Here is a 72,089-nt window from a genome sequence, read left to right as displayed (position 1 = left end):
TTTTTATCTATCTGTACACATACACATACACACGCACACACACACACACACACGCTGTATCTAGTAGGCACTACATAAATGTCATTATCATCATCCATAGTACATAGTAAAAATACAAATGTTTACATAATATGTATGTTTTTAAATATATACATGTATATTCCATAGATTGTATATGTACATATATTTTATATATATGCATACACATATAGAGATTTTAGTTGACATTGAAAGGAATAAAGGGAAGGCAGTAGTCAATGAGGAGGGAGAGCACATATTTAACACAATAAACTTGCTGATTGATTGATGTTCTTGGTTGCTTAATATGCTTTGCAAATTTTAATGGACTAGCATTGAAATGGAAAGGTTCCTTGAGGGGCATATCGTCATGATATTCCCATCAAAATGATACATTTTTCCTTTATTATATGATTGCATTTTGCACAGTATTGTTCCTTGGACTGACAATGAAATCTACTTTTATGTATTATTTTTTTGTCTCTTTTTGAAGGTAGTAGGATTTTGTGAACTCTCCTTTTTTATCAGTGTCTAGATTTTGTTAATTTGGAAGAATTTTTCTCTGGCTACAATTTCCTTTTCAAGACACCATCTCATTGCTCTTCTTTCATGACAAATCTTTAAACACACATTCTGACCTTATTTTCTTATAAACTTCCTTCTTGATGCATTGTAGCTCTAACTTCATCAACTGAACTTCTAACTTCATCAATTAAAAAGATTCCCACTAAAATGCCAATGGTCTCTTCTTGACCAAATCTCATTCCCCTAGATTAGCCTACTGTCCTTGACATTGCTGTATGCTTACAACTCCTTGAAAATATTCCTCTCCTGGCTTTTAGGGATACTTAATTATACTTGTTTTTCTTACCATCAAATAAGATTAATTTCCTAATTTCTTAGTCTTCTCTACTTAAATAATTTTCCCTATTCATTTTATTTTAATATCTTAAAATGATTTACCCTGTATTATATGAGATTTATGGAATGAACTGTTAGTGGCTACACAATTTAATGTGAATAATTGTGGTTTGAAGTCAGAAGAATTTGGTTTGAGCTCTTGCTCTGAACATTTCTTCCTGAGTAAATCTGGGCTAGTTACTTGTCTCACTGAACCTGACTTTCCTCATTTATAAAATGGTTATCAAAATATTTGCACTATCTCCCAGACAAAAACACTTTGAAAATATTCAAGTGCTATATAAATATACGCTATGATTAAGTAATAGGTTGCTACCGGAATGAAACATCCTATTGGTATCCTAAATGTGGCACCAAATGTAGAAATCCAGTCTAACCCATGCAGTCCTGACTGGCACAGATCTGGGTGACAAAAATTTTTTTAGACAGAGTTCTATTCAGTTTATTATTTCTATTCTATTAGAAGCCTCTTTTCTTTTCATAATAATCATTTCATCAAACATTCCATTTAGTGACAACTGATATAACATCACCTCCTGGAACAACTTCATCAATAATTTCCTGATGAGCATGTTGAACCCAATAGAGCTTGACAGAAATTTCACTAAAAGCAATTAACTTCTCTCAAATTTATACTATAATTAATGGAGGTTTGTATTACCCAAAACTATTCACTTATGATGAACATATAAGCAGGTGTCCATATGGAAAGGAACCCCAATGAACTTTAGTCAATGTAAATAAATTGTTCCTAGATTTCCAATTGCTTATCTGAAATAGCTATATATTTCACATTTTAGGAATGAAGAGAAATGGAGAGTTGAGATGGCTGTCAACATAATTAGCTTCTAAAAAATTCTAACTGGTTATATTCGATTAATTATGATAGTAGTAACAATAATTATTATAATTAACAGAAACTTGTATATGCATAGTGTTTTAAGGTTTGCAAAACTCTTTTACAAACTTATCTCAACACTGGGAGGTAGGTACTGTTATGATTCCTAATTTATAAATGAAGAAACTGAAGCAGATAGAGGTTAAGTAACTTGCCCTAGGTCACACAGCTAGTAGTCCTTGTGTCTACAGTTAAATTTAGTCTTGAAACCAAGTTGAGTGCTAGGACTTGGCTGCAGGCCCATCCACTGTGGCACCAATTCCGAAGTGCTCCAGTTTAATATGTCTATTAAGAGATGGGCACAATGAAACTGAGGTAATAGCTATAACTAGCATTTATAAAACACTTTAAAATAAATAAAATACTGTACACACACACACACACACACACACACACACACACACATATATATATATATATATATATATATATAATTGCATTTGAGCTTCTTAGGAATCCCAAGGGAGTACAGGTATCATGATTCTCATTTTGGGGATGAGGAAACCAAGATTTAGAAAGAGTAAAATATTTGCATGTCATGTGCTATCTGATAAATGTTACATGTAATACTCATACACATATTCTTGACTACAGATCTAGCCACAGAATCACTGTCATACTACATTGTAAGACCTTATAATAGGGGTTCTCAATCTGGGCTTCATAGACCCTCAATAAATCCAATCAGAGATTTCAAAATATCTGTTGATATGGATGTGAAAAACTAACACTTTATTCCACTATACTTTAACTGAAATTTGGCATGTTCTTTAATTTAGAATATAGGTTACATTATTCTGGGGAGTGTGTAGGCCTAACAAAACTATCAAAGGGTCTATGACACACAATCACACACTTTCTTTCACACACACACACATACATACACACATGAGAACCTCTAATCTAGAACAATAGCTCAGGAAAGCTTGATGCTATTTTAAAAGGAAATTATTTACTATATTAAAACTTTTAAAGTTAAAGAAATATCAGGAATTCATATTATCAATCAATACATACATATATACATACATACATACATACATACATACATACATACATACATACATACATACTTAATAAGTGCCTACTTTGGGCCAGGCACTGTGTTAATTTCTTGTCCATCTGCAAATAATGAAAAAATCCCTATTTCCAATGAGTTTACATTCTAATGAGGAAGCAATAAATACACAAAAATATAAAGTCTGTTTATATAAGATAGTTTAGGAAAGAGAGAATTTTCATCTGGGAACATCAGTAAAGGCTTTGTCTAGGCAGAACATTATACCTGAGCTATATCTTAAAGACAAGACAGGTTTTATTCAATTATTTTTTTATTCTGTTATAATCTTTGAATACATACATTATGAACATAAACATAAGCTAGAAAATATTTTAAAATTAAGAACCACAAAATTAAATGCCCAGATTTGAGAAATATATTTTATGGAAATTTTCCATAGTCTACTATTTTGTCCTAAGGGAAACTCTACTTTGCCATTATAGGCTACCTACTTTGATTTTTTATGTGAAATAAATGAAATGCCATTTCAGATGGGCCATTGAATATTTTACAGCTATGAAGACTGAAACCAGAATTTGCTTGACCTTTCATAGGCAGAGCTGTAGTTAGAAGGTAGGCCTTGTGATATGTTATAGGCTTCTTACCATTATATAACTCTGCTTGCCCTACCCTTGCAACTGCCTAAAGCCCATGAAGAATCTAACACCCGCAAATTGGCTTTTACCCTATTGCATGGTTATGCCCCAAAGGATCTATTTCCAAAATCCTACAATCAATTGAATGAATGACAGTCTTAATCTGAGTATGGCTTCATTTATTTTTGGTTCTAGTAGAAAGGCCTAGTAGGCAAAGTAATATAAAACCTCTTCCAGAACTGACTGCAAAAATATATAATGAAAGTGCTCTTTATTACATTATTAAACCCATTTATAATGAGGGCTTGGTGAATTCCCAAGAAAACCCATGCCAGTTCTACAGATAATAAAGTGTGTCTGGAAATGATAAAATAAATCACTGAGGGAAGACAAATAGTTGAATGAAAGGTGGGAGAACTTTTTCTTGTATAACAATCAAGAATTCACTGAACAAAACAAATTAGCCCCTGTCAACAGTTTGATTAACTGCTTCAGGGAAATGGAAGAATTTTATATATAGAAGGATTCTATATGAGGCACATTGACAACTGCTTCATATATAAAGAGGCATGATCAAAAAACTGTTTTTTTTTCCTAACTAACCTCAAAAAGTGTTTTTTTTCTCAAATCTCATTTAAACCTGTGTCTTAGATCATTAGAAGCCAATATTGAAGAAATTATATTTTCATGTGTGAAAATGGTCAAGGTTCCAAAAATTTAAATTGGTTAAGAATGCACTTCAACATTATAATTTTAAAAAGTATTTATAATTTGAACTCGTATGAATTTCAGGCACTTCACAATTTTTTACATCTTTCTGTTTCCCATAGTTACAATTAAGGTTGTTTTCTAATAGAAACAAATGAGCAAATCTACACAGTTGCTCTATGTTGTTTGAGAAACAATGAAATTCTTATTTCCTAAGAAGAATAATTGCTAGTGCAATGGATAGACTGTTGGGCCTGGAGTCAGCAACACTTGGCTTCAAGTCTGATCTACCACATTTTACTAGCTGTGTAACCTTGGACAAGTAACTTTATCTAATTGCCTCAGTTTCTTCATCTGTAAAAGAGCTCAACAAGGAAATGACAAATCACTCTAGTATCTCCACTGAGGAAACTTAAAATGGGTGCACAATGTTTTGGGCATGACTAAAACAACTGAACAAGAAGGGAGAGTAAAAATGTTAACCAAACCTACACTAATCCCATTTGAATTTTAACCGAGACTAGGAGATAATATTACCTGGTATTTTAAAGTGTGTGATAATCCCCAAAACCCTGTGAAATAAATAAAAGAGGCATTATTATTGCTATAATACTTTTAAAAATAAGGAACTGACTCTGTTTTGTGACTTCTCTAGTATCATGGACCTAGTGTCAGAAGCAGGATGTGAACTCAAGTTTTACTTGAAGAATACACACCTATGTCTAGGTTTCCACAGATGCTGGTAAAAGACTACATAGTTCTTATATAACCATCCAAATTGTAAATGGGGTGAGATATGGCAGCCCTTATTTCTCCTCACATAAAAAGTACAACAGGCAAAAGATCAATAGAAACTTATGAACAAATTAATATTTTGATTTTAATAGCCTACAATCAATAGATACAATTTCTCTCTCTATTATAAGTACCGTGTTCCATAAGGCACTAGAGTCCTTCACTGATAGTTACAAAATGGCACTGAAGTGTGTATTATCAGCAGGCTATATGCTGACATTCTCCTTCTACCATAGGATCTATAGTAGCCCTACCAATGATAGTCCCATGCTGGATGCTCCCTGGAAGGGGCTTGCCTTTTAAAGATGTTAGAAAAGCATTTAATTCCTTTCCATTGGAAATAGTGTCTGAAAAATGGTAATAATGATATGACATGATGTAAAGTCAAGCATGAGCAATTTTCCAGAGGACTGCTGCTGACAACAGCTTTCAAGGGTCTGATTACATAATATAGTGAACGCTCTATTCAGTAACCAATCAGAGGAAAACATACAGATAATCAAAATACAGCATTCACAATGACTTATCATTAAAATGGCCACATAGTTTTCACCAAAGTGTTCACAATAGTTTTCAACAAAGTACAATCATTTAGTCAATCATAAAATCCTTAATTCAATCACAAAGTACAAAAGTCAAAGTTTTCCACCACTAGGTCACAGTAAATGTTAATTTTCTTAGTCAGTACACAGTATTCAAGTAAAATCTTTCTGCTCGACCCTTAGGCTGGCTCTCAGCTTCCGTGGTTCCTCTTCCATTGCCCCAGTTGTAACTGTCACCTGGATTCAAAGACAGGCAGCTCCCAGTTCCTTCTTTAGCTCCTTGTCCAGTTCTTTGTTCAGTTCCCATTACATACTAAAGTTCACACTGTTCAGTCCACCTCTAGTCCTTCACAGTTCCTGTTTCTGGTAAGACAAACCTTAACACAGCCACAATAATATTCATTAACATTGCCAGCACAATCAGCAGTTCACTATCTGCCTGCGAAATAAACTCAGATCCACCAACAAGCTCTGAGAACTCAACACAGATCATCAACATAGAAATCAACATAGACCCACAAATGAGGTCAAAGAGGTCAGCATAAATCTTTAGTAGAACCCCAGGACCTCCAAAACCCTCTTGCCGGACTTGTGTAAATATAGAACCAGAAAATACCCTTTCAGTGCTGCCAGGAAGCTCCCAGGGCTTCTGTACAAAGTATCACAAACATCAACACAGATAGAGCAGACAAACAGAGTGTTAGGATACCACAAATGTTCTCCTTCTTGACTCTGCCACCACAAGAATCTTCTCAGTTCCTGCTGTCTCTAGCCCTGGGGCTCTCATTATATAGTCATTAGCTCCTCCACAGGCATTCAAAAGTTCTAGGGTTCACAAGTTGCAGAGTTCACAGTTACATTTCTTAACAGAAAACAAGCTGTTATTTCAATAGCTGGAACAAGGTGTGAACTACTTCTGTGCTTACCATTACATTCCATCCCTCCAGGATTCTTGACCTTACAATCTCAATCTAAATGGCCATGGATCCTGGAACAAATAGAGGCACTATGTTTTGTAATCCTTCTGACCATGCCATAACGTAAAGCCAAACACTAGCAACTTTCCAGAGGACTGCTGCTGTGAATAGCTTTCAAGGTTCTAATTACACAGTATAGTGAACACTCTATTCAGTAACAAATCAGAGCAAAACATTCACAGTAAATCAAAGCACAACATTCACAGAGTTACAGCTTATCACAAAAAATGGCCACATATTTTTCACCACAGTGGTCACAAAGTGTGGAACAAAGAACAATCATTTAGTAACTCAATCATTCCATCATCCTTCATCATTCACTATTCAAAACATCAAAAAATACACAAACACTCTACCTCTAGGACACTAGTAAATTACAATTTCTCAGTCAGTACCAGTATCCAAGTAAAGTCTTCTTTCACCTTGACTTAGGGTGATCTCTCTAATTCCCTGGATCCCCTTCTATGATCCCAGATCTGACCTAGATTCACCAAACTGTCACCTGGGTTCAAAGACAGATAACTCCCAGGTCCTTGTCCAGATATCTGTGCAGTTCATGCTCTACATTGGAGCTCACATTGTCCAGTTCATTTCAAATCCTTCACAATCTCTGTTCCTGGGAAGACAAGGCTTAACAAAGCCACAAACAGGTTCATGCAAAATACCAGCATCACAGTCACACTTCCTCAGTCTTTGGCAGCCCTGCTTGGCCCTTGGAATTCCTCAACAGCTTCAGCAGCTCGAGCTGGCCCTCATCTCTGGCTCTTAGAAATCCTCAGTAGCTCTGGCTGGCCCTTGGACTCATCAGAAGTTTCAGTGGTTCCCAGAATCCAAGTCACTTCATCCAGGTTCTCCAAATAAAAATTATTCTCTCCAGCCAGGGTGGGGCTTTCTTCTTCAGCCTTCCAGGTGGCAGCAACTTCTGCCTCCACAAACCTTGCTCCAAGAAGATCTGTCTGACCCAGCAGGGGTTTTTCCTTATATACACATGGCATTACCTTCCTGTTTCAGCCAACCCCTTCCTGTTAATGTCAGCAATGGGGTTACTAAGTGCTAAGTACCTGTTACCTTTGCCAATACAAAGGGATTTTCAAATTCAAATTATATTACCATTACACATGTCCACCTAATGGTGTTCTAGAGTCTACTCTAACCAGCTTGGGAAAGCAGTCAATCAATAAACATTTCTTAAACACTTTATCTTTTCCAGGCACTAGGATAAATTCTAGGGACACAACTGTGAGCATTTACAATTTAAAAATAAATACAAATATTACAAATAAAGGCTTGATTTTTTGTCTTATTGATCACCAAGACTTAAGAAAATGTTAATGATGCAGATTAAACTTTAAAATATAAATGTCTCTTTTCTGGAGATATGAGTTGCTGAATCTTTATCAGTATGTCTTTGTATTGCTTTGTAAATAATGTTAGGGCTCATCAGCAATGCAGTAGAAGACTGAGGGAATGAGGTCATCATAAGACTGGAGATCTGGCATAGTTAGATCATAAAAAATAAATATTTTTATATTTTATATAATGTTTCAAAGTTTTAAGAAATATTTTATGTTCCTTATCTAATTTACAACTTAAAGTGCCCCTGAGTCTATGCCTTTTGAACCCTCAAATTGTAGTTGTAATTTTTTTTTTCTTGTGCTCCAAATATAGGTGCTAGGGGGAGAACATATGAACAATTTTATTCTCTCTCTAAGAGGCAGACTTTTTGAGAAATTCCTTTTCTCAATAAAAGGATAAATACTAGAGGAGAGGATGGGATTCTTCTCTCCTGTCATCATTGAAATTTTCCCCTTTCCAGAAAAAAAAAGTGAAAGGAAGATACAAAAACTTCATACTCCAAGATAAGGTCATTTTTAGCAAGATGAAGCTGTGTCTCTGACAAAAAATGGCTTCCTGAGTCCAAGCCAATGAATTCATTTTTAAGACAGACCCACTTTCTAAAATTCATCTCCTTGAAGACAGCAAAGGGTGGCTCCAAGCTACCAATTCATCACCTTGAAAACAGCAGATGTATACTGAGATTTCATCAGAAATTGTACCTTTTCTTTTTTTAAGAAGACTGTAATGGACAAATCCATACTCTTTTTGAGGAGAATAATGAACAATAAAATGTTGCAGATAAAGACTTACCTCCTTTTAAGATCATCAATATTATATGATAATCCACTGATCATCTCACCATATAACACCCTCATCTCTTCCAAATTCTTGGAGATACTTGTTTACTATTCGTGCTCAATTAGAAACAAGTACCCAGATATCACAACTTGAGAATATTAATTTTTCTGGCCATGAAAAGTAGGGACAGTGTATTCTGGGGGTTCTATAGATGTAGATGACATAAATGGCGGGGCATTGCAATACTTTTGCAATGTGTAATGCAGATTATTTTGGTGTGTGCTTAAACTAGGTGACATTGTAAGAAGGGAAAAATTATGCTTACTGATCATATAAGCAGGTGACTCTAAGTGATAAATGATTTATATCCAATGCATCCTTCCTGATCCAATAAAAAGCCCATTCTCTGACCCTCCCACCTACACTATGAGGTCTTCTCAGACAATTCTAGTCCACAGAGATCTCTGCTTTTCATCAATTACTATAGTATTTGTTGCCCAGACCCCACAATATGCTACTGATCAAATGTTATTTTACAGGAAGTGACATGGTCATTGGGGATAGAGTGCTTGAGTTAGAGTCACAAAGATATCAATTTCTGGAATTAGTAACTATGTAACCATGGGCCTGCATTTCACTTCTTTCTAAATTCAATGATCTATTAAACATGTATAGCAATACCTAACACAAAGGTCTGTTGTGAAAATCAAGTGATATATATATATATATATATAATATATATATATAAGCATACACTCATATGTTTGTGATATATATGGTTTTTGTTCATGATCTTAATCACAAATGTAAAAATATGCAAACATATATATGCACATGCCTATATGCACATATGTATACATATATAGTTATTTGTCTATGTGTATAAATAAAATTAAATCATGTTATATTATACTAGCCTTTCCAAAGGAATGCTAAATTCTGTTAGGATATTTACTATGTCTTCTATTTTTTAATGTACACGTGCTAAGTATAACCTTAATCAAAATAGAGTTAAAGAAATCATTTTTAAGTTTAATTCAATTTAAACACATCTATTCAAAATATGTAATGCACTGAGCAGTGTACTAAGTGCTGAGGATACAGTGTAATAAAAAGAAAATGAAAAAAGTTCCTACTCTCAATGAGCTTACATCAGACTAGTTTCAATACTTATATCAAGTTCCTTTGGACATTAAACTGGTTGTATAATTTTTTGAATCTCAATAAAGATGTTTATGAAGATGTGAGAAAATATGAGCTGATCTCAGTGTGATTAATGAATCCCTCAAGTGGTCACATGTATTCTAATTTTAATTATTAGAAGTTTTAATTAGATGAAATATGCTAACTGGTTCCCACTCAATGGAAATATGTAGTGCAAAGACAAAGAATTAAACCACTTCAGAGTATTCATTATTTCCACTATCAGAACTAGCTATAAATACCTGTGAAGATATGGACTTTCACTCAGTTCATTGCAATATTAAATATCACTTCACATTAATTTCTTTTTATTTTCAGTTATTAATTAATTTATAAGCACATAATTTTCCTTGTCTTGTCTCTTTGATATGAAATAATATTTATATTTCATTTTCAGATAAAGATTTTGCAAATCATAATCATAGTCAAGTAGGTAAATGTGGTCCCCAGGAACTGATTGCAGTAAAAGCTGCTGACAAGTCTCTTCAATAAGTGATCATAAAATATACCCCTTTGATCCTTCTATCAAAACTGATTATATAGTGTGTGCTATTCAGAACAATTTCCATCTAATTATTACAATGACATTTATCAGAATAATGTTCCCTGACATTTACCACAAATTGTACTATTTAGATTTTGTTCTCAGCTTCCTCCTTTATCACCCTCACAAGGATTGCCGACATGGTGAATCATGTACACTGTACATGCACTTTGATTAGTTTTTGTAATTTACTTTGGAATTTAATAACTTTTTAAAGGAAGCAATGACACAAGCTTAGACAGAGTGTTTATTTTTTCTGGCATTTCACTGACAAGCTTCTCACTTTCTCAGGATGCGGTCAATTTTTTGTTCATGTTAATTGTAAATGGTTCTTGAATGAAAGTTGCCAAGGGTAAAATATAGATATGAAAGATGAATATTAGGATTCTTCCACAAATGCCATCAGGGAAAAATAATGAAGAGTAACCTGGGAAATGAATACATTATTTGACATTCTGTTTGGAGTTCATATCATCTATTTTCTCTACTTATGTTTATTTTTTAATTGACAATAAAATTCTACTTAGCCTTTATGTCACAGCAACCTGCACAGCATGGTAGCTATGTCTCATCTTTTGTGAACATAACTTACCTCATACACAGAGGCTATCTAATAGAGCCTTGAAAATAGTAATTACAATAACAAGCAAATTAAAATTTGGACAAAGAAATTGTAGGGAAAGTGGTATGATGGAAATCCGTATTGGGAGGTGAGGACATTTTCATTTAATTCATATCACTACCTAATTTGTTGACTTGGAAAGTTACTCCACACATAAGTCACAAGTTCTTTATCACAAAAATGAAAATTTGACCAAATAAACTCTAAGATTTCTCCCAATTCTATATTCTATTCTTCTGGAGGCAAAAAGTTTGTACAACTGTTATTTTGGTGATTCATTCTAGGAAAAAAAAATATGTATACACTACAGAGAAAAAAGAAAGGGTTTCAATTCAACCAAAATTCATTGGATACCAGGCTACTCTATGAAAAGAAACTAAATGGATGCTTTTGGTGATACTTTAGTGATTTCTTTTCAATTATTGCTTTTGTTAAATGACTTTTGAAGTCCTTTGTAATGTAGATTTTATGAAATCATCTTGTTTTAAAATTCAATTATACTTTCAGTTTTGAGTTCTTTCCTTCACACCTTCTCTTCCTTTCCCTTTTCTCCAATAAGAAAGAAAGAAAAAAACATATATTATAAATAAGTATAGTCAAACAAAACCAATTCTATAAGCAAATACATAGATATACAAATAAATATACGTGTGTGTTTAAACTTTCTGTTTCCATCACGTTCTTTAGTTCTTCTGTGCAATGCAGAGATTTAAGACAAATCCAAAATACTAATGACAGAAAATGCTATTGACATCCAGAAAACAAATATGTAGTTTGAATGCAAAATGAAGCCTCTCTCTCTCTCCTCTTTCTTGTGGTTCCTCACATTGGTTCCAATTCCTCTTTACAACATAACTAATGCTAATATATGTTTAATATGAATGTATATGTAAAGCCTATATTAGATTACATGCTACCTTGAGGAAGGGGAGTGGAGAATGGAGGAGAAATTTTAGGACTCCAAATCTTATGGAAGTGAATGTTGAAAACTAAAAATAACTAAATAAGTATATTTTATAAAAAAGTTTAACATTTTTAATTTATTGTAGAGCAATTAACTATTATTTGATCACTTCTAACTTTTAGGATTTTTTCATGGGTTTTTTTTAAAGCCCTCTTTTTCTGAATTATTAATTTTCTTTAGAAATAATTGTCCCATAGTTCACATTTCTTTCTCCATTTTCCTTCAGATGCTCTGATTTTTAAGTTTTTTTTTTTATTTTAAATTTATCCATGAATTTTGGTTAGAATTTCCAAGCAGAATTTTTGTTTGAGGCTTTGCTTCTAAGATGTTTTCAAATAATTTTCTTCTTCTATATTTTTGTCTTAAGCTTCCCTGACTCCATAATATAATAGGATGTCTTTATCATGGAACTATTTTTTGTTTGCTCATTCTGTTTGTCTGCTTCCTGACTTTCAGCTTAATGTTATATCTGGAATCCATGAACTTAGAGAGTAAACATCTGGACAAAACATCTATCCTCCTGTATATTTCTGGTGATATCATAGTTTAGAATGAAGTCCTGTCAGTTTAAAGAGCTCCAAAATTGATGTGATTTACTATGAATTCTTCTCTTTGCCCTCCTGATCAGAGCTCTGAAAATTGCTCAGATGTGGTTCTTTCACCTTGTTCTTGCTTGGAAGCCTCAGTAGACTTGTGCTACACTCAGTCCCTGGGAGATCTTGTAATTTCAGAGTAAGTAAATGGTAGATTCCTCTTTGATCTGAGATTCCTGCCTTGGTTATTCCACTGCTGGCTTCATTCTCAGTTGAAGGTCAGTGGTGAGTACCTGCTTGGCTCTTAGAAGAGTTAAATAACTATTATTTGCTGCTGAACTTGTTCCTTACTCAGGGCAAAAAGGTCCACAACCACAACCCTTCCTGTCTGCCAAGTCTAGGCAAAGATCAGTTCCTTGATTTACCCTTGTTCTGTGACCTTGAATTGGGTAGTGGCCAAAGGAGAAACCAGATAGCACCTGTTCCCAAACTCTGTGCTAATTAAGGGAAACCTTGGGATTTTTTTCCCACCCCAATGCACAAGATCAACCCTTTTCCTAGTCCTATATGCTAGAGTGCTATGCACACAGTGTGATCCCAGAAAATTCCTGTCAACAGAGTTTTCAGACCTCTCTACAATTTTTTTTGAGGGTCATACATTGGCATTTATCATTTAAGCTGAAGAACAGGTTATGAGGGTGGTGGCAGGCAAGGGAGGAGACAGGAATCTGAGAGCTTCTCATCTCTGTCAGCTCTAGATGGGGTTGATCCTGATTTCTGAACCTTGGTCCAGGGCACACAAGGAAGCACACGCTAAGATGAGGTTCCAGGGGTACAGGTTGAGGAAAACACCAGGGATGGCCAGAGCTACACATCTAGCCAGAGGGGGCTGGGATTGTCCTTGGATCAGCAGCACCACTTTCTTTTGGGAACTGAAGCCTGGTGCTAAGTTCCCTCCCACATATTTCTTATAAAACATTCGTGTAGTTAAAGTCTTTGTGCTACAGAATTCTTTCATTGCCTCTCTAACTTCCAGTACTTTGGTTCTAGTTTCTTTGAATATGCATCCAACTTGTAGGAGGTCTGCTCAAGATGAGCTGCTTGCTCCTTAATTAAAATGATCTGATCCAGATATGGCTGAAGGGCGGCATATTTCTAGTTTAAGTCCTTTAGGTTTCTACTTATGATTACTGAAGTATCTTTTATTTCTCGCTACTTCAACCTAGTCAGTTTGTTCATATTTTCCAGAAATTTATCATCTTCACTGGTGGCTGGCAGCTCACCTGTCAGGTACGTGGCCATTTGGGAGAACATGTCTTGGCACAGCCCCATGATGTCCCCCTCATCAGGCTCCATGGCCTCCTCAGCATCTCCACCACAGCATCATCTAGGCTGGAGAAGGGAGGAGGGAGAAATTATGGAGGGAAGGATGGCGAGGGGGAGGAAGGAAAAGAAGGGGGAGGGGGTGGTGGAGAAAGAAGGGAAAGGGGACAAGGGGGAAAAGGGGAAGGGTGAGCAGTCGGTCAGACCTCTCTTCTTGAATACATGCACTGTCCTAGACTGGTAAAATTAATTTCTGTGACATTTTTTTAAATTTTCTAATTACAACCCAGTCTAGTGCACTTTCCATATCTTTGTGGAGGAAGTGCCCTGGAGGAACTAGGACACAACTTCTTCCTGCTCCTCTATTTTGACTCTGCTACAAAGATTTTTAAAGAAATGATATCAAAGAAGAAAGTGGAAGATTTCCTTCTAGACCTATTTCTTTTTTTTTTTAAAGCAATTGGGGTTAGGTAACTTGCTCAAGGTTACATGGCCAGTTATTTCTGGGTGTGTTGTTAAGTATCTGAGCCCAGAATCGATCCCCAGGTCATCCCGACACTGGGGCCGGTGCTCTTACTTGCTGAGCCTCCTGGCCGTCCCCTTCTAGACCTATTTCAAATGAATTTGTATCATGGAATTTTACATTCCTCTCAATCTATATTACTATCTGTTCCCCAATTTCATCTTATCCTTTGTATAGGTCTGAAATATACTCTTTCTTTTATTTATGAATATAGAAATGCTTCCCTGCCTTCATGTCCCAGGTAGAAGCTACTTTTTCTAGGAATTTCTCCCTAATCCCTCCCTGCTAAACTTCCTTGCTAACCACCACCTCCCCTAAACTTAACCCCACTCCATTCTCAAGTTTTGTGATTAAAATTATTTGGTTCTATCCTTGGCCCTTTCAACTTTCACCTCAGATAATGTGTGTTTGTGCTCCCTCCCAGTCCTATTAGGTTGTAAACCTGTGTTTTCATTTCCTTTGAGGAGTAGAACTCTTTGTACTTGTTAGGTGATTAATAAATGCCTGTTGGTGTAGTTACCATGGTGGGGAACCCGCAGCCTAAAAGTCACATGTGGCCCTCTAGGGTCTATTAATCTAGGTCCTCAAGTATAGCTGTTTGAGTGAATCCAAATTTCACAGAACAATTCTCCCTAATAAAGGGATTTGTACTGGAATACTTGGACTCAATCAAAAGGCCACACCCAAGGAACTAGAAGGCCACAGCTGGCCTCCAACCTTCAGTTTCACCACCCCTGGATTGTAGTGAATGCAATTCAAAGACTTAATTCAAATTAATTTATCTAATTTTAGTGAGCATTTACAATGGATCTAAAATAGCACTATTTAATCTAGACTTACTGCTATTGTTGGAATATGTAACCTATTCTAGGTTCAGCAATAGAACCTGGAGATAATTTTGAATCAATAATTTTGTGCTGCTTCTACAATCGCAAAATGTCCCTAATTGCTTTTCAGGGGTATTTATATAATTTTGGATGTAGGTCTTTGAACATATTTTTTCCTTTACAATTATATTTGGGAAAATTTGTATGAACCAAAGCTGAATGAAATCAGCAGAAACAGAAGAATAATATGTCCAATGACTATAATAATACAATTTAAGAAGTCATCAAAATAGAGAGCAACTCTCAGAAATTGAAAAAAAAACATAATTTTCCTAGAGAATAAATAATATACTATGACTATTGAGAGGAGGCAGTGAATTATTCATACAAAATATTGCATATATAATGAAAATCAGTTACTACATTAGTAACTTTTATTTTGCATTTTTTTAGTGTTAGATGGGAGAGTAGCATTTGGAATGGGAGGAAGGGTTTTAGGCATTTACAAAAATAGGAATGATATATAAACAAAAGCCATATATCAAATTCTGCAAATAATTATATGCATTATAGGAAAAATGACATATAATTGAACATTCAGTAACTGTATTGATAAGTTTATTACAAAACTCTGATTTCAGTCATATAGAAAACTGCTTTTAAGAAAACTCAATCAACTGCTGTAGATCTATTACTCTACTATAACTTAGTCTTAGAGAATTTCCTGAGGCCACAATGAGGTTAAATGACTTGTTCAGGGTTATACAGTTAGTAATTGTAAAAAGTCAAACATGAACCTGTGTTTTCTGTCTCCTAGGATGGTTCTCTATTCATTATACCACACTACTTATTGAATATTTTTGTAGTTCTGGAGATTTAAGTAATTGATGTCTCCCTTTTGTTTATCATTTTAATACCTGAATTATAGAGGAAGAATGATGGATCTTGAGATGTCACCTATAATATCTCCCCATTTCAGAGCAACTTTCTAGCTATGCTTGGCAAGATCAATTGTTCCCTTACAGGGAGTGGGTTCTACTACTCTTTCATAATTTATTCCAGTATAGCCATCCACATAGTAAAGAAATTCTTCCTTATATCAATCCAATTTCACCTGCTGCAGTTTAGCCTATTTCCTCAGCTTATCACTCCCTTTCCTGTTAATGTGATGTTAGGAGACAGTCCACCTAAGCATGTATTCATATGCATAAGCTTTAAAAATATATAGTCAATTCTGTAGGTAATAGAGGGGAGCAATAGCACAGGTAATCCAACTATCATTTATTTTTGGCATTGGAATGCATTATGTTTTGTTTTGCAGCAGATTTACATTCCTAATTATGTTTTTCTTGAGCAAATATTGAAATGAGATTACATTCCCCATCCACAGTAAGGGAAAGGAAGAGGATAGAGAGACAGCTTAGAAAGGATCTGCTAGTTGAAATAAAAAAAGTCTGCAGAAGTAGTAATAATGTCAATGTAAAGATAAATTGGATTACAGATGATTTACCAAGTGAATAATCCACTCAGAGAAAATTGAATGTTGATGCATTATATTTCTAATGACAGTATAATTTCTAATGACAAGGCTAATAATATACATTCCAAGAGAATTATATATTTGTAAAGGTGTACAAACATAAGAACACATCTTTGTGTGTCCTAATAACATATTAAATTGCATATTACATATATTTTATTATATATGTGTATTCTATTAATGTCCTAATATAAAAGGCATTTTATTTGATTGCAATTGAGAAATCTTCCTCTACAGAGAGTTATTGCTTATCATAATAGGCAAGAAATCTTCTTCCTAGAGGTGGGGGCAGTGAGCAATGCAAGCTCAGTGGGTGGAAACAGTGAGATAAAGTTCTGAGATACGACTATAAAAAAACAGAGCATGCTAAGCATAGGGCACAAATAATATTTAGCATGATCCACTTACATATAAAGAACTAATCCTGATTGGGAATTTTTCATTAATTTATATATGTACTTTTAATTTACAACATTCAGTTCCACAATCCCTTGAGTTTCAAATTTTCTCCCCCTTAATCTCCCTCCCACCAACCCTATGGTGGCATGCAATCCAATATAGGATCTACAAATACCTTCACATTAAACATTAGTCAGCTTGTACAGAAGGATTATAACTAATGGAATGAACAATGGGATAGAGGAAACAAAACAAAATAAGAAAAAGAAAGGGAGCAAGTAGTTTGCTTTAATCTGCATTCATACTCTGTAGGTATTTCTCTGGATGTGGATATCTCTTTCCATCATGAGTCTTTTGGAGTTCTGACTAAGAATTATTTTGCCTGGGTACAAAGTATTCTTTTGGGAAGGAAAGGAACAAAGAAATAGGAAGGTAAGAGGGAGGAATTATGGGGGAATAATATAGAAAATGGTGTCAAAGACATAGAAAAGATGGTTACTAGATCTTATATAAAGATCTACGTGGACCACCATTTACTTTATTTTTTCAATGCATTATCTACATTTTATTGTAACTTTATTCTTTTAATTTTTGCTTTTTTGGAGGGGAGAAGGTAGGGCAATTGGGTTTAAGTGACTTGCCCAACGTCACAGGGCTAGTTTTTGTGTTGTGTCTGAGGCCTGATTTGAAGTCATGTCCTTCTGACTACAGGGCTGGCACTCTATTCACTGTGCCACTTGGCCACCCCTCTTTATTTATTCTTAATATATTTTAACATAGTTCAGATGGCACTCAGAAATCTTGTGTATCATATGTCTCCAGTGTGTATTTGACACTTCTGATAAAATAGCCCAATAGCAGATGCAGTTGAGTTGACAGAGGAGTAGCATATTCCATAGAAAGTCTTTTTTTTTTACCTCAATGTGGATTGGGAGAAAAGTGGTCCCCTGGGAGCAGAACATCATGATTTATCAGTACAGGTTGGCATAGTCCCATGAGGTAAATGTGGAATTTGTAATTGCCTTGAGTGGTTGGCAGACAACTTGCTTTCCTTAAAAGGAAATTTATACCACTGGATATTGGTGCCCTGATGAAAAATCCTTGTTTTTCCATGCTACTTATAATTAATTTTTGTACTTTTTTACTCAAGTCATGATGTCATGCTTAGAATATCAATTTATTTCCCAATTGAATCTGCCCTTATCTAGGTGGTTGATAAAAGGTTATTATCAGGGTTTAGGCAGGTCAGGTCATAACTGAAATACTTTTGGCCAGAACAAAAAAGAGTTGTGTAGTCACATTCTCAAATATTAATTGGCCATATCTCTATTTTTCCTGTTCTGCACTGCCTCCCCCCCAAAAAAAAACATGGGTTTTTAGAAGTTTCACATGTCCATTGGAAACAAACAAGATCAGAAAACTAAAGTGAAAGCATGTATTGAAAAAAATAAAATCGGATTTTGACTGACAGAGATCATTGTGACTGGGTCAGTGTATGAAGTCTTGTTATGGTCTATATTCCCCCACAACATCTCACCTAATTGGATAGAAGGAAGCCCAAATGTCCCTGGTATAAAACAACATATCTGCCTGGACATAAAGAGATCATCTATTGAAGGTTCAAGTCAAGAATACAGGTCCAGTTCTAGGTGATAGTGCCACTTGACTCCCTTTCTCTGCAAAGCTAAAAATCTTCAAATACAAATCATAAATAAAATTCATGAAACTCTTGAATTCCTGGGCAATTTATTCACTGCCAAATACAGGAGGATGATACCCCAAACAGTTGAATTTAGTTCAGTTATTCACAAGTTCCCCTTTTCTCACACACCCTCTATAGTAGGAACACAGATATATGATGAAGTTGAAATTATCATAACTCTGTTTACCACACCACTGTAAAAAAATCAAATAATCAATCAGCAAAACTATTTTTTTAATAAAGAAACCTTGGTAATGACCCTTGAAGGGAGTTGAATCAATAAAACAAACGGGAGTAACAGAGTGGAGTATGTTCAACATTATTTTACCAGTTCCTCGAAGAAGCCAGAATACAGTCATTGTCAGCACGATTGCCTGAATAAACCAAGCTGTTAGAAAAGGAAAGAAGGTTCCAGCTACTATTGGTCTTAGAGTCAATCTCCTGGGAAGAGATCTCTATCTTTTGTTGTTGCTGCCATCAAAATCACTTTTGAAAGTTCTCTTCATCTCTCATTCCCAATCTTCTCCCATGTCCCACTCCTGAGATGTTTTTAAAGTTTTCTCCTGTAACAGAAAACTCCCAATCCCATAAGATTCTCCTCTTTTGCCTTGATGAAATATAACTAACAGTGCCTTTAGCAATTTGGCTACCCTCTGAAGATAGTTAGTTCAGACTTGGTCAGATTAATGTCATACTAAAAATCCACAACCATGTGAGTATTTATAGCTTTTATCAGAGTAGTATGTACCAATCCTCCTAATTGATTTCAACAGGGAGTCTTTATGCTTTTATCACTGAACTGACCAAATTGTAAAATATTGGGGACATAAAGTAGTGTGCTTTCAGAACATTGATGTTAATTATATGTGTGTGTGTGTGTACCCCTTCCCAAATTTTCAATTAATTAATGAACTAAATTAGTCACTAAAGAATTTTCTGATCACTTCAACACAATGTGGATGTACAGATAAATCCTAAATAAGAGGTTCTTGATATAACAGACCCCTTCTAGGAATAATGTATTTAAGTGCATAAAATGAAATACACAGGATTACAAAGGAAACCAACTACATTGAAATGAAATAATCACAATGTTGAAAGAAAAAAAAGTATATGGACTTAAGCATGTCAATTAGAAAAAATTTATAGGACTTTTTTGCTATCAGGTAAAAGGCAGATGATGCTACAAAGGAAATATCTTGTGACTGGTTGAGAAGATCAAATCATATTTCTTGGATGATATACAAAAAACAGGATGAGTTCAAAGTGAGGTGTACTAAAATAAATAACCAGTCTAACATTACAGCATTTAGAATTCTTAGAAAACTGCTGGGTGTTGAGGAAGGAGACCATGTGTGTACTTCTTTCCTGTTTTTCTACTTTGTCATTTGTCATACTATTGTGGAAACTGGATTAGTCATATAATCAGGATGTGACTGAGACATATTGAGGGGAAAATGAAGGTTTCTTTAATTTTAAAGCATTGCTTGCTTTTATTTAGGTGAAATGATAATTTAATAATTATTTGAGGGTAGGTAAAACCGAAGTGGATTAAAACTCTCCCTTTACAAAAGCCTTAATTAACATGATTTTTTTATACTTGTGATGGTAGTATTTTTTAAATAGAGAAGGATTTTTCATGGACCTCAAATATTCAATTGTTCTCACTATACTGGGTCTACTTCAATTAGTTAATAAACATTTATTGAGTAAGTACCAATGTATGAATCTTATCTGGCCTTGACACTTTCCTATTTTGAATGTGTTAGTTTCAGACATCTTCATCAATATAAATTTTCTGTTATTCATTACATTAAAAATATTTGAGGTCTATGTTATTTGACACCACTGGCATTTTGAATATTTTGGCTTCTTGCAGCCATGTAGATGATCAGAATTTATTGGGGGTCCTTGCCTCTGATTTCTTTGCTTCTCTTTCATATTAGTATTGATTTTTTAAAGTGTTATATTTTTCCCTCTATGGTAACACTTTATTTTGTGTTAACCATTTCAATTGTACTTTCAATGGATGACCAAAGGAATGTTTAATTTCTAAAATGCTTTTGTTTTGAGGATTTCATTATATATATTTAATTTTTTGGTCTTTAATCATGTGATATGGCATTTGTTTTGTGCTGGCTCCTAACAATAATTTGTTAACAGTTAACAAAGACTTTATGCAAAATCTAAAATACCTTTCGCCCATTCCTTCTGTCGAGGAAGCATTTTATCACTACCTTTAGGGGTATCCTTTGATTTCTACACTTTTCTTTTATGGTTCTTATTGTGGTAATGGCCATAAAATATATATTGCCTTTTGACAAAACAGGAAAATGATAAATGCTGAAGAGGATGTGGAAAAATTGAAAGACTAATGCATTGTTTGTGGAGTTGTAAACTGATCTATCCATTCTGGAGAGCAATTTGGAACTATGGCCAAAGGGCTTTTAAAAAAAAGTGCATACCCATTGACTGTGCAATACCATTTCTAGGGCTGTATCTTAAAGAAACCATACAAGTGGGAGGAAGACCTGTTTTCAAATATAAACATATTTATAGCAATTCTTTTTGTGGTGACAAAGAATTGGAAATCAAGGTGATGCCTATCAACTGGGGAATGACTAAACAACTTGTGCTATATGAATGCAATGGAATATTATTGTGCTATAAGAAATGAGGAGCAGACAGATTTCATAATATCCTGGAGAGACTTATGTGATCTGATGCTGAGTGAGGAGAGCAGAATCAGGAAAACTTTGTACACAATTGCAGACACATCATATCTGTGATGACTAACTTTGATAGACTGGGCTCCTCTCAACAATGCAAGGTTGTAAGATAACTCCAAAAGACTCATGATGGAAATGATATCTACATCCAAAGAAAAGAACTAGGAAATTTGAATGTATATTGAAGCAAACTACTTGCCCTCTCTTTTATGTTTAGTTTTGTTTTATTCATTCTTTCTCATTGTTCACTTCATTGGTTATAATTCTTCTTTACTACCTGTCTAGTGATTAAAATGGAGGTATTTGTAGAGTCTATGTCAGATTGCATGCTGCCATGGGGGGGGGGGGAGAGGAGGAGAAGGAAGGGGAAAAAAATTGGAACTCAAGGAATTGTAGAACTGAATGTTGTAGACTAAAAGTAGATGAAGAAATTTAATAAAATAAAATTTAAAAATATATTGTCTTTGAAGGGACTGCTTTTTAAAACCCTTTTTTTACTTCATGAAAGTGGGTTTTATGATGTTTAAAGCAGTTGCCAATTTTTAAAATTCTTTCTTAATATATTTTCCTTTACTTAAATTTATGCCACACTAAAAACATGCTTTTTGGAATTCCAATCTCAGTATTCCCATCTCCTTTTCAAATGTCAGTACTATTTTGTCAGCTACTGTGTAATTAGCTATGAATGTGGAGTTTACATTATGGGAATATTTTTAATTTCCTCAGTTTTCAACATTTTTCTCTTTATATTTTAGTAGGTCTGCTTTATCTCTTTCTTCATCTAGTTTAGATTCATGAACAAAGTGACATTTTATGATGCATGGCCTTGTGATAATTGGTAACATTGTAATATGACTTGGAGCTAAAGATACCATTAACAAAAATCAGTATGAACCCACTTTTTTAACTAATGACTATTTTTCATTTTTTTATGATGGAGCACAACAGCATCATGAACATTTCTTAATTTCATAATAATTTATATATATATATATATATATATTTATAATTTATATATAAATGATTATTTATTTAGTCCCCTTCATGCTCATTCATGTTTTCTTGCTTTATTGGTCATCATCATCTGAGCTGAAGCATTCCCAGAAATTGAAATGCTTGTATTTAAAAATACATGTATTCTCATGTAAGTTACCTTTGTGAACTATCAAATATGATGGAGCATCATTCAATCCATTCTCCTATGTGTTAAATTGACTATCATATGGCTACAAGTTGGGTAAAGTATGATCTTATATTTCTCATTTTATTTATTTGACCCTTAGAAACAGTTGATTATCATTGACCAATGTGCTAGCCCAATCAATGATATTGCTCGATTCTCAATGGTTTCAGGACTTTATAGTTAATATAGCTATCTCAGTACAAAACAAAACAAAATAAACAGACCTAAATTCAGATAGAAATAAAAAGTTAAGGGCATAGGGAAGGGGGAAAGGATAAGGGATGCATTATTAGAGGGAACCCTAATCACAGCAGATCTGGGTTAAAGAGAGAAAAATTTATACATTTAGAAGGGAATTAATATCTCCTAAATTTATGAAGTAATAAAAGGGTAAGGGAATGGGATAAAGGGGGTATAAAAGTGATCAGATTGATCAAGTAGATCAATTGGAATGGAAGTATAAAGAAGAAATCTTTTGAGGGGGTAGCTTAAGTAATAGGAGGGCAAAGAAGTGGGTAGAAATAAAGTAGAAAAGTCAGGAGGGATAGGAAATAAGACACACACACACAAAATTGAAACACAACCTAATCAAAACACAAACATAAACAAACATAAAATAGAGATGAGGAGTAGAATTTATTAGGGAAAAGGGAGGGGTAGTAATCATGATCTCAGACAAAGTTAAAGCTAAAATAGATTTAGTCAAAAGGTAAAAAATAGGGAAATTTCACTATATGTCATCCATATCCGTCAATATTCTTTTAGATTGTTTAAAGCAACTAGACAGTATAAAGTCAGGATATTCCTATGCTGTACCAAATGATGAGCTGGTGAACTTATAAAAATATGGAAAGACTGGTAGTTATGAAGGAAGGCATTATCCACCCTCAAAAATACAAAGGACAAACAAGTATAGTACAGTCTTACAAAGAGGCATACTAATGTATATGTCTATATATTAGTATATATGTATATGTACATATATAATGTATGTATTTAAGTTTAAAATAAATTAATAAAAAGGTCACTACTACAACAGCCAAAAATAACATAGTAGATGTTTAATAGAACTGTTAGTAGTTTAGAAGACCACAGGTAAGATAGGTACATTGAGGTAATTGATGTAGCCTTTGGCACCTAAATTAATCAAGTTACCTATTTATAATCTGGATCCTTAAGAAAAAGTGGATTTCAGTAGGGAGGGAAATAAGTTCTGGATTTGCTAGCAAACTGAAAAAAGAAAGAAATGGCATCAGAATTAATTTCCACCACCTCAGAATGTGAGCAATCCCATTCAAAATCAACGAGTTGAAGATTTTTCACAATAGACACAGGAGAAACTATTGTTTTTCTTTTACATGTCTTAATCTTGTGCATTGATATGGAGAACACTTTATGTCTATGTAGATATCTATGTATTTCATAGAGTATTTCATCTGTGATGTGCAATCAAAGAGACTCTAAGGCACTAATAGACTGACATTTACTGTAAAAGATAAACACTGTGTTCCAGAGCCAGAACTGGATGTCAGGTTCTCCTGAATCTGTTCAAAGCACTATACTCCTTCTTATTCAGTACAAACAACAGAAATAAGACATTTCTCTGGCCTAGGGGAACATACTATTATCATGTGTGTTTTTTTAAGTAGGAAAACTATGTTCTATCAATAAATTAACCATCACCTACTATATGCAAGATGCTATGCAGTTTACTGGGTTCTTCTCTATGGTCCATTAATTTTGGATACTACTTTCTTGAAAGAAGTTGCATGGCATAGGGAATAGAGAGATGGCCTTAAAGCCAGAAGGATCAGCATTCATGGACTTTCTCTGAGATATAGTCGCTCTGTGATGCTGGGCAATTCATTTAACCTGTTAGTGTTCTAAGTCAACTCTAATACCATAATTTGCAGAGACTCTGCTGAGCTGCACTGATAAAGAGGTTCCTTACCTGAGAATTCCCTATGCCAGTAAAATTGCAAGTTTACTAAACATAAAGTATACACTTTATTTTTCCAGTCATTTCTAAAATATTCTCTCAAAAATAAATTGTTAGAAAAGTATTGAGATTTTTTTTATCCTTCCTCTGGATAGTCTATTATTGTACCCTCCTTCACCCAAATGAGAAAATGAAATACACTAAATAAGAATATGTAACTGCTTTGGTTATATTTAAGTATTTCCAAATTTTGTAACAGTTTTTTCCTTTACTTTAATTTTACATAAAGACTGCCAATGTGTGAATGAAATGTATCATTTTTAACTGCCTGCTTCTTGGTAGAGAATTTGATGACAGAAACAACTTAAATATTTGAATGATAGAGCACACTCAGGATATTCAGCCAGTTCCCAAGTATAATTTTAATATAATTAATTAGCTAGAATACAGTATGCTTTCATTTCTACTTTTGTTCCCATTAAAAGCATCATAAAGGTTGATGTTCCAGAACATAGGGAATCTATTTGCTTAAAATTTGTATTGATGCCTGTGACTAGTTCTCATTTGTCATCTCTCATTTTCCTTATATTTGTATTTCAGATGAGTTAGGTTCAACACCAGTAGCCTATGGCAATGTGGTGGGAAGATGAAACTTCACTGAAATAAAGAACACTGAAAACAGGAAGGTGAAGAATTGAACTGACAAGGCTCTATGGAGAGTTTGTGATGTGTAGTCATAAATGCCTCAACTTTCTGGGTCTCAAACAGCTCACAGTCAAAGGGTAAAATGTAAAGCAGTCACTACTGATTCATTGGGTCTGAAAATGGCCTCATAAAATATTGTTGAAATACATGAAGTATTTGACCTTAGGCTCTTGAAAAACTGGTTGTAAAACAAATATTGGCATATAAAATTAAGATTTTCTTATTGATTCCTAATAACAGAAATCATTCCCATCACAGGTCATTTTGAAGACACTCAAAGAATAGTAAGAAAAATTACGTGAGTACTTTTTCATTTATATCTTTTTTTTTCTTTTCTACTCCCAATGAGAAAACCATATCAATCAAACGCAGATGGGCAGCTAGTCATTCAATATATAATCTTAGACAATTTCCTGGGACATTGAGAGATTACCTCATGCACATGGCTTCAGAGACAGTATGTGTTAGACATACAACTTGAAAGCTTGTCTTCCTGACTCAGAGAACAACTTGCCATCTACTATTCCACAGTGCCTATAGTTAATTTACAAGAGGTTGCAATTTGACATTAGAAAAACAGGATTTAGGTTATGCTTGATGATTGTATGTAATTTAAAGTCAGGACATAGCAAAATACTTGCTAATGAAACAAAAATGTATTCTTGGATTTTCTTTTTTAAATTTTATTTTATTTTTTTTACTCAATGGAACATACCCCTTTTAATGCAGTGTTTTATTGTACACCAAATAACAGGCCAAAAGAAATTTTCTGCAGAAAAAGCGCTGAGGAGGAGAGAACGCTTTTACACATCTTTGTCCACATAATCACTCCATGAAGAGGTAAGTGGGGGAGGGAGGGAGCAGAGGGGGACCCTCCCCACCAAAAAAAACAAAAACAAAAAACATTCAGACGTTTGGAATTAAAATAAATTCAAGACTTTCTGTCAGCAGGAGGAGCAAATGGGATCACAGGGCGGACCGGGGGTGGAAGCCCTGCCACTGCCCTCACCGGGGCTGGACACAAAACCCCCACAAGCCAAGAAGGAAGGAGTCTGCCGCTGGGCCCCTGATGCCCTTTCTACCTAGCCCGCCATGGGCGAAATCTCCATTTTGCTGCCTCTGCTACAGAAAGCTAACAATCTAGGCCTCGGAAGAAGAAAAGGGCGGCTACTTGCCGAGGAAGACCGGGGACAGCATCTCCTTGGACGGAGTCTGAGGAAAGGAAAATATTAGGGAAAAGGACGAAAAAAAATAATAAAAAATTCACGATATGGAGCCAGCGTGTTGCAATTCCATCCACAAAAATAAGTAAGGCTGCTTTGCCGAACCATCCCGTCCACCAGGGGCGCTGCGGAGGCCGTATCCCGGGAAGGGTCACCAATGAGCGCGGATAGTCACCTCCTCGGGGACTGATCCCTGAGGCCCCATTTGGGAAGGGGCAAGGGAAGCTGAGCGGGGAGAGTCACCGAAGCGAGTCCTCAGCGGCCAGGGACTGGCTTCCTGGCACAGCCCAGCCCTGTGCGTGAACACACACACACACACACACACACACACACACACACACACCCATGTGTGCGTCCCAATGTCTGGCTCCTTGTGGTAAGGTTCGGCGTATGTTTTAACGAAACCAATTATGTGTGTGTGTGTGTGTGTGTGTGTGTGTGTGTTTCCTTAAAACAACTCTTCTAGTTCTGTGGTGGAGGCGGTGAGAGAGCTGGAGGCATTTCGAAGGGTGGCATGGCCGCCACCCCTATGCCCATCTTGGTGACACAGTTAGAAGGGTTCAAATGAGGCGGAGGAAGGGGTGGGGCGTACATCAAGCCTGAAGAACCAGGCAGCGGAGGAGGGGGAGCGGGGGAGGGAGGCCGGGCGGCAGAAGCGACTGGATCCCGGGGGCCAGGGGCACTATAGTGGGGCTGCCTTGCATCTGAGGTGTTCTTGGAGAAGCTGCGGCGTCCGCTTGATGCTGTTGCCATGGCGGGATGTACTCTGTGCCTGCGCTCGCGGTGGTAGTCGTCGTATTTTGCTGCCATGGCAAGGAGGTACTGGAAATCATACTGCTGCTGGCGGCGGGGAAAGTGGAGGCTGCCGCGGCTGCCATGGGGGAAGAGGGCCAGAGGGAGGGGGTGGGGGCGGCATCATGCCTAAACCCTTTCCTTGATGTAGGTGGTAGACTCCAGAGCACACAGGCGTACTTTCCAGGTACTGATCCATGGGAGGAGGGCCATGGGTTCATTGGTGGTGGTAGTGGCTGCATCAGGGAGGGGTGGGGGTGAGGCGTGGGGGCCCATTAGGTTTGTACTACATAGCATGACTGCAATGCCCACCCGTCAGCCTGGGCGGTGGATGGGGAAAATTGTGAGGTTCACTACCAGGCCCGCGAGGTCCTCCGCCATGCATCCCATGGTATGGATGATTCTCTGAGGGTCCTGAGTACATCCACTGTGGGCGGCTCTGGGTTGTGGACCTGAGAGACTGCGATGGCAGGTTGTTGGATGGGGCAGTAGGTCGAGCGGTGCTGGCCAGGGGTGTGGCAGCAAGCCCAGGGGCAGAGACAGCAGAAGCTGGCTCAGGAGCTTCACCCAACTCTGCCATAAGGGACAGGTATTCCTTATCCATGCGGGCTTTATCCTGGACTGACGGTTGGTCACCAGGTCTTTGGAATTTGCAATATGAAACAATGTGGCCAGCCCCTCCACATTTGGTGCAGACAGTAGTATTTGTGATGTTTCAGGTCTCTGAGCTCTGCCATGGTCATCCTCCCAGAGAGTCACATTCAAGCGGGCTAACTCCCGAAGCTTCATCTTCCGTAGGTCATTCTGGTCCTCTGGGCTTTCAATGCCCGGTTTCAGATGTTCGGGATCTTCTCTACTGCCTTTTTTGACATTCTCCATGGTGTTGGCAGTAACCAGGGCATGGAGGGGCTCGTCTTCCACTGGCAGCATCTGCCTATCCTTGCGTCCAACCTTGCCTTCCTTCACTGAGCCTTTTTCCGGGATCATAATTTTGGCATTGCACTCCTTCTCAATATTCTTCAAGGTGTTGCCCTTGGGCCCAATGAGAAGTCCCACCAAGTTGATTTCTGGATACTCATAATGGGGTATCATCACCTTGTCTTACCGGGGTTGCAGGAGGTTTGAAATCTGGAGGCAAGTCAGGGTGGAGCGCCACTATGTCAGTGATGAGGTTGTGTCTTTCCTTGGATTTTCTTAGTTTGAAAATTATGCTTCAATAATTGAAGGACTGGTAATTTTTATATGGTTGTTTTCTCCCTCTCCTCCCTTTCTCCTCCTTATAACTCCTTCATCTATTAAGATAGGTGACCATTAGCTTAACAAAACAAAATTTTCATCCCCTGGTGGCCAACCTTTCTTGTCATGAATCCCTCAAAAGCTTTAAATCTGGCTCAAATCTTTTCCTGTCATGATGAGCAAGAAGATGATAAGAGCCTATTATCTCATTCTCATTATTTGTTGGCATTCTATTTCTGACTTCCCAAATTTAACTTCTAACACTGCTCCCACCCCCTTTTGAAACTCAGATGCCTCTGCTAACTTCGTGCCTGTTGCCATGGTCTGAGGAAAACCAGGGTACCTAGTACCTACTGGGCCAGGCCCATCTTATACTACCTGTCATCCCCCTTATACTTATCCTGAGCTTTGACATCCTCTGCTGTGTCTTTCTGCCTCTACCTTCACTTTTTCCTGTATGAGCTTGTCAACACTGCCAGTCAAACACTCTAAGGCAGCTCCACTTTCACTACCAAAATTATGGTTATGCTGCAAGTAGGAAGATGTGGAACCTAATGGTGATAGCAATTCCCTATGGATAATATTGCTGTTCTTTAGTGTTTCTTTAGATCTCTACCAAATGTGAGGTTTTATGATTATAGGGAAATTTTTTTTGGTAAAAAAGCAGAATTTTGAGAAAAGAAGGCCTATGTGCAATCTTGACTATGTTCTTATTTCCCATTTGGTCTTAGAAAATTTACTTCCCTTTTCAAGGCTTACTTCCAGTTTTAAATACTATGATTTCTATGATTCCTATAAGGTTAATAAAGAAGAGATACTTCAAAGACCCCATTCTGACTAAGTAATGATCAAAACATTTGGTAAGTATTCACTTTGGACTTAATGATGGACCCAAGACACCAATACCTTGTGGGTCTAAGGGCAGGAAAACACTCCACTGGTAACTCATCCTCGACATTCTTCATGAAAGTACTGTTCGTAAGATGGACAGTATAGTACAGCACAGTTATGAGATGATACTAGGGGAAAGTCAAGTCAAATCAAGTCAACAAACATTTCCTGAGTGCCAGAGATGACACAACAAAATTACATTCTAAGCTCAGTACTATCATTGAATTGCATAAATTAGTTGTGTATTCTTTCTTGTCATAACTTCTGAGGAGCTTTCATTTTTTTCTTGTTTGCTAATATCGGGGTCTTCTGAATGCTAGATGTTTTTCACCTCATGTGGGCAAAATAATTGCCCCCCAAATATTCGCATATGTTGTTGGATTATGTGACTAAGCTTTTGTCTAGGATTTAAGATCAACTCATTGGCCAGGTGGTAAACTTGTATGAATTATTCTTTTTGAGGGGGGAAGGAAAGGCAAGTGTGGTTAAGTGACTTGCCCAAGGTCACACAGCTAGTAAGTGACAAGTGTCTGAGGCCAGATTTGAACTCAGGTCCTCTTGACTCCAGGGGTAGTGCTCTATTCACTGTACCACCTACCTGCTCCTGAATTCTTAAACAAACATAACTGATCTAGCCTTCACTTCCCCTTCAAGGAGCCATGTTCATTAAAAACTGTAGTGAAAAATACATTTTCTGCCATTTCCACAAAGTTCCAAACACCACTAGCTCTTTTGAGTAATAGTCCTTTTACTTGGTACTTGACCTCAAGAGAAAGTGGCAATATTCAACAATATGGGTTAGTGATATTCAACAAATTTCACAAAATGGATCATTTGACACAGATCTCCATAGAAGGTAAACTTAGTTTTCCTTTCTTTCTGTTACTTCAGATGGAAGGGTTAGCAAAGGGAAGGAAACTATGATTTAATTAGTATATGGACCATCCAACCCATCTGGCTCACTGCCTTATCATGGTGGCGGGGCTTGTGTAGCTCAATGAAATTAAAATCTATGGCAATCAGAGTTACCCAAGATGGACAGGCCAGAGTGGAGAGTTCTGACAAAAAGTGATCCACTCATCTGGGAACCAAGATGGTGGAGTAAGAAGTGAGTTGTTTTCACACTCCCTTTTTTACCTCTAGAAACCCAGAAAATATCACCCCAGAAAAACCCTGAAATGGCTGAGTCTGTAGAAAGACAGGGCACAGGAGTCTTTTAGCCCAGGTAGCTTGTGGGATTAACAGGAAAGGTACCTCTTTCTCTGGTGGAAGGGAAGTAGTACAGGAGGGGAGAAGCCCTAGAAGCCAGTGGCTAAGACCACCTCAACAAACCAGGGTGAGATACTGAGCCCCTGGGTGGTTGAATAGGCAAGAAACAACACCAGAACTCCTGAAGTAGAAGAATCAGTAGACTCTGGTTGAGAAAATGAACCATGCACACCAGTGAACAGCAACCAAACCTCTCTGAGCTTCAGTAAATTAAGAGATATGGCTATTGTCAGGCAGTGCTAGCAGCCAAAAACTTCCAGTGCTTCAATTCAGTCTCAGTGAGCAGGCTTTCTCCAGAATTCATTACCCACTTAAAGAACTTCAGTGATGCTGACCTTAGCTCAACACCAGGTAAACTACCAGACCCCTACAGCCTCTATCTGCCAGCACATGAGACCCCAGCACAGAAAGCCAAGGATCAGGTCCCTGGTTCCCAGCATAAGAAGCTTTCATCAGTGCCCCCTTGTGCTCCAACAGAAGATTTCAACTTTAAAAACTGGTAAATAGACAAACCCCCAGAGGCAAAAAGCAGAAACAGACTGATCATAGATTCTTACTATGGGGAAAGGGAAGAGCAAAACAAATTCAGGAAAGAACAACATTATCAATATACACATATCTGAAAGTTAAAAGGTGTATCTCAAGCCCCCAAAGCCTTTTTGGAAGAGTTCAAGAAGGATTTTAAAAATCAAATAAGGGAAATAGAAGAAAAATTGTGAAAAGAAATGAGATATGCTAGAGAGAATCAACAGCTTGGAAAAGGAAGGACAAAAATTGAGTGTCAAAAACAAATTTAAAAAAAAATACAGATGGTAAAATAGGGGAAAATATGCTGAAGAAAACAACTCCTTGGAGCAGAATCAACATGGCAGAGTAGAAACAGGACTTCCATGGGGCTCTGGCTTCTACCTCCCCCAATTTATGTAAAAGGGGACTCTGAACAAACTTTAGAGCTACTGAACCCACAAAATGACACAAAGAATCTAACCTCCTGCTGAGGAGAGCCTGGCAGGCTTGCAGAAATAGGCCAGTGCAGCGATCTGGGAGTCAGAGGTTTTAGCCCCACAGCAGCCTGGCCAACCATTGGCTGGAGGGACTTAAGATCACAAGCAGCTATGGCAGTTTCCAGAATTATCAACACATAGATACTAAGGACAAAGTTGGAGGTCAGTGCAGTGTGGACTTTGGGGTCCAGTAGTTGGAAATGCAGTCGGCCTTTGCCCACAGGGCAAGAAGCCACTGAGGCACAGCAGCCATGCAGCTGCCCCCACATGGCAGCTTCAGCTCCTGGCCTGCAGAGAATAGGGGGACCAAGTGACCAGTCTGACGGGTAATTGATCTTGCGTTAATCTGCTTGGATCTGGATTGCAGTCTAGGGTGGAGATACTGGGGTGAGCAACCAGCTTGCCAGAACATGTGGAGGCTTAAGAGAGGGCACCCAACTAAAACCTCCATTAGCTGAGAAAACCAGAGCATTTGGAATGAAGCTCCCCTGTCTGATGGCAGAGTCCTACTGTGGCAAAAAGACCAGGTGTCAAGTGATTGAGTGGCAACATAAGCAGGCAAAGGAAGCAAAATAAACAGAGTACCCCAACTTTACACTCCTATTTTGGCAACAAAAAGGATCAAAGCATGGAACAGGAGGAAGACAGTGAAGTCAGAACTCCTACACCAAAAGCTTCAAAGAAAAATATGAGCTGGTTGGAGGCCATAGAGGACATTAAGAAGCAAATAAGAGAAGTGGAGTAAAAATTGGGAAGAGAAATGAAAACAATGCAAGAAAATTATGAAATGAAATTCAACAGCCTGAATAAGGAAAATAATACCTTAAAAAAATATACTAACTCAAATGTCAAAAGAGGCTCAAAAAGAAAATGAGGAGAAGCATGTCTTAAAAGCTGAATTTGCCAGATGGAAAAATAATATCGAAAGCTCACTGAGGAGAATCATTCCATCAGAATTAGATTGGAGAAAATGGAAGTTAGTGACTTTATGAGAAATCAAGATGCTGCTAAACACATCCAAACAAATGAAAGAGTAGAAGTCTATGTAAAATATCTCATTGGGGAAAAAAAAAACCATACTGACCTGGAAAATAGATCGAGGAGAGATAATTTTAAAATTATTGGACTACCTAAAAGACATGATCAAAGAAAGAACCTAGATATCATGCTCCAAGAAATTCTCAAGGAAGATTGTCCTGATGTTTCAGAACTAGAGGGCAAAATAGAGGTTGAAAGAATCCACCAATCACCTCTTGAAAAAGATCCCGAAAAGAAAAATCCTAGGAATATTATATCCAGGTTTTGGAATTTCCAGATCAAGGTGAGAACATTATAAGTATCCAGGAAGAAAAAATTTGAATATTGTGGAAACACAATCAGGATAACCCAGGATCTGGCAGCTTCTACACTGAGGGATTGAAGGGTTTGAAATATGATACTCCAGAGTTCAAAGGAGCTGGGAGTAAAACCAAGAATTACCTATCCAGCAAAACTGAGTATCATGCTTCGGGGAAAAATATGGTAATTGAGTGGAATAGAGGACTTTCAAGTATTCTTGATGAAAAAAACATAGTTGAATAGATAATTTGACATTCAGATACAGGAAGCAAGAGAATCATGAGAAGGTAAACAGGGAAAAGCTATCATAAGGAAATTATCAAAGTTGAACTATTTACATTCCTCCATGGAAAAATGATAATCTTAACTGATGAAACTTTTCTCAGTATGAAAATAGTTGAAGGGAATAGAAATACAATTTAATAGGAAGGGATACTTAAAAGGTGAAATTAAGAGGTGATAGAGGAATATAATGAGAGGAGATGGGGAGAGACAGAATGTGGTAAACTATCTCATATAGAAGAGGCAAGGGAAAATGGTTACAATGGATGGGAAGAACAGAAAGGCAAAAGGGAATGGGTCAACCTTATTGTCATTGAATTTGGCACAGGAAAGGAATGACATACACACTAAATTATGTATCTCACCCTACAGGAAAGTAGGGGGGAAGGGGATGAGAGGGGGATGATGAAAGGGAGGGCAGGCTCAGGGGAGAAGTTGGAAGCACCCACTTTTGTAAAGGGACAGGATCAAAGTAGAGAATAGAACAATTGGGAGGTGAGATAGGAGAGCGGGAAATATAGTTAGTCTTTTACAATATATCAACTATGGTAATGCTTTGCATAGCTACACGTATACAACCTATACAGAATTGCTAATCTTCCGAGTAAGGGTGGCTGACAAGGGAGGAAGGGAATGAATCTAGAATTCAAAGTTTTAAAATTAAATGTTTATATATATATATTGGCAAATGGAAAAGGAGACACAAAACCCCGCTGAAGAAATGAACTCATTAAAAATAAAGTGGGGAAAATAGAAAAGAAGGTACAAAATCTAATAGAAGAAGGTATTTCATTAAAAATTCAAACTGGGAAAGAAGAAGCCAATGAATCTATGAAGTTCCAAGAATCAATCAAACAAAATTAAAATGAAATGAAAAAAATATCTTCCAGTAACCAAGATGGGGGCATAAACAGTAAGTGTCTCACCTTCCCTTGTTGTTGACTTTGAAAAACCCAGAGAATATTGTCCCTGGAAAAATCCTGGAATAGCAGAAATAGCAGAAAACATGGTACTGAAGTCTTTTAGTTCAGGAATTTAGGAGGATAAAAAGGAAAGGTCCCTCTTGCTGTTGGTGAAGCATATCAGAGCAGGATGGGAGGTGTCCCAGCAAGCCAGTGGTAAGCCCCACCTCAACAAACCAGGGTGAGATCCTGAGCCCCGGGGTGGTGGAAGCAGCAAGCACCAACCCTATGACCCCTGGCATGCATTGAAACAGCTAAGGGAATTGGCAGACACCAGCACAGACACACAACCACTAGCAGCTGATCCTGCCTGTTCCATAGTGAAGACCTGGGGGAGAAGGAGACCTCCAGTCACCAGGCTACCCCTCACCCACAACACACACTCAGAATTTCAGTGTAACCCCTAGGGAAACACAGAAAGACCTCACCTAGCCTTGGTACACACCAGCAAGCTCCAGGTCAGCATCAGGTAAGCTACAGCATTATATAGATTCCAACTGCCAGAAGCAGAGGTCATAGCAGATAAAACCAGGAACCAGGCTCCTAGACCCCAGGCCAAGAAACATGGGACAGGGCCTCCTATGCTGTAGAAGCAGAGATCCACTTTAAAAGCCAAGAAAAAGCAACCACATTGAACAAAACGCAACTTAGAAAAGCAAAGACCATAGATTCTTATTATGGGGAGAAGGAACATCAAAATAAAATTTCAGAAGAAAACAGTATTGGTGGTATATTCACATCTGAAACCTCAGAAGGGAATATGAACTGGTCTCAAACTCCAAATAACATTCTTTGAAGGGGTCAACGAGGACATTATAAATCAAATTAGAGAAGTAGAAGAAAAAATGATTAATTGTTTTAGAAATTCAATTGACAAAATGGAAAAAAAAGATCACTGAAAAAAAACACAACTCCTTAAAAAGTAAAAATGGTCAAATGGAAAAGAAAGTTTAAAAAAAACTTACTGAAAAATAACAATTCATTAAAAATTAAAATTGGTTAAGTAGAAGTTAATGACTTTATGAGGCATCAAGAATCAATCCAAAGATTTTTAAAAATGAAAAACATAGAAGGAAATGTAAAATATCTCACTGGAAAAACAATATAACTGAAAAATAGATCCAAGAGAGATATTTTAACAATTATTGGTCTACCAGAAATCCATGATGAAAAAAAGAGCCTGGACAGCATCTTCCAAGAAATCATCATGGAAATTGCTCCAAGATCCTAGAATGAACAAGTAAAATAGTCATCAAAAGAATCCACCAATCACCTCCTGAAAGAGTTTAAATTGAAAATTATCTGTTAAAGGAGAAAATACTGCAAGCAACCAGAAAGAAACAATTCAAATATTGTGGGACTATAGTCATTATTGCAAAGCCAAGCATGAATAATTTTCCAGAGGACTGCTGCTGTGAACAGCTTGTGATGTTCTGATTACATAATATAGTGAAATCTCTATTTATTCAATAACAATTCAGAGCAAAACATTCACAGAAAATCAAGGTACAGCATTCACAATGTTACAACTTAACAATTTATCACTAAAATGCCCACATAGTTTTCACCAAAATGGTCACACAGTTTTCAACAAAGTAAAACCTTTTAGTAACAATCATTTAGTAACTCAATCGTTCAATCATTCTTAATTCAATCGGTCTTAAGGAAGAGAGCCTCTCTAATCCTTAATTTACTCATCTTGAAGGATACAAAGTATTATAGTCAAGTTCTCCACCCATGGGGTGCAATTAAGTTACAATATCAGCCACTAGTCAGTCCTCTCTTAAGGGGTAGTGGAAAATACACAGGCCATCCACCCCAGGTCTCAAATAAGTTATAATTTTATCTGTCACTAATTATCCAGAGAGAGGTTTTTTCATCTTGACTTGAGGCAGGTAGCTCCTACCTGAATCCACCTAACTGTCACCTGGGTTCAAAGGCAGATAGCTCCCAGTTCCTTGTCCAGCCTTTTGTGCAGTTCCCACTCCACATTGAAGCTCACAGTGTCCATTCCATCTCAATTCCATCATATTCTCTGCTCCTGGGAAGAGAAAACTTAACAGAGCCATAAAGTACTGACACCACAGTCATGCTTCCTCTGGCAGTCCCAGCTGACCCTCAGAAGTCCTAAGCAGTTCCAACTGGCCCTCAGAAGTCTTCAGCAGCTCCATTCTCAAAATCAAAATCACTTTCTGCCATTCTCAAAATCAAAATCACTTTCTCCATGGAAGTTGCAGTCAGAAGCAGCAGTCCAGCCTTCAGATGCTCCCTGAGCTCCCCTCCCCCCCTCCCAACAGCAGATGCTCTGCCTCCAGATGCTTGTCTCAAGAAGTTCTGACTGTCCAGCTTGTGCTCTTCTTTAAATACTGTATAGCTCCTCACTGTTCAGCCCCTTCCTCTTATGTCAGCAACAGGGCTTCCCTGTTCAGCCCCTTCCTGTTACATCAGCAACAAGGGATCACACCTTCTATTTTTTCAACAGAGGCTTAATTTGAAACTAGGTGCTAAGTACCTGTCAGCTTTCCAATACAGAGGTTTCATCAAATTTCATTACTATTACAATTATCATATAGGCCCCTGTAGTTTCTACATAATTAGAAGGATCAGAATATGTTATTTTTGTAAGGCAAAGGAGCTTGATCTACAACCAAGGATTAACTACTCAGAAAAATTGAACATACTATTTCAGAAAAGGAGATGTGCATTGAGTGAAATTAGGGACTTCCAGACCTTCCTAAAGAAAAGACTAGAGCTCAATGGAAAATTTGATCTTCAAATAAAAGACTCAAGAGAGGCATAAAAAAGATAAACAGGAAAAACGTGATTCAATGAGGCCAAACTGTCTACATACATACATAGGAATATGACACTTATAAATTTTGAGAATTGTATTTATCTTATGACATTTAAAAGGATTCACACACACAGAGGGTTTGTTAATTGATGTGATGACAAAAAATCTAATTAAGGAGTGTTAAGAGATTGTAAAGGAATAAGATGAAAGACGAGGCAGAAAGGAGTAAGTTTTATCACATGAAGAGCCACAAAAATGTATTATAGCAGAGGGAAAAAAGGGAAAGAGATGAACATTGAGCTATCCTTTCATCAAATTTGGTTCAAGGAGGAACTAACATACTCAGTTAAGTAGAGAAATCTAATTTGACCCTATAGACAGTAGGAGGGGAAAGGAGAAAGAAAAGGGAAGGATGGTTACAGTGGAGGGAAGGAGTAAGGGAAAAGGGAAGGTGGTTGATATAAGGGAGGGAAGATTGATCGAGGTGGTGGTCAAAAGCTAAACATTTTTGAGGAGTGTAAGGGAGGAGGGAGAAATAAAAGCATAAACAGGTGGGCAAATGGGATGGAGAAAAAGACACAGATTGTAATCATATCTGTGAATGTATATGGGATAAACTTTCCCATAAAATGGAGGCAGTTATAGAATGGGTTAAAAACCATATTCCTAAAATATGTTGTTTACAAGAAGCACATTTGAAATAGGAGGTTACACATAGGGTAAAGGTAAAAGTTTGGAGTAAAATATAAGAGAATATATTATGCTTCAGTTGAACTAAAAAAAAAAAGCAGGCATAGCCATCCTAATCTTAGACAAAGCAAAAGCAAAAATAGATCTAATCAAAAGAGATAAGGAAGGAAACTACATCCCACCAAAATGTAGCATATGCAATGAAGAATATCAATACAAAACACATATGCACAGAGGTTTAATATCCAAATTTTTCAAGGAGAATTTAAGGGATTTACAGGAAGAAATAGACAACAAAGTATACTACTCAGGGACCTCCCCCTCCTGCTATAAAACTAGATAAATCTATCCATAAAATAAACAAGTAAGAAATTAAGTAAGTGGATAGAATTTTAGAAAAGTTTTATATGAAAGAACTTTGGAGAACACTGAATGGTTATAGAATGGAAGATATCTTGTTTCTCAGCAGTATATGGCACCTACACAAAAATTTACCATGTATTAAGGCATAAAGTCCTCACAGTCCCATGCAGAAAGATACTTATATTGAATGCATTCTTTTCAAATCATGATGCAACAAAATTACATGAAATAAAGGACCATGGAAAGACTAAACATTAATTGGAAACAAAGTTTTCTAATCATAAAGAATGAATAGGTCAAACAACAAATCATAGAAATAATAATTTCATAGATGGGAATGGCAATAATGAGACACATAAAAAATTTATGAGATGCAGTGAAAGCAGTTTTTAGGGGAGTTTTGTATCTCTAAATGCTTACATAAAAATAGAGAAAGAGGAGATCAATGAATTGGACATGCAACTTAAAAAGTTAGAAAAAGAAAAAAAAATAAAATCTCCAATTAAAACCCAAATTAGAAATTCTGAAAACCAAAGGAGAAATTAAGAAAACTCTTGAACTGATAAGGCTAAAAATTGGTTCTATGAAAAAAAAACAAAAAATAAAATAGGTAAACCTTTAGTTAATTTGATTTAAAAAATAAGAAAACCAAATTTCCAGTATCAAAAATGTAAAGAATTAATTCACTACCAATGAAGAGTAAATTATAACAATAATTGAGACCTATTTTGTCCAACTGTATGCCAATAAATTTGTCAATTTCAATGAAATTGATTAATACTTGCAAAAATATAAATAGCCCAGGTTAACCAAAGAGGAAATAAAATATTTAAATTACTCCATTAAAAAAATAAGCAATTGAAAAAGCTATCAATGAACTCCTTAAGAAGAAATCTTTTGTGCCTGATGGATATATAAGTGAATTCTATTCAACATTTAAAGAACAGCTATTTCTAGTACTACAGAAACTATATAGAAAAAGTAGGTGAAGTTCAACCAAATTCTTTTTAATACAAATATCATACTAACACCTAATTCAGGAAGAGTCAAATATGAGAAAGAAAATTATAGACCATTTTCTCTCATGAGTACAGATGCAAAATTTTTAAATACAATATTAGCAAAGATATTACAGCAACTCATCTCAAGGACAATATACAAAAATCAGGTAGGATTTATATCAGGAATACAGGGCTATTTCTATATTAGAAGAACTATAAAAATAATTGATTATGCCAACAATAAACGTAACAGAAATCATATGATTATCTCAATAGATGCAGAAAAATGTTTTTGACAAAATAAAACACCCATTCCTATTAAAAGCACTGGAGAATGTATGAATAAATGGAGTCTTCCTTAAAATGGTAAGCAGTATATTTCTAAAACCACCAACAAGCATTATACATAATGGAGATAAGTTAGAAGCATTTCCAATAAGATCAGGGGCAAAACAAGGATGTTCTTTATCACCACTGTTATTCAATATGGTTGTAGAAATGTTAGCTTTAGCAATGAGGGGAAAAAAGACATTGAAAAAATTAGAATAGGCAAAGAAAAAACTAAGGTATCATTTTTTGCAGATGATATGATGGTATAATAAAAGAATCCCAGAGAATCAAGTAAAAAATTCCTACTTGAAATAACAATATTTACCAAAGTTGCAGGATATAAAATAAACCTACACAAATCATTGGCATTTTTATATATTACTAACAAAGCACAACAGTAAGAGATAGAAAGAGAAGTTCCATTTAAAGGTACTGCACACATCAAAAAATATTTGGGCTTCAAAACAAAAGCAATCAAAAACAAACCCAGGGACTATATGAACAGAATTACAAAACACATTTCACACAAATAAAGTCAGATGTAAATAATTGGAAAAACAATAGTTGCTTCTGAGTAGGCCGAGCTAACATAATAAAATGACAATTGTACCTAAATTAATTTGCTTACTCAGTGCCATACCAAACTACCAAAAAATTATTTTATAGGGCTAGAAAACATAATAACAACATTCATCGAAAACAAAAGTCCAGAATATCAAGGAAATTAATTTTAAAAAATGCAAGGTAAAGTCACCTATTTGTATCAGATCTTAAATTGTATCATAAAAGAAGCAATCATATAAACTACTTGGTACTGTCTAATAATAGAATGGTGGATCAGTGGGATAGATTAGGTACACAGGACACAATAGTTAATGAATATAGTAGCCAATTTTTTGATAAATCCAAAGACTCCAACTTCTGGGATAAGAACTCAATATTTAACACAAACTGTTATGAAAATTGAAAAATAGTATAGCAGAAACTAAGCATAGACCAACATTTACACTTTATACCAAAAAAAAGTAAAATTTGGTAAATGACTTTGATATAATAGCTGATACTATAAACAAACTAGGAGAGCAAGGAATAGTTTACCTGTCAGATCTATTGTGAAGGGAAGAATATATGAGTGAATAAGATGTAGAGAATACCTTGAAATGCAAAAGAGATTATTTTGATTACTTTAAATTGAAAAGGTTTTGCAGAAACAAAGCCAATGCAGCAAAAATTATAAGGGAAGCAGAAAGCTGGGAAATAATTTTTAAGTCAGTGTCTCTTATAAAGGCCTCCTTTCTAAAATATATAGAGAACTTTGTAAAATTTATAAGAACACAAATCATTCCCCGATTGATAAATGGTCAAAGGAGATGAACAAGCAGATTTCAGATAAAGAAATTAAAGCTATCTTTAGGGAAAGGGAAATAGAGAAAAAAAATGCTCTGAATCACTATTGAGTAGAGAATGCAAATCTCAACAACTCTGAGGTACTACATCACACCTATCAGATTGTCTAGCATGACAAAACATGAAAACGATAAATGTTGGAGAAGATGTTGAAAAATTGGAGCAATAATACATTGTTGTTGGAGTTGTGAACTGATCCAACCATTCTAGAGAAACCAAAGGGCTACAAAATTGTTTATATGCTTCCAGTTCTGTATGTACCCCTCCCCAAACAAAAAACATGAAAGTGAAAAAGGACCCACATTCACAAATGTTTATCACAGCTCTTTTTGTCATTGTAAAGAATTAGAAATTTGGGGGATGCCTATCAATTGAGAAAAGGCTGAACAAGTTGTGGTAAGTGAATGTAATGATGTTATATGCTTTAAGAAATGATAAGCAGGCAGACTTCAGAACAACCTGGAAAGACTTATATGAACTGATACTGAGTGATATGAGCAGAACCAGGAGCACATTTCACACAGTAACAGCAACATTGTTTGATGACTAATTTTCATATACTTGGCTATTTCTAGAAATGCAAAGATCTAAGAGGTTTCCAAAAGACTCATGATGGAAAATTCTGTCCACATCCAGAGGAGGGAAAAAAAACCCCAATAACTTTGGGAGTCTGAATGCATATGGAAGAATACAATTTCCTCTCTTTTTGTTGATGTTGTTGTTTTGTTTTGTTCCTTCTTTCTTGTGTTGCTTCCCATTGTTTCTAATTCTAAATTGACTAATGTGAAAATATGTTTAATTTGAATGTATATGTACAGCCTATATCAGATTACATGCCATGTTGGGGAGGGGGTAGTGGAAAGACAGAGGAAAAGAAGATTTAAAACTCAAAAGCTTATGAAACTGAATGCTGAAAACTAAAAATATAAATAAATTTAAAAAATAAAATATCAATCTACTGGAGAAGGAAATGGCTACTAACTACAATATTTTTGCCAAGGAAAACCCATGGACAATATCACAATGATAAAAATTATGATGTCACTAGATTAGCCCCTCATGTTAGAAGGTATTCAATGTGATGCTGGGGAAGATGGGAGGACAACTATAAATGGCTCCAATACTAATGAACCAGCTGGGCTCAATATGAAAGAAAGCTCACTTGTAAGTGAGAATGATGACAAAAAGGAAATATGATGCTAGAAAATTAAATACTGCCTAATAACCAGCAATGTAAGGTCAATGAATTAAGGAAAGCTGGATGTAGACAAACAGTAAATGGAAATATTAAACATGGACATCTTGGGAGTCAGTGAACTTTTATGGACAGGAATGGGTGAATTCAATTCAGCTGATCACTACATATACTACTATGGGCAAGAATCCCTTAGAAGAAATGGAGTAGCTCTCATTGTTATTTTCCTTTATGTAGTAAAGAAAATTGAGAAAAGGAATATTGGGATATAATCTTAAAAATTACAGAATGATACCTGTTTGAATTCAAAACAAACTTTTGAAAATAATAACAATACATCTTTATGCTCAAACCATTGATGCCAAAGAATCCAAACATAACCAGTTCGGTGAAGATTTAAAACATCTTTTGGAAATAATTTCTAAAAAAAGAAATGTTGCATTCGCCACAGGCCACTGTCATGCTAAAGTAGGAAATCAAAAGATAATTGGAATAACAGGAAAGTTTGACTTTGGAGTACAAAATGAAGTGAGATAGAGACTAACAGAATTTGCTTAAGAGAATTCACTGGTTAAAGCAACAGCCAAAAAGGTGAATGACACTACACATGGACATCAACAGATTGTCAATGTTCTAATCGTATTGATTGTATACTTTGCAGCCAAAGATGGAGAAGCTCTATACAGTCAGTTAAAAAGAAAACCTGGAGCTGCCTGTGGCTCAGATAATGAGTATCTTATTGCAAAATTCAGACTTAAATTGAAGAAAGTAGAGAAAATCATCCGACCACATGAGTTTGACTGAAATAACATACCTTAAGAATATCAAATGGAGGTGATAAAAGATTTAAAGTTTTAAATCTGGCAGACAGAGTGCCTGAAAATCTATAGAGAGAGCAATATTATATAGGAACCAACAAAAATCCTTCTGAAGAAAAAGAAGAGCAAGAAAGCAAAATGCCTATTGTGAGACATTGCTATTAGCTAAGGAAAGAATGAAAGGGAAAGGAAAAGGGGAAAGATATAACCAACTGAATTTAGAATTCCAGAGAACCTTTCAGGAGAGATATGAAGGTGTGTGCATGTGTGTGTGTGTGTGTGTGTGTGTGTGTATGTGTGTTAATTAGCAATGCGAATAAACAGGAAAAAATAGAATGGGAAAGACAAGAGATCTCTAGAAAAAAAAATTAGAGATATCAAGGGCATGTCTACTGTGAACATCAGCAGGATAAAAGACAAAATAGGGACTTTACCTCAAGCAGTAGGGATTAAGAAGAGGTGACATGAATACACAAAAGATCTATTCAATCAAGATCTTAACATCAAGGGACTTGCTCGGGCTTTCGCCCAAACCCCTCCAAATACCTGTGAAAAAAGTCTCTAAAAAAATTCTAGAGCAACAGAACCCACAAAATATCACTTAAACAAATTTCCATCCCAAGGCCACCTGGAAGGTCAATAAGAAAAGTCTATTTCACCAGACTGGGAGAGGAGCATAGATGGAATGGAGCAGTCCTCTGGAGACTGCATCACTGGCAGGTGTGGTGGTTTTCAGACTTCTCAACCCCAAAATGCCCTACTTTCATGTAGAGAAACACAGATTTCTCTACCCAATTAAGCATATGTGTTACTCTCTCTTTGTACCAACTCTGATGAGAGTAAGGTTTATTCACTACTTCTGAAGTCCGCCCTCTCCTTCTCCACTATAAAAACGTTTTCTTGCCCCATTTTTATGAGATAATTTATTCCCTCTCTGCCTCTCCCTTTCTCCTCCTCCTAGTATACTCCTCTCTCACCCTGTAATTTTATTTTTAAGATATCATCCCTTCATATTCAACTTACACTTGTGCCCTCTGTCTATATATACTCCTTTTAACTACTGTAATAATGAGGAAGATCTTATTACTTACAAATATCTTAATTACTTACAAATAAGGGACTTCCCTAAGTCCCTTATGATTTCTCTTTCCTATTTACCTTTTTATGCTTCTTTTGAGCCTTATATTTTAAAGTCAATTTTTAAGCTCTTTTTTTTGTCAAGAATGCTTGAAAATCCTCTATCTCATTGACTATCCATTTTTATCCTGAAGGATTATACTCGTTTGCTAAGTAAGTGATCCTTGATTATAATCCTAGCTAGTTTGCCCTCCAGATTATCATATTCCAAGCCCTCAGAACCTTTAATTTAGATTGTTATTCTTGTGATATTTTGACTGTGGCTCCATGATACTTGAATTGTTTCTTTCAGGATTCTTGCAATATTTTCATTCTTTTGGTTTGTTTTATTGGAGCTTACCATTTGACTAATTGTGCTTTTTAAGACATTCTTCTCCTCATTTGCTTTTTGGACCTCTTTTGCCATTTACCCTAGTCTGTTTTTTAAGTTCTTTTTCTCTTCAGTACTTTTTTTTTTCACTTTTGCCGAACTGTTGACTTGTTTTTCACGAGTTTCTTGCATCACTTACATTTCTTTTTCTCTTTTGCTTTTCAGAGGGGGGAGCAAGGCAATTGGGGTTAAATGACTTGCCGAAGTTCACATGGCTAGTAAGTGTTAAGTGTCTGAGGCTGGATTTGACCTCAGGTCCTCCTGACTCCAGGGTCGTTGCTCTATTCACTATGCTACCTAGCTGCCCCAATCACTCTCATTTCTCTTCCAAATTTTTGATCTACCTTCTATTTGATTTTCCAAATTCTTTTTGATATCTTCCATGGCCTGAGATAAATTCATGTTTTTCCTTGGATGTTTTGGGTGTAAAAGCTTTTACTTTGTTGTCTTCTTCTGCATGTGTATTTTGATCTTCCTTGTCAACATAGTAACTTTATATGGTCAGAGTTTATTTTTGCTCATTTTTCCAACCTATTACTTGACTTTTAGCTCTTTATTAAAGAAGAACTCTGTTTCCGGGTGGAGGGGGCATTGTTCCAAGCTTCAGGGTTTTGTGCAATTATGTCCAAATACCTCTACAGAGATATAAGTTTTCAGTTCTTCCATGGGAAGATGTTTCCTACTCTCTTGTTCTGTGCTCTTGTCTGTGAGCAAACACAAGTACTTTCTTCTTCCCTAAAACTGTGAGGAGGGTACTCACTCCATTGTGACTACAAGCTTTGCAATGCTAGTGCTCCTCCTTGCCTTGGGACTGCCACCCAGTTCTGTGATTCAGATCTGAATCTGGGCAAAGCAGCAGAGTCCTGCCAATGTTCTAGCAAAAAGACCCCTGCAATCTCCTGACAACTTGTTAGACCCCCTTACCACCTGAGGGCTTAGAGCTCCAGCAGTTCCCATTGCCACTGCTGCTGCTGATTCAGTCACTCCCATGGCCTGTTCCTGGTTTGCTGTGGCCAGGGATGTTCTGGAGAGACCTGTGCTGAACTTCACTCACTGCACTCCACTCTCACCTAGGCACAACAGACATTTCCTGTTAACCTTCTAAGTTGTCTTTGGCATCTGTGAACTGAGAGGGCTGGAAAGCACCACTGCTGTTAGTGATTCAGCTGCCCTGAAGCCTACTCCTGGTTTGCTGTGACTGGAGTTGTCTTGGTGTTACCTGTATTGAACTGTGGTGCAACCAACCTTTCCTTTTGAGCTTCCAACTTGGCTTGGGTTGAGAATTTGTTTCACTTCAACTTTTTGTATGTTCTGCTGGTCTAGAATGTGCTTAGAGTCATTTTAAAAAAATATATATTTGGTGGGATTTGGGATACAATTCAGGTGAATCCCTGCCTTTGCTTTGGCATCTTGTCTATGGCAATTTCTAAGTTATTTTAAGTTGGAAAATGTATTTTTGTGGGTTCTGTTGCTCCATAATCTATTTAGAGTCTTGATTTGACATTGTTTCTAAGGGAAACTAGGGAAAGCAGAGGTAACTTCCATATTTCTCTCCACCATCTTGGTTCTGACCTTTGAGGTCAATTCTTGATACACTTTGCCACATTAACTTCTTTTGTATGTATAACAAGAACAAAAACAGCAACAAAAAGACTTAGCTGTACAAAAATATTCATAACGTATCTTTATTACTAGTAAATCAATGGGCACAACTGTAGCAGATTGGAATCAGGTGCTGTTGCAAACCCCACAAAGTCCACAGACTTTAGTTAGTAAATGTTCTAAAGGGTGGTCAATATAGTAAGAATTTTACTCGTTTGCAGCAGGAATTCATGTTTGAAAGGATACATGCCTGGGTGGGAGGTGGAGCTATGAAATAGAAGAGAAAGAAGCACCTGAGGCTAGAGTTGTCATGTTGATTCTCTTTTGACAGATGCCCAAATGACCACTGGCATGTAACATTTAGCCAATTAGGACAAAATTATGAGGTGAATGGGAATCATCATTCTTCTTACCTGGCAAGACCTTTTCAGTCTGTTTCAGTCTATTATTAATATCTGAGCTAAGCATGTCTTTGAGGGACAGAGAGGGTAGAAAGAGGAATCTATCTGACTTCAAGTGTTATTAGCTCAATTTTTCATCATGTATCCATGTTTCCTTTATTTGTTGAGGATTCTTAGTAAAAGCATCATAATCACTATCGTAGACGGAAAGAACATTGCTTCTATGGTAATTCCAGCATATAAAGCCCTCTGGAGAAGTAATACATATCTTCCCCCAAATTGGTGAATAACAGACTCAGTTGTGTTATATGAATGGAATGGATGAACTAATGAATGAATACAAAAAACATGTTTTAATTTACTATGTGCCAAACATTGTGCTAAATAATGATGATATTAATTTTTAAAAAGCAGAAAATTCCTGTTTTAAAGGAACACACTGCCTATTTGAAAGAAAATTAACATAATTGCTTACAAGGAAGAGCAGATGAAATAGGATAGAGATCCTAAGAGTGAATCCATGTTTTTGTGTCTGTTCAAGCAGGAGTTCTCTAGTCACTCTGAAGGAATGATTGGTTCACCACCAGGGATGACAAATATACAGGAATTTGGGGATACATGTATGAAGTGATGGAAGGCAAAGGAAGGAGGTTCAGAGTAACACCACCTGAATAAGAACCATATAAATAAAGATGTTACATGATTTAAAAATAAAACCCTGTTTAAATACTATAACTGTATTGTACTATCTTATTTAACTTAGAGCATGTACCCTTTCTTTTTCATTTTTTATTAAAGATGTTTTTATTTATAATTATGTTGTTATTTTTTATTTTTGCTTTTTGGAGGGTAATTGTGGTTAAGTAACTTGCCCAAAGTAACACTGCTTTTCAGTGTGTCAAGTGTTTGAGGATGCATTTGAATTTAGGTCCTCCTGACTCCAGGGGTGGTGCTCTACTCACTGCACCATGTGCCTTCCCCTACCTTTCTTTTGCTTTAACAAAAGTTAAATTGTAAAAGTAGAATTGCATGAATTTAGTATAAAGTTCTATTCATTAACATATTAGATTTGTTGAGGGAATATACTTTGCTTGTGGTGACTTTGTTCAAATAAAATTTCAGAATTATACAAAGAGCTGAAAGTGGATATTTAAGGAGGGTCCAGCCTTTCCAGGATGGGAAGGGGTGGAAAGTGATTCACACTGTTTGGGACAGAATAAATTGTACTAATGCTAGGTTATGTTACTTGAATAATACTAGTCCTACATTTCTTTTCTTGCTGGGATTCTGTTGGACCAGTATGTGATAGACCACTTCAGGTGCCTTATTACACTATCAAGTTAGTCTGGGTCATCCATAACTTCCTGGGCCAGCACCAACTATGAAGTAAACTGGTGAAATGCTTATTAGTGAAAGATGTGGGGCAAGTAAAAGGTTGCTGGGGAACCCATAGGGTTTAATTCAAAGAAGAAAAATGTTGTCTTTTAAATATCCATATCCATACAAATATGACATGATGGCTATTAATGCAAAACATAACTTCTAGTCAGCAAGGTGTCTGAGTGGATAGAATGTTAGGCCTGGAGTCAGGAAGACTTGAGTTCAAATTTGGCCTCTCACACTTACTAGTTATATTGCCCAGGCAAGTCACTAACAACTTTGTGCTTCAGGTTCCTCACCTGTAAAAGTGGGATAATAACAGTACTTGCTTCAAAATGTTGTTGTGTGGAAGAAATTAGATATATTTTTTAAAGTGTTTAGTGCACTGTGTGGCACATAATAAGCACTTAATAAATGTCTGTTCAATTTCCTCATCATTGTGGTAACAATCTTTTCATGGATCACACTGTCCTTAATGCCTTGAAAATAATCCCAAAAGATCTATGGAGTCCATAAGTAGTACCTATTCATAGTAAGGTCTATATTTTAGACATCAAGGTACCATCTCAAGACAATAAAATATTTATTTCAAGTGCATTGATTATTCCATTCACCAGATTTTCAGATCTATTGGCTAAAAAGTTCAGTCTTATTATCAACTTTATTATCACATGTATGCCCAGAAATTGCATTGTATGTGCAGGTGCAATTATGTAAACACAAATTAAGATGGCCAATGGATCCAGCACAACCACAGGCCCATATTTAGATCATGAACTTCCAAGGACCTGAAACTTATGTGGAGTTAGAACTATTCCACCAGTAGATAAAGGATTCTATTTTTTTCCTCAGGCCCAGTTTTCTTCTATTCAAGCAGATAAGACACATGTGCTAAATGAGTGTAGTTTTCAGAGAGGATTCTTTACCTTCGCTAGTGCTTGTACAACCCTGTTTCCTGAGGCTGGATGCATAGCGATCCATTTCTATCAAGACACCAAGGAGATGGTGTGTCAGAAAAACTTATTTAGTATCATATAGATATCTGCTCATAAGCATAAGTTTGGGGTATTATCAGCTGTAACAGGTCATTCACCATGTTCACTGATATGAACTAGGTACTAAGACCAAAGACTCAGTGGATTGACTAATGACCTATTGTAAGTTCTACCAATTCCCCTTGATCTCTAGATGTTGACAACATAAAATTTAATCACAGAACTACCCCTCACTTGAGAGTATTGGTGACAAAGAGAGCTCTCTTCCTGGTAGTTAGATCAACCACTATGGATGAATACAGCTTATTTCTGAAAAAAATTATAAATTTCCTCAACATTTTGGCTTCAAAACATACAAATGCACATTTAATCCAAAAAAAATTCCTGCTCTAACATACCTAAAATTATTTAACTAAACACTCATTAAGGAAGCTCATTACACTTATGAATAATATATTTTTTCATTTGATGTTAAGACTAAATTCTCCTCTTTTCAATTTTTCTACATTGTTTCTGATTCTGCTTGTGGAGCTACATGTAACAGGGTGTATCCATTCTCCACATGTTGGAGGATGATGACCCTTCAAATAAATCCATAAAGATAGACATCATGTACCCACCAAATCTTCTCTTTTCCAATTTCAACATCCCTGGTATTTCTTCAGCTATTGTGATAAGATATGAATGGATTTGACATTTAATCATCTACAAGATGGTGAATTACTTGAGATAAAGGATTATTTTGCTTTTCTAATTCTTTCCAGTTTTTAGAAAAATGCTTTGTTTGTAGGAAGTATTCAACAAAACCTTCACTGATTCCTTCATCATCTTGGTTGAATTCCTTTATATTATCCCAGTTTATCAACATTTTTCCTAAACTGTGAAGTGAACACAATAATACAGATGATATCTGGATAAGGACAGAGTGCAGTAGGACTATCTCTCCGCTGTTCCTGGATGCTATGACTCTCTTGATGCAAACCAAGTTGCATTATCTTTTTAAAACATCTGTATCACTTTGTGGACTCAAACTGAACTTGTACTCCACTAAAATTTGATATAAAATCCTGCCACCTCCACTATATTGTGCTTGTTAAATTGATGTTTTGAAAGCAAATATAATATTTTAAATGTTTTCTAAAAATCTATTTGAATAGATTTTGTCTTTTCTTCTAGATTTTCAAGTTCAGGTTAGATCCCAGTTGTAATTTAGCATGTTAACTATCTATCTCTCAGCTTTGTGGCATTTAGATACTTTATAAACATGCTATCTATTCCCTGGTGCTCTCATGATATCTCTGATTTAATGCCTCAATTTATCTCCCTTCAGGTAAAGCTTGACCTTCCCATGGCATATCATCCAAAAAAATGATCAAACAGACATTACACTCCAAACCATGTACCATTATCTCAGGTGCTTAACTTCCTACTATTAAGATAATTAATATACTTTATGTCCACAAGAGAATGTTGTTATAAAAAAAAAAACCTGTTTCATCTCCCAATGAGGGTAGGTTCTTCTATATAAACTATGGTTTGAACATTCATCTTTTGACTGTATCAACCTCACACTACTGCAGGTCTCACAGTCGGTCTAGCAGGATTGAATTTTAACACATTTCATAAACAACCAAAAATCTATATAAACAGGGAGATAATCATCACTCTACTTGTGGGGAGCTCTTTAATATATTGAAATGGATCTGTATCTCCTTTTACAAGCACTGCAGTGGAAGGCCACCCTAAACATTAGGTTCAGTAGCTCAAATCCCCATCAGATTTTCATACTTGTGATTTTACAACTGCATTAGCTATCTTCACTTTTTACTTAGCCTGTGTTACACTTCTTCTTGAAAGTCTCAATTCCAAACTATGGTTTTGTGTTTCCTATATTCCAGATACAAGTTTTAGAGTATATTTGAGCAGAATCAGGTCAATATGGAAAGATTTTTGCATTTGGATTCAGTAAAATTGGGTACTTACTACCTGTATGACCTGGGGTAGGTTACTTTACCCTTTTTGGCTCAGTGTTCTCGTTTGCAAAATCAAATGGTTAGAGATAACACAAAGCTGGAAAGGATGGCTAAGATAGTTACTCTTAAAGTATCTTGACAGGTTAGAGGATTAGGCTGAATTTAATAAGATAGTGCACTAGGGATCAATATAAAATCTTATATTGTTTACAAAAATCAACTTCAAAAATATGAAATGAGGGAGATAAGGATAGACAATAGGTATATTCTAAAAATATATTGATGTTTTAGTACATAAGGGTTACCTACATGATGTAGAAAAAAATAAGTGAATGCCATTTCAGGCTACCATAAAAGAGGCATAAATTCCAACTATGTAGGTAATAGACTCACTGTTCTCTTCTTCCAGGTAATAGTTTCACAATTCTCTATTCTCATCACATTTCATCTGGAGTATCATTATGTTTGCTCCTAGTCACTAAAAATTAAGTAGGCTGTTAAGTTGGAGAGTGTCTAAAGGAAGGCAACCATGATGATGCAGGTTTTTTTTTTTCCATATGAGGATCATTTAAAGTAATAAGAATATAGATCCCATTAGATTTTAGTTTCTGAAAGGAAAAGGCATTATTTTTTCTTCTTTTTTTTGGTGCCCTAAGTGCTTATTACTTTGCCTGGCATGTAGTAGGGATTTAATGAGTGCCTCTTGAATGATTTTTGACTGGACATAGCCACTCTTGTCAAGTATTTCAAGGGAGGCCATTTGGAGTAGGGAATAGACATATTACTTTAGAGCAAGGAAAAATAGAAAAAGGTTGCAAAGAAGGTAATTTATACTTTACAGTAGGAAAAAAAACTGCTTCCTAAAAATTGGAAGTCTCCAAAAGTGGAATAGATTGACTGGCTCTCTTCTCCATTAGACAGAAGCTTCTTGAGGATAGGGTATATTTTTAATTATTTTTCTACCCCTGTCACTTAGCAAAGTTTATAATCCATAATAAGTGCTTAAAATGCTTGTTGATTCGTTTATTGATGTAATTTTAGTCCTTGCCATGCTAATTATCCTCTGGGATACAATAGATAAGCCAAATAATTTTTCTGGGCCTCAATTATTTCATGAATAAAATGGGGAGGAATGGATTAAAAAAAAACCTTTAAAGTACCCTTTAAATAGATTAATGTATGGAAAATTGGTAGAACAAACTGTGTTAGTTTTAAGTCTTGTCAAGATAGTAATATGAACTAGATCATTTTCCAGGATCACTTATTAGGCTACATTATGTTTAATACTTTCATGAGTTATAAGGAAGTCAAATACATAGAAAATGAATAATTCTATCTTGGTCAATTAAAATTATTCTATTCATACAACTCTGCTAAATATGCACTTAATGAAATGAAAGTCACATTGTTGCACTTGAAAAATATTTTTAATCACTTTTGAACTCTGAACTCAGATATAATTTCTTTTCTCTTTGCTAGTTATGGACCTGACAGAAATGAAAAATGGCTCAGCATCTGACATATAGCGATAGCCATTCCTCCAATACAGTTTCCAACAAAACTGAAATGTCATGAACTCCAGGTAACAGAATTATTTACCTTTACACCAAGAAACTTGGAAAATCAACCCATGGTATATGCCAAGGAAGACTTTGATGTGTTCGTCCACTAAGACCCAAATTTCTTATGAGCCTATAAAAGACAAAAAGCATGTCAGCAGGGCTTATGGTGGTTCCAAATGTGCTAAATGTGTTTGTGAAAGGATCAAGTTTACTCTCATGTTTGAGGAGCAGAACATTGTTGTGAAGGTATTGAAGGCACAAGCACAAAGTTAAAAAAGTAAATTAAAAAGATTTGTTTTCTGAATAATGAAGAAAATTAAAATATGAAAAACATTTTTAATCCTTACTTTTAAGGAGAGTAAATAGAAACCATCCACATAATGATTAGAAAGAAGAAAAGAGAGAAGGGAGAAAGAAAAGAGGAAAGAAGGAAAGTGGGAAGGAAAAAAGAAAGGAATGGGGGAAATGGAAAAAAGGAAGGAAGGAAGGGAGGAGTAAAGAGTAAAAAGAATAAATGAAGGAAAATTAGAAGGGAAAGGGAAATGTTTATTGATTGATTTTCAAAGTGATATTCTCAATTAGTCAAATGAGTTCAGTACCATAAGTATTCTACCAAAGAATGTTGATTGCAATCCGCCTATGCCTGAATAGCCTATGGACTTCTTCTTGGCTCATGTCCTACCAAAAATGTGCAAGATTTTATACCCAACATGCCTGGGAATTTCCTTAAATTCTTTTGATATGGTCAGAAGATTAGCAGAGTATATAAACATTTTTCACTCTTCTTCCATAATGCCTTCATTTTTTGTCATTTTTGCTGCTTTTCATTCTAATTCTGCTTCAAAATTCCCTTCTACCCTAAAACATTGTAAATAACATATAGATTTATAATAGTATAATAAAGATCAAGGTATTGAAACTGTGTACATTTGCAAATTATATACACATGTGCAAATTCACTTGTAAAGCATATAATCCTAGAGATAAATGAACAAATAGGTCTTAGTGACAAAAAATATGGCTTCTCTTTACAATAACATATATATGGAAGCATTTTGGAGGAAAAAACCAATTTAAAAAAAGCAAATCATTACTGATAGAGGAATGACTAAACAAATTGTGGCACATGAATATAAAAATGACTGTAAAAAATACAGAGTAATATGGTGACAGTTTTACTTATTGATGAAAAAGAAAGTGCACAGAACCAGGAAAACAATATTGAGTATGAAATACAATAGTATACATAGAAAGAAAAATAGTAAAAATAATTTAATTGAACACCACTAAGGCACAGAGCCAATATGGCAGTGAAGGAAGGAGCAGGAAGACTTTGTGAGCTCCCCCAACAATGACCTCAAATACCTATAAAATATTACTCTACATAAACTTTAGAGCTACAAACTGACAAATTTATAGAAAAAAAAATGTCCTGCTGAAGGCAGCCCAGCAGGCATACAGGAAGGGTCCATTGCAGCATGTTAGGAGCTGGGCCCAGCCCTGCCTGCAGTTTTAGACCCAGGGAGGCCCCAGACCAGCAGTGACTGGAGCAGACTTTGGGAGATTGGATCACCAGCAGCTGTTGTGGTTTCCAGAATTATCAAGCAATTAAGGCTGAAGGCAAAGTAAAAGGTCAGTGTAGAACACTGTTGGAACTGAGGGATCATAGGAGCACAGTCAGGCCACTGCCCCAGGGTGATAAGGCAAGAAGCCAAAGGAGTCATTGGGGCTGTGCAGCCACCTCGATGTGGCTGCCTCGGAGCTCCTGGCCAGAAGATTTTAAGGGGAACAAGCAAAACATTCAGTGGGTAATTGCTCTTGGTTTAACCTGCTTGGATATGGATAGCTGTCTTGGGTGGAGGTCCTGGGGTATGTGACCAGTGAGCCAGAGTTTGTGGGGTTTGTAGAGAGGGTGCTCAACTAATAGCTCTGGCAGCTGCAAAATCCCCAGAAATTTGGGACAAAGCTCTCCTCTCTGGAAGCAGAGTTCTACTGTGGCAAAGAGCTCAAAAGTCAAGTAACTGACAGGCAACATGAGCAAGCAAAGGAAGCAAAACAAGCACAGAAATCAAACGTTAGATGACTTTTTTAGGGACAAAAAGGATCAGGGCATGGAGCAGGAGGATGACAACAAAATCAGAACTCCTGCACAAAAAGATTCCAAGAAAAATATGAACTGCTTACAGGCCATGGAGGAGCTCAATAAGGATTTTGTAAATCAAGTAAGAGAAGTGGAGGAAAAATTGGGAAGGGAAATGAGAAAAATGCAAGAAAATCACAAAGAGAAAGTCAACAAATAGAGTTACTCAAATGGCAAAAGAGGTCCAAAAAGCCAATGAGAAGAAGGCCTTAAAAAGCTGAATTTGCCAGATAGAAAAAGAATTTCAAAAGGCCAGTAAAGAGAATAATTCTTTCAGAATTAGATTGGAGAAAATGGAAGCTAGTGACCTTATGGGAAATCAAGACACAATTTAACAGATCCTAACACATGAAAAAATAGAAGGCAATGTGGAATATCTCATTGGAAAATAGATTCAGGAGAGACAATTTAAAATTATTGGACTACATGAAAGCCATGATCAAAAATAAGTACCTAGAAATCATCTTACAAGAAATGCTCAGGGAAAAATGCCCTGATGTTTTAGAACCAGAGGGTAAAATAAGGTTGAAAGAATCCACTGATAACCTCCTGAAAAAGATCCCAAAAAGAAAATGCCTAGGGATATTTTAGCCAGATTCTGAGTTCCCAGTTCAAGGAGAAAATATTACAAGCTGCCAGGAAGAAAAAAAATTGAATATTGTGGAAACACAATCAGGTAAACATTTGATCTGGCAGCTGCTACACTGAGGGATCAAAGGGCTTGGAATATCATATTCCAGAGGTCAAAAGAGCTGGGATTAAAACAATAACCACCTATCAAGCAAAACTAAGTACAATGTTTCAGGGGAAAATATGTTCTTTCAATGAAATAGAGGACATTCAAGAATTCTTTTTTTTCAAATGCTTTATTAACTTCTGGTTGACATCACTCATTTCTGCCAGATTTTGAGTTACAATTTTTTCCCCATTTTTCCCGTACTCCCACCTCAAATTAGCAGTCCCACAGGATAACCCCTTCTCTAATCAGCTCTCTCCCATATCTTCTCGCATGCTCCCTTCAACATTTCCAGTAGGGTATGGTGGATCTCTATGTCCCAATGCCTGTATATGTTATTTCAAAATTACATATAAAATAGTATTAATAATAGTATATATATATATATATATATATATATATATATATATATATTTAAACATTTGATTTTAAAACTTTGAATTCCAGATTCATTCCTTTCCTCCCTTGTCACCACCCTTACTGGGAAGATAAGCAATTCTGTATAGGTTGTACATGTGTAGCTATGCAAAACATTACCATAGTAGATATATTGTAAAAGACTAACTATATTTCCCTCCCTCCTCTCCCACCTCCCACTTGCTCTCTTCTCTACTTTGATCCTGTCCCTTTTCAAAAGTGGGTGATTCCAAATTCCCTCCCCTCCTGCCTGCCCACTCTTCCATCATCTGCCCTTTCATCCCGTCCCCCCTACTCTCCTGTAGTGTGAGATACCCTATTAGTGTGTATGTCATTCCCTCCCTCAGCCAAATTCAATGACAAAAAGGTTGACCCATTCCCTTTGCCCTTCCTGTTCTTCCCCTCCATTGCAACCATTTTCCCTTGCCTCTTCTATATGAGATAGTTTACCCCATTCTGTTTCTCCCCATCTCCTCTCATTATATTCCTCTCTCACATCTTAATTTCACCTTTTAAGTATCATCCCTTATTAAATTGGCCCTGTGCCCTCTGTCTATGTATACCTGTAAACATATATACACACATTCACATATGTATTCATATGCCCATATAACCTCCTTCAGATATTTTCATACTGAGAAAAGTTTCATCAGTTGCAATTATCATTTTTCCAGGTAGGAATATAAATAGTTCAACTTTGATAAGTTCCTTATGATTTCTTTTCTCTCTTTACCTTCTCAAGCTTCCCTTGCTTCTTGTATGTGAATGTCAAATTTTCTATTCAACTCTGGTTTTTTCATCAAGAATACTTGAAAGTCCTCTATTCCACTGAATGACCATATTTTCCCCTGAAAAGTGATACTCAGTTTTGCTGGATAGGTGATTCTTTGTTTTAATCCCAGCTCCTTTGCCCTTTGGAATATCATATTCCAAGCCTTTGATCCCTCACTGTAGCAGCTACCCAATCCTTTGTTATCCTGATTGTGCTTCCACAATATTAAAATTGTTTCTTCCTGGCTGGTTGTAATACTCTCTCCTTGATATCAGAATTTCAGACCCTCTGTATAATGTTCCTAGGAGTATTCTTTTTGGGATCTTTTTCAGGAGGTGATCAGTGGATTCTTTCAACCTTTATTTTGCCCTCTGGTTCCAACATATCAGGGCAGTTATCCTTGAGAATTACTTGGAAGATGATTTCTAGATTCCTTCTCTGATCATGGTTTTCAGGCAGTCCAATAATTTTTAAATTATCTCTCCTGGATCTATTTTCCAGGTCAGTGGTTTTTCCAATGAGATATTTCACATTTCCTTCTATTCTTTCTTTTGGATGTGTTTAATAGCATCTTGATTTCTCGTAAAGTTACTAGCTTCCATTTGCTCCAATCTAATTCTGAAGGAATGATTCTCCTCAGTGAACTTTTGAAATTCCTTTTCCATGTGACAAATTTAGCATTTTAAGGCATTCTTCTCCTCATTAGTTTTTTGGGTCTCTTTTGCCATTTGAGTTAGTCTATTTTTTAAGGTGTTAGTTTCCTCAGTCAGGCTATTGACTCTTATTTCATAATTCTCTTTCATTGTTCTCATTTCTCTTCCCAATTTTTCCTCCACTTCTATTATTTGCTTCTTAAGGTACTCTATAGCCTGCAACCAGCTCGTATTATTCTTTGAAGCTTTTGGTGCAGGTGTTCTGACTTCACTGTCTTCCTCTTGTTCCCTGCTTTGATATTTTTTGTTGCCAAAATAGGAGTGTAAAGTTGGGGTACTCTGTTTTTTTGCTTCCTTTGCCTGCTCATGTTGCCACTCAGTCACTTGACCCCTGGTTTTTGCCACAGTAGGACTCTGCCACCAGACAGGCAAACTTTGTCCCAAATGCTGGGGTTTTCTCAGCTGCTAAAGGGATCAGTTGGGTGCCCTCTCTGAAGCCTCCACATATTCTGGCAAGCTGGTTGCTCACCCCAGGACCTCCACCCTAGACTGAAATCCAGATCTAAGTAAGTTAAAGCAAGAGTGATTACTGCTCAAACTGCAGGCCAGGAGCTGAAGCTGCCATGTGGGGGCAGCTGCACCACTGTGGTCCCTCAGCAGCTTCTCGGTCCAGCGGAAGAGGGTTATATTCTCCCACTACTGGATCCCAAAGTACACACTGCACTGACCCCCTCACTTTGTCCTTCCCACCTATGGGTGGATAATTTTGTAAACTGCCATAGCTTCAGGTGATCTGAACTCCCTCCAGCTGGTGTTTGGTCAGGCCGCCCTGGGGCTAAAACCTTGGGAGTGGGGCTGGACTCAGATCCCAGAGCACTGTGCTGGCCAATTCCTGCAGGCCTGTATGACTGTCCTCAGTGGGTGGTTAGCTTTTTTTACATCATTTTGTGATTTCTGTAGCTCCAAAATTTGTTCAGAGTACCATTTTACATGAATTGGAGGTGGTGGGAGCCGGAGCCGAGTGGAAGTCCTGTTTCTACTCTGCCATCTTGACTCTGCCCCATGTTCAAGCATTCTTGATGAAAAAAAATTGAATAGAAAATTTGACATTCAAATATAAGAAGCAAGGGAAGCTGAGAAGGTAAACAGGGAAAAGAAATCATAAGGAACTTTTCAAAATGGAACTATTTACATTTCTCCATAGAAAAATTATAATTGTGACTCATGAAACTTTTCTCAATATGAGGATAGTTGAAGGGAATATAAATGTATGTATATATGTATATATAGATAGAGCGATCTCTATATACATATATATGTCTATATATTAAGGTATATGTGCATATGAATGCATATGTGAGTGTGTGTATATATGTGTACAGTTATACATAGACAGAGGACACAGGATCAATTACATAGGAAGGAATATTATTTAAAAATAAAATTGAGGTGAGAGAGGAATATGAGAGGAGATAGGGAGGGAAAAAATAGGGTAAATTATCTTATATCAAAGAGGCAAGGGAAAACTGTTACAATGGAGGGGAAAAACAGGAAGGCAAAGGGGAATGGGTCAAACTTACCCTCATTGAATTTCACTTAAGGAGGGAATAACATACACACTATATTGGGTATCTTATCCTCTAGGAAAATAGGGGGAATTGCATAAGAGGGGAGATGATAGAAGGGAGGGTAGGTTGGGGGAGAGGGTAGTTAGAAGCACACACTTTTAATAAGGGACAGGGTCAAATTAGAAAATAGAACAAGTGGGGGGGGAGGGATAGGATGGAGGGAAATATAGTCATTCTTTCTCATATATCCACTATGGAAATGTTTTGCATAACTACACATGTGCAACCTATATTGAATTGCTTAATTTCCTAGGGTGGGTGACAAGGGAAGAATGGAAAGAATCTGGAATTCAAAGTTTTAAAATCAAATGTTTAAAAAAATCATCATCATAATTATTGTTATTATTATTGTTATTATTTTACAGGCAACTGGGAAATAAAATATATAGGCACTGGGGAATGGAGTTCCATCTTGCCCTACTGGAAAGTCAGAGGGAGAATGTGGGAGTATATAGGAGGGAGCACATTGGGGGACAGGATATTCAATGGGATCACTGTTTTGGGGTAGTGGATAGGTGAAAGACGGGGAGAAAATTTGTAACTCAAAATCTTGTAGAAATGAATTTTGTAAACTAAAAATAAACACAAAATTAAAAAAATAAAAAGAATAACACTGGGGGTGGCTAGGTGATGCAGTGAATAGAGCACTGGCCCTGGAGTCAGGAGGACCTGAGTTCAAATCTGGCCTAAGACACTTGAAGCAATTACTAGCTGTGTGACTTTGGACAAGTCACTTAACCCAATTTCCCTCAAAAAAAAAAGGATAACATTGCTCTACTGCTAGATTATCAACCATGAAGGTTTTAGTCATTATCATCAGTACAGTGAATGAAGACAATTTTGAAGGAATCATGATGAAAAATGCTGTCCACCTCCAGAGGAAGAACTGATAGAGTCTGAATGTAGATCAAAGGAAAATTTTGTTTTAAACTTTATTTATTCTGTGGGGTTTTTTGGCTATTTTGCAACATGACTAATATGGAAATATGTTCTACATGACTACACATACATAATCTATAACAAAGTGCTTTCCTTTTTCAAAGGGGGGAGGAGGTGGGAGAAATTTGAAACTCAAAAAAACTCTAAAAACCAAATGTTAAAAATTGTTTTTATATTTAATTGAGACAAAATAAAAGGAAACATTCTTTAAAAGAAAAAAAAAAGATAATTCAACTAAATAGCTATGAAATTTTAATGTCTAAGACAGTCCACAAAGAATATCTATGTGAGTGTACTTCTTTCCCTTTGCCTTTTTTATGGGGGGGGGTAACGGGGGACTATGTATATGGAACACTGCACATAATACATGGCTTTAATGATGCTTTGATTAGATTGAATTTCTAAATCTCATTATTATTTTCATTATATGGGAGTTCTTCAAAACGGTAATATAAATTAAGAACTGAAAGCATTATCTAGACAAAAGGTACATTTTATTTACCACCTAATGTTTGCATTTTGACCTTTTAAAAGAAATGCTCTGCTTGCTCAAGAAGAATAGATAGCCTGGTAATCCCCTGTCTTATTTTGTTAAATGATATGAAGAAATGTCTTTCTGAATATATATATATATATAACCTTTCATGATAGTGGTGGAGGATCCAGAGTGAACTATTTAAAGAAGTCATTAACAAAGTCTTTACTGGAAGACTACTATAGGTGAGGAGAGGTCGTGATCCTGACTTTTTCCTACAAACCAGGGGAAAAAAAGACAAAATAGGCCCCTATCTCTGAACCACTATGCCCATTACCTAAAACACATGAGACAAATGTCCCTTGTATATCAACTTCATGAAAGGAAATATCAGTTTGTTCCACTAACTTACACACAGGAACTAAAAAATCACAATGTTCCAAAATGATGAGATGTATTGGCTCTCTCCTGAAAATTTTTTAAAGCAATTGGGGTTGTTACTTGCTCAAGGTTACAGGGCCAGTTATTTCTTGGTGTGGTGCTAAGTATCTGAGGCTGGATTCAATCCCCAAGTCATCCCGACACTGGGGACGGTGCTCTTTCTCTCTGAGCCACTTGGACGCCCCTAAGCAATTGGGGTTAAGTAACTTGCTCAAGGTTACACAGCCAGGTGTTTCTGGGTGGATGCTAAGTGTCTGAGCCCAGATTCAATCCCCAGGTCATCCCGACACTGGGGCTGGTGTTCTTACTCGCTGTGCTACCTGGCCACCCCTCTCTCCTGAATTTTTAATACAGATCTACTGATGTGCTTCAGTGAACTCCTTCTATTCAATCAGAGCTTGTCAGGTTCATCTCAATATCATCAGCATCAGCCAACATGCTCATGCTCTCTTGTATGGCATTGCTTCCAACCTTGGGAAGCTGGGCAAAGGGTGAGAAGTAGCTGGCATGTGTGACAATTTGCCTTTGCTCTAGTGCTCTACCTCTCAGTGAGACATGGGATTGTGTCAACTCAGTGATTCTGGAGGAGGGAGTAAGGGCACAGTGAGATTCTTCTTGGTTATAGAATGCCTACGACTCTTTGTCCCCTTCCAGCTATTCCTAATACTGCTTATATCTGGTCATAGTTTTACTATGTCGCATGTCATGTCCAATTCTCTCAGAGTTATAAACACAGTAAATTTGGTTCTTTTATTTTCATTTTAAAAATTATTTTCCCCAAATGATCAATTAATTCCATTGTTGTGCTAATCAATATTAAACAACTTATACAACCCCCAGAAATGTACTTGCAACACACTTTTTCATTTAATCTGGCTTATTAACATTTTCTCCATCATTTTCTTAAATCTAAGTAATGAAAAACAACAAATCAAGGTCCAACTTGTAGCATTTGCTGGTTTCTGAAGTGTAAACATTCCCATTGAAAATTTAACAATTGAATTCTTGAGGCAATATGATTTGGCCAAGCACACCCTGCTCCCCTCATCTCCCCCCATTAAATCACATCCTGCATCCCCAGAAACCTAAAAAAAAAGGATATTTCAGACTTGACACCTCTTATGTTCTTGAGTAATAGATTCAAAGCTAATTTTCTGCTAAATCAATTTCAGTTTGGTGATACAAAATATCCTTTCTCCTGTGCTCTCTCAATGAGACATGCTATGTTCCTACTTCCCACAATACTTCTCTTTAAGCACTGAACATACTTAAACTCATTTATAACTAATGTTTGATCAAAGCAAAGTTTGTCTGATTTAAATGGTGAACCAGGAATATAACTATGTCTATAGTTGCTTTTTAGCTACAAATCAGGGGAAAATTAATATTCCAGGCAATTAGTCTAGCTGTCATTCCAAAGAACAGAGAATATGTTCATTGCATCAATGGTACAATTTTTGTCTAACAAGATATTAGAGGTCAGTAAGTCATTTGACAAAGATTTATAAAGTGCTTACTGTATGTAAAGCCCTTTTGGTTTTGATTATTGTAGTGGTGATAGTGATGGTGGTGGTAGGGTATTTGCATGAGTGTGTATATGTGTGTCTGTATGTGTATGTGTAATTGAAAAAATCACATTTTACTATTACAGAAATATATAGCATTACATGGAAATCATAACATTACAATAGATACACAAATCTACATTCTTACCTTTTATGATACAATATTTCTGTTTGTGATGTCTGTAACATCAACAATTAGGCCTTCTTAATATTCCTTACTCTTAATATTTAATCTCCTATCATGATGCCTCTTTACAGGTGGTCACCCTTGCCTGGAATTCCCTTCCAAGCTCTGCCTTTAATAATCCAAAGAATGCTCAAGCATTAACTTCTATAGGAACTATTGCCACAGTTGCTAGAATATCCTCTGAAGAAAACTCCCTGAATTTTTTGCATAAACTTCACATAAGCTTACAAATGAATATGGTTTCTTCCCCAAGAGAATATAAGCTTTGTGAGAAGAGGAATATTTTCATTTTCTCTTGACAGTATCAATGCCTAACAGTGAGTGACACATATATGCTAAATACATGCTTGTTTGCTTGATTATGGTGGATGTGCCTGCTATGTTGACATTAAATTTCATTAACGAGTGAGTTGATAACTTGAAAAAAAACCTTAGCTTTCTTTTTATATCAAACCAAAACATAATTATAAGCACAATGCTAGAATCAGGTGAGCATGGGCTCAAATCAGTTATGAGTCATGTGATTATGGAGACATCAAATTCAATCAGATTCAGTTTCTTAATTTATAAAATGGATATGGTAAGTATGACTCCAAAATTTTCTTCATAGGGTTATAATGAAGACAAAAAGAGATTTTGAATAGAAAGAACCATTGGGTTAATTACATACATACATATACACATATGTATATATGTAAAAACTTTACAGTTCCTTCTAACCTAAGTTGCAGATGGCTGATTTGATAACTAGAAACCTATCTCTTAAAAAGTCTTACCAATTGATAATTTTGCTCACAGTTTGAAATAAAAGACACATAAAAACATGAGCAAAACTAGATATTGCGAGATTTTTTTTGCCCTATTATCCTGTGCATTCTAATGCAATCTAAAATCCCTAATTCAAGGCTAGAGATATGTGGCTGTGTTGCATAGGACAATGATTCCTCAGTCAAAATACCTTCTTGTCAGTTTGGTGGCAGATCTCATATATTTCTATGACGGTAGCTAATTCACTTTCAAGTGAACCTTTCTTCCTATTGTTCAATGATATGGAATTATTGCTTTACTACTGGTATTCAATTTTTATTCATATGAAGGAAAATACTATTTCCAGTTGAAAATGAGGTTTGTTTTTGTGTGTGTGTGTGTAAATAAAGGAGGCTTATAAATTGATGTTGGTAGAATAATTATCAAAACTTTGAAAGTATTAGGAATCAAAATTTCCATTGTATTATTCTTTGTTAAATGAGGCTTAAAACTATGTACATAATTTCAATATTTCCTTAAGACTTATTTTCTAAATTCTTTAAAAATATCACTTTTTTAAAGTAAAACTAACATTTCTGGTATTTTTTTTATTTGAAATTACTAGATTAGCTTTCATTTTAATGGAAACAGTCATATATATTGCCTTTAGGATGATATCTTATCAAGGAATTGTACTTGATTTTCACAGGAGAGAATGGTTCAATATTTACATTTTAATTTTCCCCATGTTTCCTTTCTTAAATGTGTATGCAAGAAAATGAAACTGAGGCTTTTCTTACTTCAACAAATCTGATTGAATTACATGTAGTAGAAAGAAACCAGGATGTGGAAACAAGAGAAACCTGAGTTTATTTTATCCCTTACAATACTTCTTACATGTCACCTTGGCTGGGTGTCAATAGGTAAGAAATAACCTTTGGGCCTCAATTTCCTTATTTATAAAATAGAGATAATACCTAGAATAATAACCTCATTGATTTGTTTAAAGGATAATAAATCTAGAATTGAAGTTCTTCATAGACTATTTAGTCCAACTCCAGTATTTAAAAAGACAGGAACTTGAGGACAAAAGAGCTTTAATGACTTGTACTAGGTCACACATATGGTTTCAGAGGTGGGATAGGAATCCAGTCATCTAATTCTAATCAGTGCTCTTTCCTCTAATTGCACAAATGTTAAAGTCATTCAAAATGTTTTCTAAATCACAGTGCCTAACTCTTAGCACAATGCCTGGCATATGGTAGATGTATAATAAACACTTGTTGATTTGACCATATGCTAATGGTCAAATCAGCTATGAATATTATGCAATAGAAGTCTACTATGTACAAGGTGCTGTGGTAGACACCTAGGAAGATAGAAAGATACATAACCTATTGTTTTATACTTTATAGTAAAGTTGAGAAAATTATAAATATTCAAATAACTCTGTAATAGTAGAATACTTTGTGAATAGTATTTTATTATCATAAATGTGAATATTAATTAGGTCAGACAATAGTAAAATTATAACAATAATAGTGAAAATACAACCTAAAGTATGAAAGGTGGATATAGAGAGTAACAGCAAAGAGCTGTAAGTGTTCAGAAGAGAAATAAATCACATTGAGCTGAAGGTATCGGTGAATACTTTACAGAGAAAAGATGGAATTTTTGCTCAAGATCATTAAAAAGATGGAAGATTCTCATAGAGATATAGAAGAGGGTATTCTAATTGTAGCAAATGGTATGAGAAAAATACTGACACTGAAAGAAAATTGCTAGAGACCGAATTAGGAAGAAATAATCTTGTCTGGCTACCAATTACATGTGAAGAGGAGCAGTGAGATAATTTTGGCAAAGTATGTTGTACATAAACTTGAAAGCTGGCATACTGAACAATGTAGCCCACAGTCTCACAGGTATAATGAGATATGTCTTACACCAACCTCAAGAGTTTCAATCTTATAAAACTAGAAATGTGGGGCAATTAGAGGGCTTCTGTTGATGTTGTTTGTTAGGTTTTGGTTTTTTTTTTTTAAAGAGAATTAAAATGATTGTTGTTGCCTTTGGAAGACTTTATTTGGTAATAGACTAAGAATGATTTAGAAGGGAGAGATGACAGAAAGTTAAATTGATTAGGACGATATTTTCAGTGAAACAACTGAGAGGTGATAAATACTGAATTAGGGTCATTTCATTGGGGTTAGAAAGTAGTAAATAGATGAGAGAAAGCAGGTAGAATGGTGAAGACAAAATAGTCAGGTGATGGAAATATAGGAACCAAAGATGATTGAAATTTTGAACATGTAACTTTGAGATCAGTGGTGGCATAAACTAATGGAATCAATGGAAGAGTCAGGTTTTCCGGTTTAGACATGTTGAATGTGAGGTTCCAGTGGAACAATCTCATTGAAATGCCTGGTAGACAGTTGGAAATGTAGGACCAGACAGAGCTCAGGAGAGAGGGAAGGGTTAGACATAATAGTTTTAGAAGTCATAGAGATAAAGTAGTATAGAGATAATAGTTGAAGTTGTGTGAGAGGATAAGAAAAAAATATATAAATGTCACTTTAAAGCTGACAAAGCATTTTATGTACAGCAATCCTCACAAGTGACCTATATGGTAGAGACGTATTATTATCGGTTTTCCATATGAGTAAACTGATAGTTAGAGAAGTTTAGAGAATTGACCAGTATGATACAACTATTACCTGCAAAAGGATTTACTCTCAATTCTTCCTGCCTCCAAATCTCCAATTTTATCCACTATTGCCACACTGACAATACTGAGAGAAAAGAAGAAAAAAAAAAAACAGTTTGACTCCTGGAGAATGAATTAAAAATATGAAAGAAGATGAGGAATGGAAGAAAACTGACAAGGTTACAATTGTCCATGTAAATTTATAATAATGAGATTGTGAGAAAAGAAAACAACAGCTGAACTAAAAATAAAATGTATTAAGAATAGAAATATTTCTCTTAAATAAGTTATTTTTAACTATATCAGTTCATGTAGATAAATGAAGTCTTTCTCCATAAGGAGGAAACTAAGAAAATTTTTATGTTTTCCTTTCAAATTATTTGATTAGGAAACATATTTCTCTACAACTAAAAGCAAAAAATGAGCCTCACATGGGCAATGATTGCAATCATATTATGGGGGAAGGGGAGATAAAGTAAGGGAATAAACACTGATTTAGAACCTAATATGTTCCAAACTGTGCTAAATAATTTTTACAAATATTAACTCACTTGGTCTACATAAGAACCCTACCAGGGTTATTCCCATTTTATAGTTGAGCAAACTTAGGCAAGCAGAGGTTAAGTGACTTGGCCAGGATTACACAGTTTATAAGTGTTTGAGCCTATATTTGAACTCAGGACTTCCTGATAACAGTCCCAGAAGTCTACTAGATATTGGGGAACATCTTTGGAAATCTTCATGCCCATAGAAACTTCATCATCAGAATATTCATCTTTTTGCACTTTATGTCAACTTTGTTACTTAAATCTTATCAGCACCCTTAATATTTTCTGACCTTTGATAGCAGTTCTAGAGGGTAGAATAAGGAACTCCTCTCAAAGATATATTTTTTATCTCCCAGGACAGCCACATATTTTCCATACAGATGCATGGCTTTGAATTGAATTCCATCCTGCTTTCGCCATAACTTGTAACTTCCCTGTCACTTTCAGCTTACTTTTTTTATTGTATGTTGCATCTTCCCCCTCAGATTGCAGGCTCCTTACAGGAATATTTATACAGGAGCTTTAGAGAAGCCTATCACTGTTTTGCTTTTTCACATTTATTCTCCCAGCTTAGCACAATGTCTAGGACATAGAAGGTATTTAAAAATATTTTTGATTGAATGTCTGAGCAGAAAAGCAGGTGGGAAGCAGTAAGCACTTTATAGGATAGATTTCTTTCTTTTTTTTTTAAAGCAATCGGGGTTAAGTAACTTGCTCAAGGTTACACAGCCAGTTATTTCTGGGTGTGGTGCTGAGTATCTGAGCCTGGATTTGATCCAGGTCATCCCGACACTGGAGCCGGTGCTCTTACTCACTGTGCTACGTGGCCTCCCCTAAGCAATTGGGGTTAAGTAACTTGCTCAAGGTTACATGGCCAGCTGTTTCTGGGTGGGTGCTAAGTGTCTAAGCTCGGGATTCGTTCTCCACATTGTCCTGACACTGGAGCCGGTGCTCTTAGTCACTCTGCTACCTGGCCGCCCCTTATAGGATAGATTTCAACCAGTGATAATGAGGTAAAAAATGAGCTCATTCATAGGAGAAGGCCTCTATAATTACCTGAAGGTGGGAGAGCACAAATTGATTTAAATAAGTGTAGTTTTGCCAATGCATATATTGCACAAAAGTGTGTCTCAGAAATGAAGCAAATGTATTAGGGAAAGAATTGAGAAGCCTATATGACAGGTGGATGAGCTTGCATTTCATATGACAGGCAATAAGAAACTCCTGGAGGCCTTTTTGATCAGAGGAGTAGCACAGTCCGAATCATACCTGAGATTATTTTAAGGGCTCTATAGAGTATAGAAGTATAGATAAGAGATAAGAAGCAAAGCCATTAATTAGGAAACTATTACAATAGACCAAGTGAGAAATGATGAGTCCTTGAATGGAAAAGAAGGAAGTGATTTGAAAAAGGAATATAGAGGTTAAAGGTATAAACCTTGACAATTGCGAACTAAAGAAGAGCGTGAGTCGAAGGCGTCTAAAATGTTGGCTGTCAGAACTAACGAATAATTTGATTTGTTCTCTTTCTAGCTTTTTTAGTCACATGTCCAATTCATTAATCTCCTCTTTCTCTATTTAATTCATGTAAGCCTTTAGAGATATAAAACTTGTCTTAAAAAATGATTTTGCTGCAATCCATAAATTTTTGTATGTTGTCTCATTATTGTAATTCTCTTGGAAGAAGTTATTGATTGTTTCTATGATTTGTTGTTTGACCCATTCATTCTTTAGGATTGGATTGTTTTTTTTTCCAATTAATTTTTAGTCTTTCTTTCAATGGCCCTTTATTACATATAATTTTTATTGCTCCAAGATCTCAAAAGGAAGCACTTAATATTTCTACCTTTCTGCATTGGATTGTGAGGTTTGCATGCACTAGTACAAGGTCAGTTTTTGTGTGGGTGCCATGTAGTGCTGAGAAGTAGGTAGATTCATGTCTATCTCCATTCACTTTTGTATAGAGTTCAACCATAACTATTTTTTCTAAAATTCTATTCATCTCCTTAACTTCTTTCTTGTTTATTTTATGATTAGATTTCTCTAAATCTGAGAGGGGATGGTTGAGGTCCCCCACAACCATAGTTTCACTGCATATTTCTTCTTGCAGCTCCCTTAATTTCTCCTCTAAGAATTTGTATGCTATGCCACTTGGTACATATATGTTTAGTAATGATAAAACTTCATTGTCTATGTTACCTGTTAGCATAATATAGTTTCTTTCCTTATCTCTTTTAATTAGTTCTATTCTTGCTTTTGCTTTATCTGTGAACAGGATTGCTACCCTTATTTTTTTAAAACTTCAGTTTGTAGCATAATATATTCTGCTCCAGACTTTTACCTTTACTCTGTGTGTATCCCTCTGATTCAATGTGTTTCTTATATAAACAATATATTATAGGATTATGGTTTTTAATCTACTTTGCTATCAGCTTCCATTTTATGGAAGAGTTCATCCCATTCCCATTTACAGTTAAGAATACTATCTACATCTTTCTCTCCACCCTATCCCTTTCCCCTTTTATGCTTTTCTTTTTCCTTTCTCCCTTTCCTTCCTCACAAAGAGTTTTGCTTCTAACCACCACCTTCATCAGTCTACCCTCCCTTCTATCACCAAAATCCATTTTCTTCCCCTTTTTCCTTACTATTTCTTCCTACTGTGGCAAGCACAGTTGGTGGGCTAGCAAGCAGTGAGAATAATGAGATGGGGGTGTAATCAATAGTCTGTTTATTACTGGACCATTTCATATAGAGCCAAAGATGCAAGAGGCTCACAGGGTTTATATGTTCCCCCCTCCAACAGAAGGTCTACATGACCCAAAAGAAGGTATACACCCCAAAAGAATGCAATTTACAAGAACCCTCACTGTGACCCAAAGGAATGCAGACAATGTACAAGGACACTCCCTTAACCTTTTTTACTGTTTACCTTGCCTAAGGTTAGTTATTTATTAGGGTAATATCATAGGACCACATCTGGAGGCATAAGCAAACAAACAAAGAAACAAACAAAAAAAAAGATTTCATTATGTCTTGCTTATCTGCCCTGTAACCTTGCAGGTAATTGTATAAGGCAGGGGAATGTTCCTTTATTGGGGCCAAAGTACCCCAAAAGTTCTCTACATCCAAACAAGTTCATACATCCTCCTGTTTATCTGCCCTGTAACCTTTCAGGTAATAATATAGGGGAGTGGAACATTTCATTAGCAGGTCCAGGGGACTCCAGAAAGTTCTCTCCATCTTCCTTACCTTCCTTTTCTTTCCCTTTTCCCCTCCTACTGCCTATAGGGCAAGTTAGATTTCTTTACCTGAGTATGTCATTCCCTTTTGGGCCAAATCCAATGAGATTAAGGTTGAAATAATCATCATCTCCCTCCCTCCTTTTTCTCTGCTGTAATAGTCCTTTGTGGCTCTTCATGGGATGTACTTTGTCTTTTTATGCCTGCTACTTTCTTCTTTCATGATACAATCACTTTTCACTACTTGATTAGAGTTTTCATTAGCATCTCAAAGTCAACTTATACCCATGCCCTTATTCTATGCATATCCCTTTTAATGTAGTAATAAAGATACAGTTCTCATAAATTACTTGTAAACACTTTGCTCTTATTGAATAACATGTTGTGGTGATTTTTCTTTCCTGTTTACCTTTTTATGCCTCTCTTCAGTCTTTTATTTGAAAAAAAAATTCTTTTGAGCTCGGTTTTTGTAGTCAATTAGGTCTGGAAGACCGCTATTTCATTGAATGACCATCTCCTCCCCTGAAACATCATGCTCAATTTGCCTAGTTAGTTGATACTTGGTTGTAATTCAAGTTTCTTTATGTTATACGATATCATATTCCAAGCCTTCTAATCTTTTAATGTAGAAACTGCAAGGTCCAGGTTATTCCTGCCTGTGATTCCATAATATTTGGGTTGCTTCTTTCTGAATGCTTGTAGTATTTTCGCCTTGATTTGATAATTCTGGAATTTGGCTACAAAATTTCTGGGAGTTTTCAATTTGGGAACTTTTTCAGGAAGGGCTCAGTGTATTCATTCAATAACTATTTTATACTCTAATTCTAGGATCTCAGGGCAGTTTTCTTTGATTTCTTGAAAGATGCTGTCCAGATTCTTTTTTTTTTTTATCATGACTTCCAGGTAGACCAATAATTCTTAAGTTACCTCTTCTGGATCTATTTTAAAATCAGTTGTTACTCCAAGGAGGTATTTTAGGTTTTCTTTTCTTTTTTTCATTCTTTTGATTTTGTTTGACTGATTCTTGATATCTCATAAAGTTATTACCTTTCACTTGCCCAATTCTAACTTTTAATGAATTATTTTCCTAAGATAGCTGTTGTACTTCCTTTGCTGTTTGTCCAATTCTACCTGCTAAGGAGTTGTTTTCTTCAGTGTACTTTTTCCATTTTGTCAATTGTATTTTTAAAGGAAATGTTTAATTTTTCTTCTCCCTTTCTTATTTGACTTTTAAAATCCTTCTTGATCTATTCCAAGAAGACTTTTGGGGTTTGAGACCATTTTATATTCTCCTTTGAGGTTTCAGATGTGAGTATACTGACAATGATGTCTTCTCTTGAATTTGTGGTTTAATCTTCCCTTTCACTATAATAATTCTCTATGGTCATTATTTTTCTTAGTTGCTTTTTGTTCATGGTGTTTGCCTTTTTTCTTTTTTTATGCTTGATCTCTGCTTCTGGGACACAAGGGGCACTGTCCCTCATGACTTATGTTGGACGTTAGGAGTCTGGTTACTGCCTTTGTGTGCTGGGGTCTCTGGTATTGGCAGCTGGAGGCTATAGGTGTCTTTTAGCTTACCTGGTGCTGAGCTGGAGCTGGTGGTGGGTGAATGATGTGTGTGAGGCCAGGTAGGGTTTTTGTATTTTTTTTGCATTTCCCCAGGATTACACTGAAGCTCTTTGGGTGGGGCTGTTCTGGGTGCTGGAGGGTACTTCCTCATCTGGGATTGTTCTAGAACATTCATAGGTTCAGCTGCTGGTGGATGTCTGTTCACCAGTGCTTGTGGTGGTTCTCTGCATCTCCTGATTTCCCTGATTGTGCCAAACACAGGCTGGTGGGCTTGGTTGGGATTGGCAGGGGTGAGAGGAGCAGGGGATTTCCTGGAGTTGATATTTGTTTGTTCTACCACCGTGGTACTCAGGATTTCCTACTGATTTGCAGATGTGGGGCATGCAACTGGGTTGCTAGGACACCTCCCATTTTGTACTGGTACCCTTCAGCCACAGCAAGAAGGACCTTTTGCATTAATACCCCTAAACCCCTGAGGTAAAATACTGCTGCACCCAGTACTTCTGCTGGCTCAAATGTTCCAGGGTTTTTCTTGGGGAGGTATTTTCTGGGTTTTTTAAGGTTGATAAGTGGGGAGTGAGAGTGACTTACTACTTACTCTGCTATCTTGGCTCCAGGAAGTTGAAATAGATGACTTTTAATCATTTCATCTATGGACTGAGAACTCCAGAATAGACCACTGCTGCTTCCACTATCATTGTTGATTCAATCACTCCTAAGGCCTGCTTCTGGACTGCTGGGACTGGGGCTATGCTCATGTAGCCTGTGCTGTATTGTACTCCTCTTTCAACCTGGTGTAACAGACCTTTCCTATCAACCTTCCAGGTTGTCTTGGCCTGGAAATTTGTTCCACTCTGTCTTTTTCTGGGTTCTGCTACTCTATAAATTGTTCAGAGTCATTTTAAAATATATTTGAAGGGGTTTGGG

The 72,089-nt window shown here is 36.2% G+C and overlaps 1 pseudogene; it reads right to left on the bottom strand.

Moving 5' to 3' along the window:
- Positions 1 to 27,160: 27,160 nt before the first annotated feature.
- On the bottom strand, positions 27,161 to 32,071 carry LOC138155749 (splicing factor 1 pseudogene; annotated as a pseudogene).
- Between the last annotated feature and the right edge of the window lie 40,018 nt (positions 32,072 to 72,089).

The sequence above is a fragment of the Petaurus breviceps genome, unplaced genomic scaffold, assembly GCF_028583685.1.
Source record: "Petaurus breviceps papuanus isolate PSGF00001 unplaced genomic scaffold, PetGlider_PUasm1.0 98, whole genome shotgun sequence".
Lineage (NCBI taxonomy): Eukaryota > Metazoa > Chordata > Mammalia > Diprotodontia > Petauridae > Petaurus > Petaurus breviceps.
The sequence above is the reverse complement of the archived record's forward strand: the minus strand, read 5'-3'. Positions and strand labels throughout refer to the sequence as shown.